Source organism: Gigantopelta aegis, chromosome 7 (genome assembly GCF_016097555.1).
Source record: "Gigantopelta aegis isolate Gae_Host chromosome 7, Gae_host_genome, whole genome shotgun sequence".
Taxonomy (NCBI): Eukaryota; Metazoa; Mollusca; class Gastropoda; order Neomphalida; family Peltospiridae; genus Gigantopelta; species Gigantopelta aegis.
In genome coordinates, this window is record NC_054705.1 from 14,821,646 (window position 1) to 14,893,734 (window position 72,089).

The 72,089-nt window shown below is 38.2% G+C and overlaps 1 protein-coding gene across 1 annotated transcript; it reads right to left on the minus strand.

Annotated features, from left to right (window-relative positions):
* Positions 1-13,938: 13,938 nt before the first annotated feature.
* Positions 13,939-43,158, minus strand: LOC121377924 (TPR and ankyrin repeat-containing protein 1-like). Its single transcript, XM_041506018.1, is given in 15 exon segments — positions 13,939-13,948; positions 14,620-15,673; positions 25,107-25,338; positions 26,299-26,463; positions 28,408-28,565; positions 28,939-29,024; positions 29,026-29,125; positions 29,128-29,157; positions 31,528-31,627; positions 31,997-33,194; positions 33,369-33,522; positions 34,877-35,111; positions 35,452-35,681; positions 41,615-42,527; positions 43,138-43,158. Coding segments are annotated over 15 exon segments (4,686 nt in total).
* Positions 43,159-72,089: the final 28,931 nt, after the last annotated feature.

Genomic DNA, 72,089 nt, shown 5'->3' on the forward strand with positions numbered 1-72,089 from the left:
TGTGTCATAGTTTTTATACATGCACATGAATTTGGGAATTAAATCAAGTCTAAGACCGCAAGACCAAAACACGGGCGTCAAACATTAAATTAACACATTTAGCGATCGTAATATATATACTAATATCACATAAATAAATTACGACAACTATTTACAAACATAGTTTCATACACTATAAACATATTATTTTGAAATAAAACTAAATGTAGATCGCATTGTGCATCCAATCTATCGCTAATAACAATGGTTAGGCAATTTCGTTTTTGTCTATAGTGCGCGACACGACAAACTGCACTACTAAGAATTTCATTAAACAATAACTATAATAAATGGCATAGTTCCAGACATTACCGAATACAAGCAAATATGCAAATAATGACTACTAAATATAAAAATAAAGATTCTGTTTTGTCCAATATTAAAATTACTTGAGAAGTCCACGTCACGGCACACGGTTACGAAAATTGTTGGGACAGTTGGGACAGCCATGCCAATATATATATATATATATATATATATAGATATAGATATAGATATAGATATATAGATACATACATACATACATACATACATGCATAAACATACACATACATATAGATAGTGAGACCACGATAATCCGGACTCCAGTAGTCCAGAAACCCCACCTTACGGACACCCGACATACAAAACAACCTTTCCACTATATAAATGTGTTCATTAATCTGGATATTCAGCTTCCGGAACCGGACGGCCATTATCCAAAACAATTTCCAAAAAAAAGTAAAGACGATTTGCTTCATTTGACTGGACGTAATTTCTCCCAACAGATCATTTAATAAGAAAAATATGTACAACTTGGTCCGAGTTTGTTTCAACCATGGCCTGTAAGCAACAGTAGCCACCGCCATGGCCAGTAAACGCCAATAGACAATTAAAGGGACATTCCTGACTTTCCTGCATTGTAAGATGTTTCCGACTAATACAATAGTTCCGCAATTAAACTTACATATTAAATATATTTTCTTGTTTAGAATATCAGTGTCTGTATATTCAATGTGTTTCTGGTCACCTTAATATTTATAAGAAGCCCAAACTGGAATTTGTCTCAAATAATTTCGTTCATACGAAAAATCCACCATATTTTAGGAAATGAAATGAAATTTAACCTAACACAAGTATTAGAACGATCAGAAACACATTTAATATAGAGCCACTAATATTTTATGCAGAAAAATATATTTGACAATTAATTACAATCGTTAACAAGTCTCTATTAGTCAATACCATCTTAAAAATTGCAGCAAACTCAGGAATGTCCAGATTCCGTTTGCAATTTACAGTTTGTAAATGCACTCTCTAGATCCTGAGAAACTTCAACTTTTATAAATACGTCAGTTTAGCCCATAGCAAAAGCATTACAAGCTTGAAATAATTAATACTGGAAATTTCTAAAGTGCATAAACATAAAACTAACATTTCTTAATTGCTTTTTTAGTCTAAAATTAGCGTAAAACAATTTCACAGAAAAACCTTTAGAATATTTATAAAAACGACATTATTGACCAGCCACAGAAACACGCTATTGTGGATTGCAAATACATTGGGAATTCAGGCTAATAATACAAACAAATTCTAATGTGCATAAACATGAGACAATCACTACACGATTGCTTTTTGGTCTAATTTCAATATAAAATAGTTTTAATGAAAAAGCCTTTGGGAATATTGTAAAAACGGCATTATTTAACAGGCACAAAAAGACGCTATGGTGTATTGCAAATACATTGGGAATTCAAGCTAATAATACAAACAAATTCTAATGTGCATAAATACGAGACTATCACTACACAATTGCTTTTTTGGTCTAATTTCAATATAAAATAGTTTTAATAAAAAAGCCTTTATGGGTATTACAAAAACAGCATTTTTATACTGTTCTTTACAAACATTGTGTACCGATATATCAGACCTTAGCAACCTGTATGTGTAAACAGGTTCTCAGCGTACAAGGATATAGTTCCTAAAAGCACTAATATTACAGTAATCAGTTTTACAGTTATTATCTCACTTAATAAATAAAATGATTTGCCATAATGTACAAACAATATTAGGATACATTTAACTAAGAAAATAGCTAATCGATGGTACAAGTTTTGGAGGAAAATAAATGTTACTGAAGGGCAAGGTCAGTTCCGGCAGCCATGATAAAACAGTCAATCAGACGGAAATTTATCCCAGGTTTATTTATGAGCCAGTGGTATGTTTTCAGTGTGTAAATACACACACGTTGCAATTATAGAAATATTTACATCAATAATATTAATGTCAACGTTGTGTCATAGCTTTTATGTGCACAGGAATTTTGGGAATTAAATAAAGTCTAAGACCGCAAGACCAAAACACGGACGTCAAGCATTAAATTAACACATTTAGCGATCGTAATATATATACTAATATCCCATAAATAAATTACGGCAACTATTTACAAACATAGTTTCATACACTATAAACATATTATTTTGAAATACAACTAAATGTAGATCGCATTGTCCATCCAAACTATCGCTAATAACAATGCTTACGCAATTTCGTTTTTGTCTACAGTGCGCAACACGACAAACCGCACTACTAAGAATTTCATTAAACAATAACTACAATAAATGGCATAGTTCCAGACATTACAGAATACAAGCAAATATGCAAATAATGACTACTAAATGTAAAAATAAATATTCTGTTTTGTCCAATATTAAAATTACTTGAGAAAAATCCACGTCACAGCACAGGGTTACGAAAATTGTTGGGACAGCCATGACAAATATATAGATATATACATATACATATAGATATAGTGAGACCTCGATAATCCGGACTCCAGTAGTCCAGAAACCCCACCTTACGGACACCCGACATACAAAACAAACTTTCCACTATATAAATGTGTTCATTAATCTGGATATTCAGCTTCCGGAACCGGACGGCCATTATCCAAAACAATTTGCCAAAAAAAAAAAAAGTAAAGACAATTTCCTTCATTTGACTGGACGTAATTTCTCCCAACAGATCATTTAATAAGAAAAATATGTATAACTTGGTCCGAGTTTGTTTCAACCATGGCCTGTAAGCAACAGTAGCCACCGCCATGGCCAGTAAACGCCAATAGACAATTAAAGGGACATTCCTGACTTTCCTGCATTGTAAGATGTTTTCGACTAATACAATATTTCTACGATTAAACTTACATATTAAATATATTTTCTTGTTTAGAATATCAATGTCTGTATATTCAATGTGTTTCTGGTCGCCTTAATGTTTATAAGAAGCCCAAACTGGATTTTGTCTTCAAATAATTTCGTTCGTACGAAAAATGCACCATATTTTAGGAAATGAAATGAAATTTAACCTAATACAAATATTAGAACGATCAGAAACACGTTTAATATAGAGCCACTAATATTTTATGCAGAAAAATATAGTTGATAATTAATTACAATCGTTAACAAGACTCTGTTAGTCGATAACATCTTAAAAATTGCAGCAAACTCAGAAATGTCCCTTTAAAATGGACCAAAAGTTACGTCTCACAATTCTGAGTATGTTTAATTGTTGATTCTTTGTTAGATAGGTTTCCTTCAACGTGGGAATGACATGGTTCACTGATTTATGATACAGTTTTGTAAACATTTTAATTGTCCTTAAAAAATGTAATTAATAAAATTAAGACCAATTGTCATTGGTAACTGCATAGTATTTTTACACTAAGCCCAATAAATGAAAATGTCACGAAAGTACAGCCTTTAAATTAAAAGGAAAAAATGACAGAACATATAAATTTTAAAATAAAAAATCCAGTTAAAGGGACATTCCTGAGTTTGCTGCAATTTTAAAGATGTTATTGACTATCAGATGCTTTTTAACGATTGTAATTACATATCAAATATATTTTTCTGCATAAAATATTAATGGCTGTGTATTAAACGTTTCTCTGATCGTTCTAATATTTGTACTAGGTTACATTTCATTTATTTCCTAAAAAAAAAACCCCAAAAACGTACGTACGAAATTATTTGAAGAAAAATCCAGTTTGCGCTTCTTACAAATATTAAGACGACCAGAAACACATTGAATATACAGACACTGAAACAAGAAAATATATTTAATTTGTAAGTTTAATCGAAGAAATATTTTATTAGTCTTACAATGCAGCAAACTCAGGAATGTCCCTTTAAGAAATGACTTAAAATTAAAATTTCTCTTAAAATATACATTATTATAAATTATTTTTCACCAACAGATCTGTTCAAGACACACACACACACACACACACACACACACACACACACACACACACACACACACACATATATATATATTTACAAATCAGTCTTGTTACGATTCAGTACTACGGAAATTCGTTTAACTGGACACATAGGAAAAAACCCCATACCGTCCGAAGAAAGTTGCATTTCTGTTTTGGAAGTGATGATGTAAAAAAAAGTAATAAGACCACCCATCCCCCCGAAACAAACGAACACCCCTCCAAAAAAACAAAAAAAAAAAAAAAGCAAAAAAACACCCAAAAACAACAACAAAACAAACCCAACAAAACAAAACGAAAAACGAAAACAATAAAATAAACAGAAAGCCACTAGAAACAACATTATATAAAATACAAGATGGTTGCCATGGACTCGTACAAAGTTCACGTGTTAATGTCAAGTAACGTATGCCACATCGAACTTTCATGAGGTTTTGTTGAAAAGTGTTGAACAGGCCTAATTTACTGCAATAACACTAAAATACATGACTGCACTATAAACGTATGTACAATCGAAGGAAGGAAATGTTTTATTTAACGACACACTCAACACATTTGTTTTACAGTTATATGGCGTCAGACAAGTGGTTAATGACCACACACATATTGAAGGAGGAAACCCGCTGTTGCCACTTCATGGGCTACTCCTTTCAATTAGCAGCAAGGGATATTTTATATGCCTTTAATGTACCAGTCGTGGTGCACTGGCTGGACCGAGAAATAGCCTATTGGGCCCACTGACGGGGATCGATCCCAAAACGACTGCGCCCTGTACCATCGAATGTGCTCACAACACACAGACTGCATGGTGATTTATCATTTGAAACTGTTTAGACAGCAGCTCCTATAGGATTATAGATCTAATTGATTCCATGTTGTATAAATAAAAATAATGAACGAAGCAAGCAAGATCCACCATGTTTCCAATTCCTGTTGATGGCATGAAGGCAGACCTTGCAGTGATCCTTTCCGTTGTTCGTGCGCACCGCGACCTCTTTGATTTCGTTGATGTCGGGAAGACACAGTTTTATGCGACTGTTCTCTAACAATGGCTTCTTTCCTTGTGGTATTTGTAAGTTTCTGACAAAAAGAACAACACAAATATTATTTTTCATGTTGCAATCTAACTGGCCATTAAAAATAATGTTTTCCAAGAAACCTTTCAGTAATGTCAGTGTTGGGAGCCTTGAAATCATTACTTACAGTGTATGTATAACACATTTAACATGCACACAATTAGGCACACACACACACACACACACACACAGAGAGACACTAACACACACACAGAGACACATACACACAGACACAGACACGGACACACATACAGACATACACAGACACGCCCACACACACACACACACACACACACACACACACACAGACACACAAGCACACAAGCACACAGAGATACACACAATACTGTTTAAAAACAATAAATAACGTCCGAAACATTCCCTTTAAGCATGCCACGGTTGACCCCAAATGACTGTGCCAGACATTTTAAAGTGACAAGAGCAACTGAAAACAGACTTGTCAATTGACTAAATGTCATTGGATCCACCAATGTCCGTTCTCGTAGTGGTAGGCCAAGAGTTACTTCGTCTGTGCTGGATCAATATATCCGAACCGCAACCCTCAGAAACCAATTTAAACCAGCCACCATTACTGCCCATTAGTAAAGTCTGTTTTATTTAAAGACGCCACTAGAGCACATTGATTTTTTTTTATCTTATCATCAGCTATTGGACGTCAAACATATGGTCATTCTGACACTGTTTTTTTTAGAGCAAACCCGCTATCGCCACATAGGCTCTCTTTTACGACAGGCAGCAAAGGATCTTTTATTTGCACTTCCCGCAGGCAGGATAGCACAAACCATGGCCTTTGTTGAACCAGTTATGGATCACTGGTCAGTGCAAGTGGTTTAAACCTACCCGTTGAGCCTTGCGGAGCACTCACTCAGGGTTTGGAGTCTGTATCTGGATTAAAAATCCCATGCCTTGACTGGGATCCGAACCCAGTACCTACCAGCCTGTAGACCGATGGCCTAACCACGACACCACCGAGGCCAGTTATTGCCCACCAGTGCCCAAAATGTAAGAAACCATCTGAGAGCATACAATATCCGACGGCCAGTGACACGACCCATTCTGAAACAACGCCACCATATACTACTACGTCTGCAGTGTGCAAGTTGTCATATCAGATGGAGCAGAATTCAGTGACGAATCAACAGTTACGAATGGATGTATTTGGATGTCAGAAACAATTTTATACAAGGCGGCTAGTGGCGGTAGCTTTAAAGTTTGTTCTCATAGATGGCGGCTAGTGACGGTAGCTTTAAAGTCTGTTCTCAGTCCTATCATTTAATATTATACTTTCAGTGAGAAATATGAGGGAGCAAATTCATTAAACACGTGTCATTTGGAAATTTATTACATACCTATTCAATCTTACTATAGTGAGAAAGACATTTTGAAACCGTGCAATAAATTTATTTTGTATAGCACATTTCTGCAATACAGACCGGAACTTGTAAATGGGAAGTTCCCTTTTTCGTTTTACTGCAGTTAGCGCCTTTTATTTACTGACATCATATATGATTTACAAATGACATCACATCGTATTTGAAACATTACACAAGGCTGCCCCAGAGTATGATTCTTAACATTAAGTACATCCATGAAAGGAGTTTTGATCATAGATTTAACAAAGTGTTGTTATGATGTTAAATTTAAAACCGTTTTTGTAAAACATAAAAAAGGTATGTAATAAATACAGAACGTCACATATGTTGTTTTCATTTCCTATTTATTGCACTCGTTTATTTTGCGTAGGGGTCTCGTGATATATATTCTTACGCAAAATACACTTGTTCAATAATAGGAAGCGAAAACAACGTACTGAACCAAAAAAAAAGAAACTTCCGATTTGTACATATAGTATTTGTTGTGTTAAAGAATTCATTGTGTAATGAAATTATATAGGTAGTATTAGCCTTGAGCTATATTATCAGGATTCATGAATTTTATCTATTATTTTTGCACTGTTAATCGTCGACAACGTGAAATTCAATTTGCACGTGCATGCATGGTTCGACATTTCCCGTGTAGTATTCGGTCAATATCTTTTACTTGTCTTACTGACAATGTTGTCAAGTGAACGAAAACGCTTCAAAATTTGTAAAAACAAACAACGTTTTTTACATTGTAGCATTTTTAGTATGCCAAGAATACCCAATAATTTACGCAAACGGGCGATTGGCATGCTTGATGCTGGCATGTCGGCAGAAGACGTTGCAAGGCATGTTGGGAGTTCTAGTTGAGCGATACGAAATCTTCGCGTAAGATTTCGAACGACAGGAAGCACCAACGACTTGCCACGTCGTGGACGTCCGCGTGTTACAACGCGTGGTCAAGACCGCTATATCATGAACACGCATTTGCGCAATCGATTCCAAACTGCCACTGCTACTGCTGCTAACATACCTGAGCTTCATAATAACCGAATCAGTGGGCAAACTGTTCGTAATCGTCTGCGGGAGAACGGTTTACATGCACGACGTCCTTACGTCAGATGCGTTTTAACGCAACATCATCGTCTAAATCGTCTAAACCCCTAACACACTTGGTCAAAATTTCTCACAGTTTCTGTTAACCTATGACCATGATTTTGCACCAAACGATGCATCATGGAACACTCTTTAAACACATATATAACAATTATTTCCCGGTTTGGTTTCATCAAGTTATGTTCAAGCAAAGTTAGTGGAAGTTTCTTATTTTGTTAAGTATATATATCACACACCTAACGTATACATGTTTAAATTTGCTTAAATTTCCAAATGCTCGTAGAAGAGGTCCCAAGAAAAGAATAGCAAAGGCTTTATCCAGAGCACACAGAAGAATTATAAGTCTCAACAGAGAAAAGGCTGCACTTTTTAGGAAATACAGATCGGCAAAGAAACAAGTGAGAAGACTGAAGAAAAAACAACCGCCAGATAGAGAGATAACTGGAACCCCTAAGACACCAAGAAGTAAAACAGAGGCTCTAATGTATCAAGCAAAGCTAACAAATGAACAAGCATCAAGTGTACGAAAGGAACTGCTATTTAGTAATGTTATGTTACACGAATTAAAGGAGTCCAGGATGAAATCTGGAAATAAAACTATCCTTCACAGAGTAGCAGCTGGCAAAATCTTAAAGAAATATCGATGCATTAAAATGATGAGTGTTAAAACAGGAATGAGTAGAAACTCTTTGGCAAGTGTGAAGGACAAATCCTTTACACTAGAAAAGAAAAGAAGGTCCAGAATAATACAGAATTTGCAACAAAACCTATTTGAATTTTATGAGCGTGATGATAACAGATGGTGTCAACCAGGAAAGTCCGATACTAAGACAATACATGGAGTAAAAATACAAAAGCGAATACTGACTGATTATTTGGCCAATTTGCACGTGAAGTTCCTTTTGGAAAACCTGACAATAAAAATATCAATGGCGTCGTTTTGCCGAGCCAGACCTAAACATGTCCTTCTTACTTCTTTCATCACTAGGAGTACGTGCTTATGCACCAAACATCAAAACATGGCCCTAAAAATCAAAGCTATTTGCAAAGAAGGCGTCAATGTACCTATTAATCCAGAAACATTTGTAAAAGAAAACCATGATTGTGATGAATATGAGCTTCCCAAAAATGTTACCTACAGCCAATGGAAGAGGGTAGAAATCGAAGAGAAAAACAAAAGGAAATCTGTAGTGCGAATTGTCCAAACTGTTGTACCAAAAGAAACGTTCTTGGATATGGTGAAGAAAGAGGCAGTGGAATTTAGAGACCACATCACAAGAGTAAAGATACAGTATGAAGCAATCCGAACATTTAGAGACCACATCACCAGAGTAAAGATACAGTATGAAGCAATCCAAACATTAAAAGAAAATCTCCCTCACCACCACATCATACTACAAATGGATTTTGTGGAAAATTACAGTTGCAACACCATGGAAGAGATCCAAAGTGCGTATTTTAATACGACAGGCGTTACAATTCATCCAGTTGTCTGCTATTATCGTGGAAATGATGGGTCTTTGGAACATAAGAGTTTTGTCGCCATTTCAGATGTTCTGAGTCACGTCTCATCGACTGTTATAGCAATTATAGAGAAGATCATCCCATATGTAAAGGAAATTGACCCAGATGTCAAAGTACTGCACTACTGGACTGATAGTCCTACAAGTCAGTACCGAAACAGGTTTATTTTCAATTTTGTAGCTAACCACCACAGCCTATTTGGTATCCATGCCCGCTGGAATTATTTCAAAGCGGGGCATGGAAAGGGGCCTTGGGACGGTCTGGGTGGTTCAGTTAAACGGTTGGCTGTTGAAGCTGTTGGACATGGAAAAGCCACCATACAGGATGCAAATGACTTTTTTCTCTGTGCCAACAATTCAAACATGGCGTCTGTAAAATTTATCTTTGTTTCTTCAGAAGAATGTGACAAAATTTCTGATCAAATTAAATTGCTGAAAATAACACCTGTAAAGAGTACCATGCATATCCATGCAGTCATTGGCAAAGGGGATTCAAAGGTATTGGTACGCAACGTCACCTGCTTTTGTGACATTTGCATCTCTGGTTCAGATTGCAATGACTGGCGACAAGAATGTCTTTGTGAACTGACAACAAATGCAACGATCTCTTTTTCACAAGAACAGAATGTCGAAGTTCTACAAGAGCCAACACCAGACGAATCTGGTATGGTCTTAGAGGATTCATAGAAAAGATATATTGATATACAAGACTTGAGGTGGGATCTATTCATAGCTGCTATGTATGGAAATAAATGGTACATAGGCAAAATACTGCAAGTTGAGAAGAATGCGAGTAACTTGCCAGTGGAAGTTTCATATATGAAACAAAATAGGCAGATGTTTAAATAGCCCCCACGTCCAGATGTCATTTAGATTAGCCTGGAGTCTGTTTTGTGTATCATTCATGATCCAGTACCGTCGGGAAAATCAAAGCGAATGTTCAAAATTCCACAGAAAGAGGTTGACAAAATTGAACTTTGTCAAGAAACTTACGTTACCAATCATTAAGAAAGTATGCCATTAATGTTTGGATGTGACCCAAAATTATTGTTCAGTTTATCTATCAGCATAATCTGAAACCTCGAAAGATGTTTTTTCTACTATTTTCATTAGTTTAATTAGTGGCCGAATACAAATATTTGCAGATGTGAAATGTACGTTACACTGTGTAAAGGAATTATTATGTCGAAGATAGACACTCATTATTAAAGTTTTAGGTTATCATAAAATAAGATAACTATAATTCTTCGTTTCCTTGGTGTTTTTATCTTAAAATAGTATTTCTTAGATTTTAGCTTCTTCGTGAAACGTACGTTACAATTTACTATTATGAAAAGGATAGCAATTGTTTACTGCGGCGATCAGCAAACATGTTTAGGTATTGAGCTTTCTTTCTTGCTTTTCTTTGAAATCACAAAATATGTGCATTTATTATTTCATTTCAAGATGCTACTTAGTGAGTGAACTTGTAGCAGATCAGTTTGAAGTTAAAATCCTATTTGGCAGTGGTTTACTGTGACTGTGTTGGTGCCAATACAAATAAATAAATTTTGATATCAGTTTGATGTGTTTGTTTAATTCCTGATAGGTCTATTCAATATATATTTCTATCATGCTGATAGTGATTTTCCGATATGTGTCTTAGTGATATTTCAGTACAATTTTATTGGAAGGGGGTAATGTATAACGTACATTTCTGTACTGCAAAATTAAGTATCAAGAGCTGCTACAATTCCATGCAGTGAGACAAAACCATGAAAGTTAACTTGAAACCATTATACCATTATACAGCTGACATATATAACTATTATATGGAATATAATATTCATTGATTTCAAAAGTTTTATTTTTGGTCGTTTCATGATCCTTATATGCACCTCTTTATTGAGAATCAGACATTACCCGGTACCCCCAAAAATCGCATTTCTCTGCCGTACTAATGTTACATTTTGATGTAAATTCAACTATTGTTAAAAAGCGGCCTTCTTCATTAAAGAGACATTCCCGAGTTTGCTGCATTGTAAGATATTTCCGACATAAAATATTTGTACGATTAAACTTACATATTAAATATATTTTCTTGTTTAGAATATCAGTGTCTGTATATTCAATGTGTTTCTGGTAGTGTTAATATTGGAAATAAAATGAAATTTAACCTAGTACAAATATTAGAACGATCAGAAACACGTTTAATATACAGCCACTAATATGTTATAGAGAAAAATATATTTGATATGTAATTACAATCGTTAAAAAGTCATTGTTAGTCGATAACATCTTTAAAAATTGCAACAAACTCAGGAATGTCCCTTTAATTAAGATTTTTTTTTTTTTTTTTTTTTTTTTTTTTCGTGACATATTTTTTGTACAATATGGGTTTTCTGTCTTAATATTTTACTATTATACCAAATATTGACTCCAACTATGTCTCCTACGCTTTCGATGGTTTGTTTTGTTTTGTTGTTGTTTTTGTTGTTGTTGTTGGGTTTTTTGGGGAAGTGGTTTATTTTTTTTTATTTTTTTTTTAAATTATATTCCAACTATCTAGAACATCTTCCCAAAATTTATTGTTTATATTTATATTTTTAATTGTTATAAAATTATCGCCATATATAAGAAATGATGTATTCACTTTTAATTATTTGTAAGTAACCTTCTTATCCATGCCTTCTAATGCAGTTATATAGGTTGAAAATTTAATAATTCTTAAATCCCTGTTTTGATAGTCTTGAATTATAGTTTTTCTTTTTATGTGTTCTCGTTTATGTTCCCATATAAAACTGGTCGGTCCACATGGTTTACACCTACCCATTAAGCCTTGCGGAGCACTCACTCAGGGTTTGGAGTAGGTATGTGGATTAAAAATCCCATGCCTCGACTGGGATCCGAACCCAGTACCTACCAGCCTGTAGACCGATTGCCTAACCACGACGCCACCGAGGCCGGTCAAATACAGTGAAACCTGGCTAAACATGACTGAAAAACTTGAATTCTGTTAATAATGGCTAAGTTTTATGGTCCCGAATATTCTAAATACAAAACACTCAACCTTCTAAACACCGTTTCATTTGATTTCAACTTATTTTCAGGCTTATATCCAATTGAGGTTCAAGCACGCTGTCCTGGGCACACACCTCAGCTATCTGAGGTGTCTGTCCACGACAGTAAGTTAGTTGGTTAGTGGTTAGTGAGAGAGAAGAGGATGTAGTGGCCTTGCACCTACGCACTGAGCCCTAAAGAACTCGCTCTGGGTTGGAGCCGGTACCGGCACCTACCAGCCTGCAGACCGATGGCTTAACCACTGCACCACCGAGGCCAGTTTCTAAACAACGGATCGTGTCTAAATCAGATAAATATTAGACCCCACGGCATGATCCGGTTTAGGCAGGTTTTACTGCATACTGTTTCATTTTAATTAATCAACATGTATCACATTTCAATGAGAGTGATTAGCCATAAAAAAATACTGGCTACTTTACTAAATTTCCAAGTATTGTTTTTAGTCTTTTGATACATTATTTTCATTAATAAGAATGAGCAAAATCTGTTTATTAGTTTCGAATAAATTGTATGATATGCCTCATAGTGTATCCAAGAGCACATAGCTTTCCAAACAAGTAAATCTGACCTTATATTCACGGGTAGCCTGATGAATGAAACATCTTGTATTTGAATGAAGCAAGTTTACAGACAGGCGCAAATCTTCACATTTCTCCCAACTGCGGTTTTCGATGATATTTTGAAAAATAGTGTCGATTTGATACATCTTTGACAACTCCCAGTCAATATCAGAAAATACATTAACATAAGAATTTGCTTCCTTTAGATGTTTGGACAGCTCTTCTTTCCATTTAAAGATGACAAGCTTATCACTTTTCTGTCGTATCTGTTCTATTAAATACAGGCCCTTGAAGACTTCAAAGTGCTCATTCTTTTGAATGTGTTCTTGTGATATTTTATGTTTTTGTAAAGCTTGTAATCTTGATGGAGCTAAAAGGTATTCTGTCAGTGGATGGACACCATTCCAAGCATCTGAATCATTCAGATCATCTTGTCCTAAGACTGTTTCATCAGTGTCTGTAGGAATTATATTAACTCCACACACACCACAAAATGTATCATTACTAGCAAATGGTGCAAAGGCCTGACACATATCTTGGCCAAGAATTCCCCTTTTCAGAATGTCAAATGTCTTGGTTTTCTTTTTTTGTCTGGTCAGTTCTTTTGCAGATTGAGCGTTTATGTCAAAAACATCTTCACCTTCAGTATCCCTATTTCTAGTGGAAATGAAGACAAGAAACCCTTTAGGGTATCTATAGAAATCAGTCAACAGACAATGCTGTACCCCTTGCTGGCTACTACTATTCCAATTCCACCAGCAATCAAGCAGGTATTCATCTTCTCTCTCATACAGCAGGTCTTGAAGTATAGCAGCAATGTCAGATAGTCCATTTGCTCTACCCACTGCCTGCAATGTTGTGTGTAGACGTCGGGGAGCTGAGTCAGGCAGTTGTAGTCTCATGATTGACTTCATGATATGATCTTCATAGAGGGCTGGAAGGAACAACAATAATCCAACATTCACCAAGAAAACCAATGCTAACACCAAGCATCGTTCAGCAGCCACATAGTCTTGTTTTCGCATAAAGAAGAGTTCAAGCAAACTCATAGGTGACTGATAACCATATACTAGCCCAACTATTGTTTTCAGACAATCCAGAACACTATTAGTAGTCATATTATGGCAAGGTTTGCACAAGTGGATTAGTTTTTGAATTGAGTGATTTTGTTTTGTGAATAATAAGTCTACAAAGTTAACTACAGACAGGAATGTCCCAGGCAAAACAAAGTGAGTGCAATCAGCTGAGAGCTTGGCCATAAGGAACAGAGACATAGAGACAAAGTTTTCAAGCCAGAACAACATCATGGCATTGTTGGGTAGTATGCTTGGTTGGTTCCTCGTTGACAGCATCTCTACAAACACCGTGAACTTTAGTATGGGTTCCACAGGATCTTTTGACTCGCCATTTAACGATTTCAAGGCTTGAGCCAATCTACTGGCAACACATGTTTGGTTTTCAAGTTGTTGGCAATAATGAATTACATCCAAATCCAGTTTCAGGAAAGAAGAACAAATTGCAATGTACATTATGCTATTACATCTTTCCTGTAAAACACGTTTTTTCTTTTTAGTGGAAGAGTTAATCCAGGGATTTTGCAAGTACTTCTCAATCTGTCGAAACACATTGCTGTGGGACCATTCTTTTTCAAAATCTCTGACAACTGCTGAAAGGAATCTGGAATGATGATGCAAAGGCATGAGGAAGTCTAACAATCGTTTGCATGACTCGAATTTTGTGTCTTCCTCTACAAAGCAACCAACTTCGTCCGACAGTTCAGGTATGTCTAGCTTTTTGACTATGTCGACTCCTGTTTGAACAATGTAACTCAAGCTGACATCCCAAAGAAAGAGCTTAATGGCTGAAGAAGTTGCCGATTGAGTGTACATTTGATGCATGTAAGGGCAGGCCCCCTCATCTGGACATACTGATCCCTCAAGATAAGCTTTGCACTGCATATTATGTGGGACCTGTTGCCGAAAAGTAGACTCCACTTTATTCAGCCATTCTTTCATTTGAGAAATCAGAAAGCAGCCCAATGAGACACATATCTGAATCCTTCCCCTTTCAACGACAGCTTCTTTTCTGTCCTCAAAGAAATCTTCAATGACTTCTGTGCATCTTGGTTGTTCTTTAGGAGATGGTTTTGAATTGTTCTGGTATAAAACAAAGAATCTGTAGTAGAGCTGAGCTCTAGCCTTGTCTTCAGCAGTTGTTTCCTTAAAAAGCTTTTCAATGACAGTAAAGGCTTTCTCAATTCTACGGATTGTAGTAATATAATCCTCAAATTCCGATTTCTGATTCAGCAGGTCCATAACGATCCCCATGGCTTCCAATACAGTTTCATTTGTATATAGTGTCTCATTTTGAAATAACGATAATGCTTGTATAGCCATATCCTTATCAATGTTTATGCATGCCAGAATCATAAGAGCTTTTCCCAGTGCATTATTGTCACCAGCTGCCTGGAATGATTGAATAGCTTTGAGCTGATGATGGATAACATCATCCTTCTTGTCAGGTTCGCCTTTTAGAAACTGTGACACAATAAAATGACACTCGCCAATTAAGATCATGTCCCCATGTTTCTCTGAAGCTGCTACTGCCTCTTCTAGTTTCCCATTCTTTAGCATCAGCTGGACAGCTTCTGTTGTTTTGCCTGAAATATAAAGAAAGATGACATCTTGCTGAGAGATGAAAAACAAAATGATGTCCATGCCAAAATCTTTAAATGTGAACAAAACGTGGTGTTGTTTATAATTTGTTAGTAGAGTAAGAATGCTACCGTGAAAATGGAGCACAAGATAATGAAATATTTCATTTCAACTTATTTTCGTGCTTATATCCAATCAAGGTTCAATCACACTGTCCTGGGCACACGTTTCAGCTATCTGGGATGTTTGTCCAGAACAGTGGGTTAGTTGTGAATAGTTAGTGAGAGAGAAGAGGGTGTAGTGGCCTTACACCTACCCATTGAGCCCTTAAAAACTCGCTCTAGGTTGGAGCCGGTACCGGGCTGTGAACCCAATACCTGGGAACTGGGACTATATTTCAGTCATCAGGCAAGATTTCTGTCATGCTCAGCCAGTAGTGTAGGGACATATGAAATTCTGTGGGACTTGAATGCTAATTATTGGAACCATCCATGATTGTAATTGTTATAGTATACAGATTACAAAAGATATGGTTCCGTTTTTTGGTGATGATGGTCAAGGTCATATTAATGTTTTTCAAGGTCACCGACTTATAGCATCAGTGTAAGAGGCATTTTTTCTTCAAAACATAGACATGTAGTATATCGATGGATAGCTTGTGGTGAAGATTGTACAGATAAGTCAATATTATGTAAGAATATTGTTTACTGGGTAATAAAATATTATCCACATGGTTCAAGATATTCAGGGAAATATAACTGGTATGACCCATATGCGTCATAATGATTTCACGTGCCCAGCGAATTACGTCATTTTGGGAAGCGACGTCATAACTTAATGCGGCTTCTCAATTGTAAACTTGTAAACACTTATAAAAATGGCATCATTTTGGAAAATGACGTCGTTTCGTCGTCTCTTTTTTAGTTACCTTTCAAACGTTTTGACATGGTCCTAGCTTGTTATTCATAAAAAAAATATTATGGATAATGTGGATAATAAAGAAATTATTACACTCGCGTGTGAATCGTACTGATTTTACGAAACTTGTGTCAGGATTCATATATTACCCTCGGTCTCGCTCGGGCAATACAATATTCCTGATACTCGTTTCATAAAATCAGTATGACACACAAGCCCGTATAATTATATCTATTTAGTAGCCATTGGAAAAAAATTGGAAACATATGTGGATTTACTTTATATGATAATGTTATAAAATTTATATATGCCTAAATTATATCGGTTTCTTAGGTAACATAAAGGAATATATGACGGCTTTTTTTAATAATGAGTATACCATATTACCTGGCCTTAGTATTTATGTGTGCAAACGTACTTGTGATGTAGTCAATGCCCACTTTATACACACTAGCAGAGAGCTTTGTGCACCCCTTTCTTTTGAGACACTGAACAGTCCCATTATGACAGACACTGAACACCCCTTTTTGATAGAAACTGTGCAAACGTCATGGTAGATTTGACCAAATGTGACATAATATCTAGTAGTTAGCACTCTAACAACAAAACAAACATTTATTTCTGTCTTAAATAGAGAATAATACATGACTGGCCGTTAGATACCATTTATATCACAACGCATCGTTTTAAGATGTATCTAATGAGTGAAAGCGAGTTTGATACGTTTTTAAACAACAAGTTGTGAGATAAATGGTATCTAACAGACACGAATGTATTAGTCTATTTCTTACATATCCTCAAAAACCAGGTTTGAAGCAAATGTTAACTTATTTTAGAACTAAAATTATTTACAGCCGTTGCACTTGTAACTGAGTTATTCATTAGAATATTAATATAAATAAAACATATATAATTTAAATAAAATAATTAATTAAATATTATTATTAGAAATGCCCATTCAAATTTCAGCGCCTCGTTTTTATTTTTAACGAGTATTGTTTATAATTTAGATTGCGCTTCTAAACTTTAAAATTACCTTATTCCCTATTAGTTTAAATATCAAAATTGTCCCCATAGGGGAGGTCAGAGATCACCGAGGGGTGCAGACACGTGAGATTTTGCTACAACAAAAAGTGTAAATTAACCAAGATCTAGAAAGTGTACATGCATGGTTTTTATATCAGAAGATTCATCTCATTGCCAGGATCTTGGTGAGCTATTTTGTGTTGAGAAATAGTTGATAATTTTTGTAATATTTAACATTACAAAAATTGTATATACAATCATGTGTTAACTTGAACAAAGACCCCAAGCCGAAATCTGGTCTGAACAATGCTCACCCCAAGCTTACAGCGGCGATCTGTGTACTTGTGTGTGATAATGTGTGGACAACTACTACATACCTGTCAGCATGAATGTTAGTGCTAGCAAGGATAAAAAGCGAATGCTGAGTAGTGAATCAAGTTTCGAAACACCTCCAAATGGTACACTAACTCAACAAAAACCTCAAACAGAGAAAACTAAAGCCAAGCAAGAAGCAAAGAAAGAAAAAGGCACAGACATCGGTGAGTGACTCTTCACGGCCAGCTTTACCATTTGCTGCTATAGGGAAAAAAAACCCATGGAGACAGTATTAAAGAAAAAGGCACAGACCACGGCCAGCTTTACCATTTGCTGCTATGGGAGAAGAAAACATGGAGACAGTATTAAAGGAACTAAAGAGAATTAGTGAACAACAAACTAAAATATGTCAAAAACTCGATCAAACTATTACAAAAGATGATTTAAAAAAAAGCTTAATTCAAATTAAACAAGAAATACTTTCAACTCTTGAAGACAAATTAAGCACACTTGAGGCCAAAGTTTTCCAAATGCAGCTAAAGAACGATGAGTTGAAGAAAGATAACATAAATTTGAAAAAAGAAAATGCAGAATTAAAAGAACAAGTAAAAGACGCAAACATAACAGCAGGCATAGCACTGATCAGAACCAACAATTTGGAGCAATACACCAGAAAGGATAGCATCCGATTGTTTGGTGTGAAAAAAATGGAAATAAAAAAGAAACGTGACGGAAAGAATACAAAAAACTATCAGTGTTTTGGTAAAGATCGGTATGAAAGTTACTGCCAAAGACATAAGTATTGCTCACAGATTAGGAACGTACAATGTATCAAGATGCAGACCCATTATTGCAAAGTTCGTGGCCACAACTCATAAACTTGAAGCATTAAAAATAGAAGAAAACTCAAAGGTACAGGGTTGGGTTGAGCGAAGACTTAACTAAGGATAATTATATAAAGTTGATGAAAGTAAAAGCTCATGAAAATGTGGAAAGTGCTTGGACAAAAGATTGTGTTCGCCAAATTAAAGGCTGAAGACAGAAAAAAAAGAAGATAGTGAATATAGATGACTGTTTGACACACATACCAACAAATGCCTAACATAAAAAAGAGCAAACTATGATAAGTTACATACGCTTATGTTTTTTGCACATATACAGACTGTAAAATACACTTAATAGGATTGTTACTGTTATTATTATTATTATTAGTTATTATTATTATTATTAACAAATTACAATATGTTATCCTTTTAAACACTTAACACCTACCGTACTGATTTATCGTAGTAACACTTAGTGGTAGCGAGGTGGTAGTGGTAGTAGTGGTGTTGATGGTGGTAGTATTAATAGTAGTAGTGGTAGTAGTGGTGATACTATTGCTATCTGTTACAAATTTACAGTCTGCTATTGTTACCTTTTCTTTAAAACATTTCTTTCCTATTGACATATTTAATTATTATTATTATATTATATTATTATTATTATATTATTATTATCCACCACCACCATGGCTATTACATCATTATCACTATCATTATTATTATTACTATTATTTATTTATTTATTTGTCTACTTATTTATTGCCAGTATCTTGCTACTATTAGTAGTGATACAGTTATTTATTAGTTAATTAAATTATTAATTTGTAGGTTAATTAATATATTGGTCACTTATTGATCTAGTATGTCCCAGTGGAATAATCATATGACTGTTGCGTGATTGGTCTTAGATCGGCTCCCGCTGGTGGGCCTCTGCGCGTGCTTTAACCTCACTGTGGTGCAGGGGTGTAACATTCTCTTTGAGAATGGCCAATACAGCACAACTGACATTTTGAGTAAAAGTCAGTATCTATCTGTGATATTTGTATTTTTGCACAGTTCTTTACACTGTTTTTATTTAAATCTTGAATTGTTATATTGATGTTGATCATGACTTTATTTGTTTGCATTACCATAGTTTGACACCCAACAGGTGATGTATTTTTTGTGTTGGGGTGTCGTTAAACATTCATTCATTCATTCATTCATTCATTCCCGCTGGTGGGCCGCTTGAGTGTTTTCTCATAAGAATATTTCTGATGCTTATGTAGCCTATAATAAAATATGTTGATAAGTGATTAGGGGACTGTCCGAAGTGTCCTGCTGTTGTGAAACGTTTTTGAGTAAATAGCCGCTTATGGGGTTGTGCTCTATTATTTTATCTCACAAGTCTGTCTTTGTCACAGTGTTTATGGTGACTCAAACTTGTTTTATATTTATGTAAAATCCAAAATTATTTGATGAGAAGTTAAATATGAGCTACTATAGACTTTAAGATGATCAGAAGGTACTTGGTTTACAACCGATTATATTTAATGGAAAAGTGTAGTTAATGTACAAAATCTGTCAGTCAATTTTATATTTCATGCAATGGAAAAAACCTACGACAGTTCCTTTAATGGCTAATTATATAACCATGATGTGTCAATTATTGTATATATGTTTATTCAGTATATGTGCATATACAGACACTAATTTACAACAATAATAATGCGTGTGTAGGTGTGTGTGTGTCTGAGAGAGAGAGAGAGAGAGAGAGAGAGAGAGAGAGAGAGAGAGAGAGAGAGAGAGAGAGAGAGAGAGAGAGAGAGAGAGAGAGAGAGAGAGTGAGTTATGTAGACATGCTATCTCTACCGGGCTCTATTATAATTAATGCTCTTTTGTTCGCTATGCTATCACCATTTAATGTATGATATTTTTTATATATATATGTAACTTTGGAAAAACAATTTACTTCATAAAATAGGACCAGAGATTAGGCTGTACATTGCCAAATTCTGAACTGACTCATATTTCATTGTAATGTGGAATTCTTGCCGCATTACATTTCTTAATTTGTTTCTATCCTCATTTTATACCTATCTTATCAATCTATCTATCCTTCTCTTCTTAATTTGTAAACATTTTTCAGGTCACTTCTGTTTAATGCGGTGCGTAATGCTTTTTGAACAGGTCATTTCCAAACAAGCTGGATTAAGGAAAAATGAAAGAATGTTAACATTAACATGGCTTGTTTTAATATTATGACATTAGACTGTCAGGGACTAGGAGATCATGAGGAATGAAACGATGTACGTAATTATCTAAAATGTAAATATGTTGATATTTATTGCCTCCAAGATACACATTTTACACATGAATTAGAACTCTATATTCAAACCCAATGGGGGTATACATGTATATCTAACTCATTCACTAGTAACTCCAGAGGGGTTGTAGTTATGCTAAACAATACTTTTGAATGCAACTTGCACAAAAGCAAATTTGATAACTCAGGTAATTTTATTGCTTTAGATATTACCACAAAATGAAAGTGAATAACTCTAATAGATATATACGTTCCAAATAATGATAATTCACAATTTTTGTTAAATATTCTCAAATGTATTGAAGGGTTTGAAAACGACCAATATTTAACGTGGTGATTTTAATCTAGTATTAAATCAAGATCTCGACACCTAAAACTATTTACATATTAACCATCCTAAAGCTCAAAAAACTATCTTGGAATATATTGAAACTTACGATATGAAAGACCCTTTCAGGGAATTATATCCAGTACTAAAACGATATACATGGAGAAAATCAAATCCATTAGATTTGATGTTTTTACTCTCTAATAATTTGATGCCATATGTTCAAAATGTTATTATCGAGAACAGTTATAGGTCAGACCACTCTGGAATGGTTCTCTATATGAAATTGGGTACTATTGAAAGTGGTAAAGGATTGTGGAAATTCAACAATTCACTACTATCTGACAGAGAATACATAAAAATTATAAAACAAACTATAAATAAGATAACAATCCAATATGCTGTTTTAGTCTACAATCTAGAAAATATTATGACCCTCCCGAAAGATGAAATTCAGTTTACAATAAATGATCAACTTTTTCTTGAAACGCTATTTGTGGAAATTCGAGGGAAAACGATTTCATACTCGGCATTTAAGAAAAATGAAAATAATGAAATAGAAGAAAAAACTGTCAAGATCAGGGGTGGGGAAAAGCCCTTTTTTCCTGTTCTGGAACCGATTCTCGATCTTTGAGACCGAAATTATTTTTTAAAAACGTGTGTTCGCCGGTCCCACTTTTGTCATTTTTGTCAGTCCGAAGCACCTGTCCATTTCTATTATTGCAATAAATTCCTCAAGATATAAAAGAACTGGAAGAAAATGATTCCATAAACTAAAAACTGTTAGAACAAAAAAAGAATGAATTAGACGAACTTAGGAGACAAAAGCTTAAAGGTCATTTCATTCAAGCGAGGGCCAAATGGATAGAGAATGGTGAAAAACCAACAAAGTATTTTTGCAATATGGAGTCTAGAAACTATCATAATAAATTAATTTCAAGATTAGAACTAAATAATGGAAGGGTAATTACAGACCTAAAAGAAATTTTAATCAGACAAAACAGTTTTATAAAAATTTATATTCTGCACCATATGATCAAAATGATAATACTATTATAGAGAAACTAAGTAATTATAATTTCAGAAAGTTAACTAATGAAGAAGCACAATCTCTAGAAGGTGAAATAAATTATACAGAAGTTCTAAATTCTTTAAAAAGTATGACAAATTACAAAAGACCTGGTTCAGATGGGTTCACTAAAGAATTTTCTAATTTTTCTGCACAGACTTAGGACACTACATAGTCCGATCGATACATTATAGCTATTCTATTAAGGAGATGTCCAATACCCAAAAACTTGGTATTATAACATGTATACCTAACACAAATAAACCGAAACAGTTTCTTAAAAATTGGAAACCAATATCATTGTTAAACTGTATATATAAAATGGCTACTGGTTATATTGCTACCAGAATTAAAACAGTGCTAGATATACTAATAGACAAAGATGAAACTGTTTGGGGAAAATATCCGTATTGTATATGATGTAATGAAGTACACCGAAATACATGAAATACCTGGTTTTTTAGTACTTGTAGATTTTGAAAAAGCATTTGACTCATTATCTTGGACTTTTATCAATAAAGCATTAAATATATTTAATTTTAAATCATCTATAAAATGTTGGGTAGAAACTTTTTACAAAAATTCAATGTCCAGAGTGCTACAAAATGGCTTTCTTTCAGAAGCATTTGCGCTGCAATGGGGATGCAGACAAGGAGACCCTCTGTCACCCTATATTTTTTATAATATGCCTGAAACTTTAAGTATTTTTGTGAGAAATAACAAAGGTATTAAAGGTATCACCATTGATGGACTGAATATTTAATATCACAATATGCTGATGACACCACTTTCATTCTTGGTGGATCTTCTGAGTCTCTGAACAATACAATGATCAGAGTACTTGATTATTATGCTGAAATTTCAGGCCTAAAAATTAACTATATTTAGTCTAAAGCCATTTGGATAAGAAGTAAAAAATATTCTAAAGATGTCTATCATCATACTCGATGGAAGTTAGAATGGGGTTTAAACCAATTTAGTTTCCTTGGTATAAATTTTATATGAAATTTAAATGAGATAACAGAATTTAATTTTGATTCTAAAATCAAGCAAATTAAGAATCTGATTAAAATTTGGTCATTCAGGAAGCTTACAGTATTAGCTAGAATAACAATTCTTAAAACATTAAGAATACCCAAAATCACTTATCTCCTAATATCATTACCAAATCCACCAAAACGAACTATAGAAGATTTAAACAAAATGTTTTTCAAATTTATTTAGCAAAATAAGCTAGAAAAAATTAAACGAAAAATATTAACCCAAGATTATAAATATGGTGGTATAAAAATGCCAAATATATATCATGTTATAACTTCTTTGAAATTACCCTGGATGAGAAGATTTTTTTTTAAATGATACAAAGTGGGTTAATTAATTTAATTCTACTACAGGTCTAACTACAAAAGATCTTATCATCCATGGAGATTATTTCATTACACTAAAATGTGAAAGAATTCTAAATACATTTTGGACAGATGTACTAAGTAGTTGGGTTTTAATACAGCAAAAACTAAATATTGAAAATAATGAAGATGTACAAGGATTAAATATCTGGTATAATACCAAAATATTGAAACATAATAAACCATTTTTGTATACCAGTTATGTAAAGAAAGCGATTGTTTTTATAAGTGACTTATTAGATGAAAGTGGAAAGATTTTAGATTTTCAGTCTTTTAAAGACAGACATAATCTAAAAACAATTTTTTTGAATTATTTATCATTAGTAAATGTGGTAAAGGCTTTCTTACGCTCATTAAACAACATTAACAACATGACATTTATTTCTGGCAAAGGACCTGTATTACCTTTAAAAGCGAAAATTATGCTAAACAGAAACACTAAAAGTAAAGAGATATACACTATTTTGAACAAAAAAACACATTATACCAAAATCACAAACAAAATATACATCCAAAGGTTTAATGCCTGATTATCATATATGGGAACAGTTTTATTCGTTACCGTTCAAATATATGAAAGATACAACCTTGTTATTGTTTCAGTACCGACTGGTTCACAGAATTTTAGTTATAATTTTTTTTTTAAATGGCTCCATAAATTAGTTTTCTGGAACACCTGGGCCATCTATGATTTAATTCGTACTAATGTTTTTGCCATGGTATTCGAGTGCATGTTTTCCTAACTACTGTTTTTGTTATATACACTCTTATTTGTTGGTCCAAACCAAAACCTGACGCCGAAGCCAAATTTCATAAATGTACATCACTAGTATTTATTTACTTCTGTCACTGTTCCAGGTGTTGCAATTACCATATACATTATTAATAATAATTGCTGATTAAACATACGTTACGAAGTGATAGGACAATAATGATTCTTCCTCAGTTTTAATATATTATACATTATCAGGATTTCTACAAGAGGGTAAAACGGGTATGGCGCCAAACCCCAAATATGTTAAAGATTTTTTTTAAAGTTAACCTTTTGACAAAATTAATTACTCTTATCATTACTGTATGGTTTCCGTAACCCATTTTCTTTCTGGGAGAGCTCCCCCGTCCCCTCCACCCCCCCCCCCCCCCCCATACCCACTGTTGACTGTGGTTGCATTCAGGTCCCTAGGACCATGTCGAAAATTTTCTGGCAGAAACACTGATTATGTAGGGGTGTGGTCTAAGACACAAACCTTCCTTTATAAAGTAATTTGCTGCTTCATCAAGATACTTAAACGTGACAAGGAATTTTATTTCCTCATTAAGACCAGACAGTCTTTCCAATGCAGCAAGCATCTGTGTCTTGTTGTCCTGGCGAGCGTGCAGCTCAGCCAACTTGTAAATGAGTCTCTCTTCAGTGTATGCGTCTTGAGGCTGATGGTCCAGCATCACCTGGGGCATGGTCTTTCCTTTAGACGTTAAATCCTGGAAAACAAGTTCACAACTTGTCTGTTTATCATTAGATAGATAGATAGATAGGTAGGTAACTAGTTTAACGTGCTCATATACCACTACGGTTTCGAACACGCCCATCCCGAGTCCGACCTCCGATAAGATCGGTGGCCTGACTCGGGACAGGAATTATTTATCATTAGTCTGATCCCGTGACTTGTGATGAACATTAATTAATTAAATTGTGAAGCATCATGGTACAAGTAAACGGATCATATTCTACTGTGATAAAGTACAGTCACATCGATATTCTGAGAAGCAAACCAAGCACAAGTACCAAGAAGCAACACTTTAAAAGGTACCCTGATCATGAAAAATATTGATATCAAGTAAATTGATCATTGTGGATTTTATGTCACTGAAGGATTTAACATTGTGAAACATCCACTGTTATTTATCAAGGAGCAGAAATAATAATTGTCACATAATTCGTGTTTTAAAATAAGCGACTACAACCATCAATATAATAAATGTATTATCATTTGTCCATTTATCTGTAGTGTTTTGACTGACTAAAATTATACATTAAAGGTGTATTCTCAAAGTTACAAGTGTTAAATTTCGCAACTCTTACATGAATATTACAAATTGACATATTATAATCTTTGTACAATAAACTCAATAGTAACAAAATTGTAATGTGTTTCCACTTGGTGTAAACTGGGCTTTCTTCGATAATAATTGTCAAAATCTTCATCGCATATCCATTCAAATAGCAACCCGTTATCTGTCAATATTGAGATGCAATTAAAATTAAAATTTTGACATAATGTTTTAGCCTGCCATTACCCTATAAATAAATTATGATCAGTATTAAATTAATTTATTTGGCTGTAACACTTTTGTATTTAGCGTATGATCTTTGGATTCAACATTGTTATTATGTAACTTTGAGACTGCCCTTTTAAAGTAAAACAGAAATATTTTGTAAACCTCCGAAATCATCTTGTATCTGCGCAGACAGTCGAGAGCTTCGTCATAGAGCTTTTCTTTGAAGAGTATATCAACAGCTTTATTAAAGTGTCCAAGCTGTTCATAACAACGGCTGCAGTCTAGTGGCTTCTTCAATCGCTGGTACATTCTAGCAGCTTGTAGAAACTGTATGCAAAATTTGACAAGAAAAAAACATTGTTTTATTTAACGGCGCCACTAGAGCACATTGATTTTTTTATCTTATCATCGGCTATTGGACGTCAAACATATGGTCATTCTGACAGGTTTTTTTTTAGAGAAAATCTGCTGTCGCAACATAGGCTACTCTTTTACGACAGGCAGCAAGGGATCTTTTATTTGCGCTTCCTACAGGCAGGATAGCACAAACCGATGGCCTAACCACGACACCGCCGAGGCTGGTAAAATATTTAACAAGAATTCTGCCGAACTAAATGTCTCGCCTACGATAAACGCATGTGATGTCGATGACAGTTAGATCCATAGATGGTCATTTCAATGCATGTTACTAAAAGTAAAACAAAATAAACTTAAATGCAATTTAATGAACGTTTTAATTTCTTGAGCATATAATGACATGAACATTCATAGATGCAACGATAAACAAAGTTTCCATTATGTAGGTTATGGGAGAAATTGACCTGAACGCAAAAACGTAATTTAACATGCACTGAAAAGAATGTCCATAGCTACAACTAGAAACAAAGTTGAAAAATGACATAAAAGGATAAAATTAAAACTTTTAAAATTAAAAGCAAATTTGTTTATTCCAATGAACCCTGTAAAGGTTTCTGCCAGATGGTAAAACGGGTATGGCGCCATACCCAAAATATGTTGATTTTCTTTTTTAAGTTAACCTTTTGACAAAATTAATTACTCATACCCGTTTTTAACTGGATGCATTTCTTTCCGGCAGAAACACTGCCTGTCTTGTTCTGGTTTTGATTTAGTATACTAGTCTGGGAGTGGCAGTCCTCTGGTGTGCAAAAAGGATGTATTATCCAGTATAGGATCTCGTAGGCAGTGGCAGTCCTATAGATGATGCTCTACATAGAGATTTATGGAATCAAACACTATTTTGCAAAATGCTCATTCAACTAGTTTGTATAGCAGTTCGGCTGGGACCGCCGTTTCACTTCGAGAGATCGACGTTTTTGAAAGATCGAAGTTTGAGTTATCGAAGGTCAACTGTATATATATATATATATATATATATATATATATATATATATATACTACTTAATGTTTGGCTTTTTACCATAGAGTGACACGAATAGCCGATTATGATTTCGTGCATTAATGTGTTCGACGTTAATCACCAAATAATAATGTCTAACAGATAAATTTTGATGAATGGGAAATTGCAAGAAAGCGTCCATTTAGAATAAGAAATATGATCAGCGTACCACTGGAAACTGTTCGGCAGTCACACAAAAAAGATCACTGCATGTAAGGAACAACAATGACGTCTCTCGGCTGTTCCTTCCCTTGACTAACACCCACCCACCAGTGGACCACCATCATAGCAGTCATGTTCCTTCCCTAGACTAACACCCATCCACCAGTGGGCCACCACTATAGCGGTCATGTTCCTTCCCTTGACTAACACCCACCCACCAGTGGACCACCACCATAGCAGTCATGTTCCTTCCCTCGACTAACACCCACCCACCAGTGGACCACTACCATAGCGGTCATGTTCATGATTGTACTCTCCACTAACTATTTTTCACTTACTGGAACAACAATCAGTAAAGTCTGAATTACACATATATGGCAAACATTGTGAAGTATAAAGAAGTAAACATCTACGTAGACGAAGTTTTTCAATCAGTTCTAGCACAAAATAAAACCTGTTCTGTACAAAACGTGTTATAACTGATTATCTGTTTTAAAAAATCAACGTCTGATATTGTCCCTGATATGTGAAATGGAAATTACGATTGTGCACGACTACCAAGGAACAAATGATGGCAACCACTCAATGAGAGATATGTGACTTGACATGGCTACTATCCGTGCTTCATTCAAAGTTTAACTAACAGGACAAAAAACCTTTATCACTACAACACATAAGCTATCTCATCTTACCTTGTTGTGTGCATTTGCAATCATTTCTTTAGTTTCACAGCCAGCCATTTTGTAGCATTTAGTGGAAATATCATAGAGGCGGTGTCTCATAAGTTCATCTCCACGTTTCTCCCAGTCTGCAGCTCCAGACTTCTCAGCAAATGTGATGCTGTCCAAATCTAAAACATAAAGTTTGTTTTGCTTAACAACACCACTAGAGTGCATCGATTAATCCAACATTGGCTATGGGATGTCAACATTTTTGTAATTTTGACATTGTAACTATTTTATTATTTAGTTTTTGTCATAGACAACACCCGCTACATTTTACTATTACCTGCAAGGGATATTTATATGCACTTTCTCACAGACAAGACAGCATATACCACGACACTGGTGAGGATGGGAAAAAGCCAGTCAGAGGATGGGTTTACAAAGGGATTCAATCAGATGATCTAAGCATTCCAGGCGAGCCCCCAAAACCCCAGAAAACATAATTAGGGATTTTATAATTGATAAAATTGGCGAAAATTGACAGAAGACCAAATTTACCTGTTGATTTCTCGCTGCCCAGTGAAAGATCCCGCACAAGACGTCTGGCTTTGAAATACTCAAACATGGGCGCTCGTTTCTCCTCTCTCGTCAAAGATCCACACGTTGACGCGAGCCCACGTCAGTGCCGTGTAGAGGTGCTTCAGTTCAGAGTTCAACACCTTGTGTTGGTTCGAGTTAAACGCAAAGGCCGAGGTCGGGATGGCTGTCTCAGAACCTCTGGGAAAAAAACACATTTCCGAGCAATAAAATATTAGACTATACCTGTCCTACACGTTCAAAAAATGTGTTAAACATTGACACAAATTTAGGCATTTTTCGTGACAATTATAAAGACTAAATAAAACTTATGTATTTTGCAATGTCTACAAACTCACGTCTTGGTCAAGGTTGCTTAAATGTTATGTTTTCTTCATCAAATATATATAAAAATATAATATTGTGAGGAAAAAAGCAAATAAAGTTAAAATAAAAACTACCTTCAAAGTGCAAAACAAAATTCTCACGGTGTGAGATATATTTATATAGAATTCTGAACGAGCTTGCCTGTCATACCATTTTTATGAAGTGAATAAACAGTTTTGGTATATGACGAGCGAAAGCGAGTCTGATATGAACACTGTTCACGAGTTTCATCAAATGCTATGAAAGGCAAGCTAATTTAATATTTTATTTATTACAAACCAACTGCAAACAGCCCACAACGCAGAAGTAAGCAGATGTCGAGACCTGTACACAATATTTTTCTACGAACTGGGTCAGCAAGTGGTCTATGTTATGCTCACGTCACGCCAATATTACACTAGTTAGATATTGAGTGATTGTTATGACATGGGCAACATCTTACACTGGTGTGTAATAAATAGAGGATAATAAACGAGTTACCAGTTATTATCAAATTTATGTCCCGAGTGAAATAATGTTCAGTTGTCACGAGCTTTGTTATTCTATTTATTACCTCAGCTATTTTTGCTCTCTAAAAGTCTTTATTTTTACACATATGAACGTGCGTGTATAAAAATGAATTAAAACCACTTTACGCACTGTTCTGAGTATTGCTATAACTTTATAATTTAGTCACTTTCATAGATAATTTTGGAATACAAGTTCTCTTTATTCTGCTAAAAATCTATAACGAATTGCATTAAAATTACATTTTGTTATAAATTTAACACCCAAAACAGAGAGCCCTAAACAAAACTCTTTAAACTACATGACGTCATTTTGTGTCTTTGCCAAATTGTGATGACGTCATATTTAGTACCGACAAGGTCATTGGTTTGCAAGTGTCAAATCGTCCAATAGTGTTGTTCGTTAGACCAGTGCAGAATATTTCTCACTGAGAAAATATGGAAAATATCTTCCCTGTTATGAGTGACCGCTGGGGTAATAAAATATTATATCAAGCTAGTACCTGCATCAAGCATCACAGGATTCTGACAGTAATTATACCATTAAATTCCAAATTCGGTGGGTAGTGACATAACGCGAAATATTATATTTACCTTTTGTACATTTTTCAGTTACTGTACGCGAAATCGGTTCAGGCGAAAAATAAACAATCTTAATGTCAAATTAATCCATTCAAGTAAACAGAAGTGTAACCCCATTGAACAAAGCTGGGAATGTGTTAGGTTTCGAATTCCTTTATAGAGTATGTGTAGGGAGCTACTGCTTACTTCTAAATTTACACATTTTAATGTCACTACATAAAGAAAAAGGTTTTTGAAATATACACTGTTCACCTTTTTTCCCCCTCTCCCATGATAGCTAACAACATTTGATGTGAATTTTGTAATGGCATGAATCTTAATTAAAACAAATTATACACACAGTATTATTTACGATCATTCCAAATGGATTATGCCTATTACATACTACACATGGGGAAGAAAACTGCATCATACCTTTTGCAAACTGAATATAATAGTTGAAAAAGGTCTAACAACAGAGATGTGAAAAGCATAAAAGTTCATTGCTTTGACCGTGTTGATCTAGCACGTGTCGTGAGGTCATGTGATATGCAGCGTATGTACTAACAATTCCTACGAGACAATCTGAACCCAATGTCGACGATTTTATGGAATAAAAAAAAAATGGTAGTAAAATTAATAGTTTTAGGGTTTTGTAAAGTTTTCTATTAAGATTCTTACTTGTTTAAATGTTATTTTGATGAAATTCTGAATTGTTTAGAAAAGCCTTACAAATGAACGACCAGCAGACGACACAAAGCTGGTACTGGTTGCACGGACCGAGCACGAGAATGTGCGAGTGCGAATAATTTTTACATGCTCATATACCACTAGAGTTTCGAGCATGTCCGTCCCGGGGCCTGTCTCTGGATAGCCAGTGACTTGCTCCGGGACAGAGAGCACGAGAAAATAAACATCACGGAATTTAAAGCCTGATGTAATTTGGGACATTGACGATAAATAGCCATGTTCCTTAACGACCACAAGATTTTAACATTTCAAGTTACCGATCATCAAGCATCACAAAATTACAGTGCGATACATAAGGTATATCAAGTTACCGGCATCATCCATTAGACTATTCTCACATTGTGAGATATAAATTGTAACAAATTACCTTCGTCAAGCACCACTAGATTCTCAAAACGATCTGTATTATCTACATTCTCTTTCAGATTTTCCAGGAACTGTGTCACAACTCGCCACTCTTTGGAAGCCTAAAATACGCACTTATCAATGAACAGAACAATAAATGAATGAGTAAGCACACAAAAACAGACCAATACACAAAGTACATTTAAAAATCAGCAAGTTTTACAAGTATTTTTATATTTAGTGTTTATTCATTCTCTTGTCTCCATAGAATGCATGTAGCCCAATACAAGTATAACAAACAATATTTGAGAAAACAAAGCGCCCATTTTACAAAACATAAACCCAACCTTTTGTATGCTTTATTATCTTCATACTACACACCATGCGACAATACATAGCTATTTTGGTGTATTTACATTCACTGTCATAATCCTATAGATCAACTATCCAAATTACCCAGTAATTATGTATTAATGAATAACAGAACATACATAAGAATCCTTGAAGAAATTGTACAGCAGCACATCATCAAATTCGAGTCCTTTTGCTTCATAGATAGTGAGAATCAAGCCCAGTCGTAGCTCTTCAGGAATGGAGTCTCTTGCTGCATCATTCACAACCAAAATGGCTTGGTGTGCACCAAACTCAATGTGGGATGTTTTACGCTTGTTTGCCTGCAACAGAATAGCTAGATCTCCAGGACTGCAGGAATCAATCAGAACTGGCCGAGGTCCTTGAAACAAGCCTTGGTCCTTCTGTAGACGATCAAATGATTCTGGAAAAAATTCAACCATCAGATCTAAGATGGCAGATGCAAGGGAGAGAATACCATTGTGTGACCGGTAGTTGTGTGTCAACTGGTACATGTTTGTGGGGACTTCAACTGATCTGGTTTTGTCCACAGCATCTAGTGACCTTTTGACATAGTGGAAGAGTGTCTTCAGATCACAGAAGCGAAAACTAATTCCCCTCATGATGCTTTGTGCCGTATCTCCAGATAAAAACATGTTATTAGGATTTTGTGTGATGTGAATCAGAATTGCCAATTCTGCCTGGGTGAAATCCTGTGTTTCATCCACATACATTTGATGCAACACCCAAGGTTGTTCCTCGAGGTTCCACAGCCGCTTGTAGATGGAATAAATTAGATCTGACTCATCAAACAAGAAATTCTGTTTCTTAAAGTGATTATACCTCAAAAATAGTGCATAAATCTTGTCACGATCTCCACTAAAATTAGGCGCACGCTTGCATCCTAACTCAATGTACTCATCTTTCTCCAGGATTCCATTTGGTTTTGTGAGAGCCTCAAATGATCCTCGAATGAAGGACATGATTTCAGTCCACACCAATATTGGGTGGTAGTCAACTGACATTGTTTTACGGATCTTCGGCCAGACCTCATTAGCAAAAACATCATATGTGACTTCTCGACGAGGATCTATCTTCAGTTTCTTTGCTGCATCAGCAGCATGTTCAACCTTCAGACTTCCATCATCCGAGTCGTGGTCAAGTGGGGTGTAGCCGAACAGATCCTCCTGGGTGCCCCAGCCCTGTATGATAACCTTCAGACTCCCATCATCATTCCTTTCAAAGAAGTACGGAGGATTCAGTGATGCATCCAACATCAGCAGCAGTTGTCTGGATGTCAGGAACAATGGGAAGAGAAAGTCATCCACGGCTTGAAGTCTGTCGATAAAATAAAACTAACAAATAAATACAAGTAGAGATTAAGACTGAGGTAACACTTCAACTTTCATAACATATACTATCTAACAATATATAACAATAGAAATGAATTTGAGTACAACAAACTTTTAAAGTAACATGTTTGGCACAAAGTCAGATAGTCATGGATAGTACCTGTTTGGTAATTTAACATTTTCCTTCTTCAGATGCTCTTCTGCAATGTCTGATCCACGGCAGAATGCATTGAAATTCTTCTGTACCTCACTGCAGAGAAATGAGTTCTTCGTGATAAAGAGCTGGTGCAGGTGATCATCTTTATTTTCATAGGCTGTAATGTCAATTACATACGATGATGATGATGATGATAATAACAATAATAATAATAATAATAATAATAATAATAATAATAAAACCATAACAAAAATGAGAGAAAGAACTGTTTTATTTAACGACACACTGAACACATTTTTATTTATGGTTATATGGCGTCGGACATATGGTTAAGGACCACACAGATATTGGGAGAGGAAACCCGCTGCCACCACTTAATGGGCTACTCTTTTTCGATTAGCAGCAAGGGATCTCTTATATGCACCATCCCACAAACAAGATAGTACGTACCACGGCCTTTGATATACCAGTTGACGTGCACTGGCTTGTACTAGAAATAGCCCAATGGGCCCACCGACGTGGATCGATCTCAGACCAACCGCGCATCGAGCGAGCGCTTTACCACTGGGCTACGTCCCGCCCGTATAACAAAAAGAGACTGACATTCTTTATAGTACATACTGTTAAAAGATAAAGAGAATAATTTTTTGTTTTAGATACATTTCATATATCTCCTTTTAGTGTAAATTCATTAAGTATGCAAACAAACATATTATGGTTTCAAACGTAAATCTCTCCTCTTGACAAAACTGTTGCAGATCATCCAGAAGAGTTAATTTTAAGATCGTTATTCACAACTTCAATATTGGAAAAATATCCCAAAGGAAAACAATATTCTACTTTTTTCTATTCAATACTACTGTATAAAGGGATGGTCTTAAGAACCAAATCCCATCACTTCTTTCTGAGAATATTCCTCTATATAACATACATCAATAAATAATAATATATATGATATAATGCAAGTTACGCTTTACGATGTTGGTTTATACAAATATTCATTACTGCCAGACAAAGTCCCTCCCTGAAAGGCAATGGACATATATTCATTGTTTGTAGGCACAGGTGTTTTGTAACTGATAATCTCATGTTCCTTCTTAAAACATACATATATATAAAACAATGAATGAATGAATGTTTAACGACACCCCAGCACGAAAAATACATCGGCTATTGGGTGTCAAACTTTGGTAAATCCAAAACAGTAAGTATATAAACACTAATAAGAGTACCTGTATTGAGTTTGTATGTGTGCATGTGCGTGCGCGTGTGTACGTGCATGCGTATATGTGTGAGTGAGTGTGTGCATGTGTGAGAGAAAGAGAAAGTGTATGTGTGTGTGTGTGTATGTATGTGTGGTGTGCGTGTGTATGTGTGTCAGTGTATGAGTGTATGTGTGGTGTGTATGTATGTGTACGAGGTGGTATCAAAAAGTTCCGAGACTAGGCCTATATACATGATTCATGTTTGGGCAACAACCCCTACAAAATAGTCCCCTTGTGCAGCCATACAGCATTCCCAGCGCCGTTGCCACTGCTGGAACGCGTTCTGGAAGTCTTGTTCTCCAAGCATGTCAAGCATTTTCTGCGATTCACACTCGATCTCCTCCACAGTGTCAAAACGGCGACCCTTCAGCTGCAACTTCATCTTCGGGAAGAGGAAGAAGTCGGAAGGGGCCAAATCTGGCGAGTAGGGCGGGTGCGATAGAGTCACCATGCTGTTACGGCCGAGAAACTCACGTGACAGCTCGGTGAGAGGGTGCATTGTCATCATGAAGCATGAAGCATGAAGCATCCAATTGCCCTTGCGCCGCAGTTGAGGCCGTTTCACGAATGTCCTCCCTCAGACGCCTCAGAATATTGCACTAGAACTTGCCGTTGACGGTGAACAACCCCATGAATGTTGAAGAAACCGATGACCATGCTCTTGACCATGACCTGTCTCGCCTTCTTCGGTCGTGGAGATGTTGGGCTCTTCCACTGTGAAGACTTGTTTGGTCTCCGGGTCATACCCGTAGAGCCAAGTCTAGTCCCCAGTGATGACCCTCGTCATGAAGGTTGGGTCATCCAGGGCACGCTTGACAGACTTCGGCACCGAGCTCCTTCTGATCGGAGGTCAGAAGCTGGGGCATGAAGTTTGCAGCAATGCGGTGCATGTTCAAATCAGACGTTAGGATTGCCTGCACTGTTCCAGATGACACATCAACGATGGCAGCAATGTCGTTAATGGATGTCCGACGATCCTCATGCACAAGTCGTTGGATTGTTTCCACATTTTCGGGGGTCGCAAATGTGCCCGTGCACGTGGTCATAAAAACTCCCGTAACACAACACAAGATGTTCACAGAACGACGCCACTCGGTAGACTGCCTGATGACAGTTATTGCTAACCCCTACAACTCGCGCATCCCCGTACTGCCATCTGTTGGCGTGCTATGGAAGTACTCTCAGAACTTTTTTTGATACCACCTCGTATGTCTTGTCTTTGTGTGTGCGTGTCTGTCTGTGTGTGTGGTATCGGGGATTTGTCCGTACTAAGTTATTAATTTGTGTAACGTATGTTTCCTCGTCATACTACAAGCACACATTATTAAGTACGAAAAGCCATTTATACGTAAGAGCGAGACATGTGAATACAAATTAGTTGGGTGGGTTTTTTTTTTAGATTAAAGCTCTTATTGCACAATTCGTCTTCTAATTGATAATTAGTTAGATATATTGTGCATCCATATTTGGTTTGTATTTAACGTAATTTGGGTGTTATGTGGTACTTGGAAGATGCATAGTAAAATTGTAATTTCTTCTCTTCATAGCCTTTTCTTACCAAGACAGAGAGCACCGTAATTTCACGCGTATAGCCTGCTGCACCGGATAAGCCGCATTAGGTAATAAATGGTTTTTAGTAAAAAAGATGATCAAATAGCCCACTCCGACACATATCCCGCATTAGCTTGAGCGGTTAATGCCTGATGATGAAAACGCCAGCCAAGATATGCACGTGTAGCTTGCATTGTTATTTTGCTCCAAGTGTTAGCTTACATTGGCAAATTAGTAAACACAATTAGTGAGATGTTTTCACCTTTGACATGATATGACTGAATTAGTATCATTTGTGATTGATTAGGTTAGATATTCAATTCTTTATTCAAACTTTGTGCAGTAACTGCTCATCAGTTGTAATTACAAATAACATGTTGTAATGACGAATGAAAGGTGTAAAATAAGAATAACAATATAAACATAGCATTATTACAATCAATCAAAGGAGAATAGAATAGAATAAGTGTAATTCGACTTTGTCTCCAAGTAACAATAAAATATGCTTCACGTTTTTTGAATACTTTCCATAGATATTTACCTAAATTACACAAATCTTTAATATTATTTGTACTTAGTAACTGTGTTAATTTGAACATAGATGGACGCATCCTATAATATTTTTTAATATATAAAACTCTTAAATCGTTAAAATATGGACAGCATAATATACAAAGAAACTCATCTTCAATCTCCCCCAGTTGACAAAATACGCAGACTGTTAATTCTATCAATATTATTATAACGTCCAACTTCAATAGCTAACCTATGTGAAGACAAACGAATTTTTGTGATGCACCTTTTATACAAATCTGGAATAGATTTAGTAAGATAGTTCTGTAAAATCATATCCTTTACTAAGAATTTATAAACATAAGAACATTTAGTCGACGTTTGTAATATGCCTGTAAGATTTTGCTTGCACTGATCTATAATTCTCTGTCATAATGCAGGTAAATAAACCTCAACCACAAATCGTAAAATCCTAGGGAGCACAATAGTTGTTTTATATGAGTTGCCCAATTATTATCCTTTTCACACTTAGACCTGAGTTCCTCATAAGCAGCATGCAATATACAGTTATTTGTAGTAATTTGAACCAATATTTTAGCATACCATAGTTGCGTATATAGGACAGTCGATAAATACCTAGTTCAAAATATACCATAATATTATTTGTGGAGCCATTAACTTTTAAAATATCCTTACAAAAATCTAAATGTAACTTTTCTATGGAGTTAGCTTTATAGCATCCCCATATTTCACAAAAGTAATACAAAATACTTGAAATGTACGTATTAAACAGGAATAAAGACGTCATTAAATTCAACATTAGATGTTTAGTATTTCTTTTAAGTGCATACATAGCTTTAGTATTTCTTTTAAGTGCATACATAGCTTTTCGACCTTGGTCTGTAATGATTTTAATAGCAGGTGTGAATTTACAATTTTAATTAAAAGTTAAACCTAAATAAGTGAACTGATCTACATTATCAAGCAAAACACCATTGTAATACCACCTCTCATAATCTTTTATAGTACCACCGTTTCTAAACACTACAATCTTAGTTTTTGCAATATTGAGACAGAGACTCCATTTTGTATTATATTGGTGTAACGTATTTAACATTGTTTGGAGACCTTCAACGCTTTTAGCAAAAATAACCATATCATCAGCATATAATAATGGAAAAAGGCTTAAATCCTTTAAGTCATAATCAGAACATGAACTACAAATAAATTTATTTTTTAGATCATTAATATAGAAAGAATACAATATGGGGGACAACATTTCTCCCTGCATTAGACCGACATCATTATTAAAAAATTCATAACACATAATCGTAACACATGAGTTTACAGATGTATACATACTTTTAATAACCTTAAGAAGCTTGCCTCTAATACCAATCTTAGAAAGCTTAACCCACAAGTTTACTATATTTACAGAATCAAATGCTTTTTTATTGTCAATGAAACAGCAATAGAGCCTGTTCTTACTTGCAAGCGTTCTTGAAATGATAGCATATAATGAGAAAATAGCATCTGTTGTCCCCATTCCTCTACGAAAGCCAAACTGAGCGTCAGTAACAATATCAAACTCATCCGACCAGTTTAACAATCTCTTATTGAGTATAGAAGTAAATAATTTTCCTAGAGCACTTAGTAAGCTAATGCCTCTGTAATTATTAGGGTCAGACGTATCACCTTTCTTAAAAACTGGAACGATGACAGCGACACCCCAGGAAGCAGGGAATCTACCCGAATTTAAAATTATATTAAATATTTTTTTAATGATAGGGATTAAAGGCTCTTTGAATTCAATGAGAAATTCATTTAAAATAGCATCGTAACCAGCACTTTTATCACGTTTCAATTTTTTTTATCGCTAATATTATTTCATCATCAGTTATTTCGCAATCTAGTTGTTCATATAAACTTTCATAATTTATAAAGTCCTCATCTGATTCAGCCTGCTTTCCTGAAGTGTTAGACTCTGTTTCAACTACTTCTTTAAATTGATCAAAAAATTCACATAAAGGTACGTTAGACTTTTGCCGTTTGGATTTGGAGAAATTACGATAAAATTCTTTAGGATTATGTATTCTCAAATATTCTAGCTGATTTCCCTGCCAACTCTGATATTTTCTTTTAAGACGTCTTTCTAATTTTTTATAAGCATTTTTACAGATATGCAAGTTATCATTATTTTCACGAGATTTTTTAGAGTTAAAAATACGTAATGCCTCCAAGTATTGGTTGTATAAACACCTACACTCTTTATTGAACCATGGTTTATCAGTAGTTTTAGTTTTTATATTGTCCACCTTGGGCATATAATTACGTGTCTTATCGCATTTAAAAAAAGGATCCGTTATATCATGAAGTATATCAGTAAAATCAGTAACCATTTTATCTATATCTCGCTGAGAACCTGTCTCCACATTTATAACACATGCATTCAATAAATCAATATTAACTCTAATTGCTTCCAAGCATACCTGTTTATGTTCACCAAACCATCTAGATTTACTAAGTTTACTCATATCGGTATCTACATCAACTGAGGTAACATTTGAATTAAGCATTACTATATTTTTCAAAGCAAACGTCACATGCAATGGTGCGTGGTCAGAATACCGATTAAAGTTACATACAATAAATTTCTCTAACATAGAAAACCTATTACTATAGATATGGATACAACCTTTCCATCAAGTCAGATGACTGGAAAGAAACGAAAACGAAAAGGTTATACACTTATACAATAAATGGTTATTGAGTTAAAAAAACGATCGTATAATCCACAACAGCAGATAAGCCGCAGGGGGCAATTTTCAATGTTTTAAAACGTATAGTCCGCGGGCTATACACGTGAAATTACGGTATGCGAATGACCTAAACGAATACGTATACTTGTCAGGATCGCGTATATGTATGCGTTCCTTTAAATTCAGCAAACAACAACAAAAATCAACAGCCAACTCCAACTTCACTAAACACTATTTAGAAGTCTTTTTGCTATATTTGATCATTTTTCACCATGTATTGTGTGTGTATACTCTATGAAGATCTCCTGCTATCATCTTGTCACTGTAAATACCCATTGTGCAATGGCTCCTCGTAATATGCTATCGTTTGGCAGCCTGAGTGTACTGTAATAAAGTTTCTAGTTATAAAATGAACCCCTCTGTTGAATATGTTATGTATATGGTTGGATTATAAGTATCTGAAATGTGTGCAATGGGGTGGATTAAGTTTGCTTTTGACCAACTACTGATGATACTGCACCCATTGGAGTAGGTGCTGTCTGATTACTGACGTTGTTCTTTATCACAAAGGGTACTGTTTTCTATGATGGGTACAGTGGCGACACATTCATATTGAACAATATGGGTACAATGATGGCACATTCATATTGAACAAGATGGGTACAATGATGGCACATTCATATTGAACAATATGGGTACAATGATGACACATTCATATTGAACAAGATGGGTACAATAATGGCACATTCATATTGAACAAGATTCAGTTCATGTATTCAATATTAACTTCTGGGAAATAAACTGTTTTGGGTTATTCAATGGCGAGGGCGAGATTTAGCTCAGTCGGTTGAGCGCTCGCCTGAGGTGCTTGCATCGCAGGATCGAACCACCTCAGTGAATCCGTTCAACTGATTGGATTTTTTTCTCATTCCAAACAGTGCACCATAACTGGACAAAGGCCGTGGTATGTGTTTTCCTGTCTGTGGGAAAGTGCATATAAAAGATTCCTTGCTGCATTAGGAAAATGTAGTGGGTTTCTCCTGTTGACTACGAGTCAGAATTACCAAATGTTTGACATCCAATAGCCGATGATTAATTAATCGATGTGCTCCAGTGGTGTCGTTAAACAAAACAAACTCTTATTCAATGGTTGAACAAGACTGGACGTTCAGAATCTAGACAATTTATGCGAGTTATGTGTGATATACGGTCAGTTATCTAGAACAATGAAACATTGGGAGTGGTAACCAAATAATGGCAGTGAAACTGAAATCCCAAGTTGTATTTATATACAATGTTGATAATCCTATATCAATTGGTAGGGAACATATGGCCTAGATAGGGATTTCCCTTAATGTTCAGTAATCCGTGACACGTGGGTCATAGTGATCTAAAAAAAACGTAAAGTTTGTTTTATTTAACGACGCCACTAGAGCACATTGATTTTTTATCTTATCATCGGCTATTGGACGTCAAACACTGGTTTTTTAAAGAGGAAACCCGCTGTCGCCACATAGGCTACTCTTTTACAACAGGCAGCAAGGGATCTTTTATTTGCGCTTCTCACAGACAGGATAGCACAAACCATGGCCTTTGTTGAACCAGTTATGGATCACTGGTCGGTGCAAGTGGTTTACACCTACCCATTGAGCCTTGCGGAGACTCACTCAGGGTTTGGAGTCGGTATCTGGATTAAAAATCCCATGCCTTTGACTGGGATCCGAACCCAGTACCTATCAGCCTGTAGACCGATGGCCTAACCACGACGCCACCGAGGCCGGTCATATCATAGTGATCTAGGTTTGGTATGTGATGTGCCGCTATTCCAAGTTGTAGTTGCATGTAAGGTTTGATGATCCTATCTGAATTGATAAGGAAAATATGCCCCAGACATGAAAAGCTAAAAGATGGATGGACGGACGGACAGACGGATGAACTGGCAATGTCATACCATAATACAACCCATTACACACGGGCGCATAAAAATAATTCAGTTGTGGGAACCAAACTGCAATGTTTCGTCAAAAAATGAGGGTTTGACAGAATATAACTATAAAATTCCGTTGCTCAGTATTTTGTTTTAGTCGGATTGCCAGATGCCAGAATATTTCCATACAAGAAAACATATTGGAACGGGCAAATCAGCTGTATCAATACATACGTTCTCGTGGAAGCAGATATCCGCCAGCTTCATTTTCTTTTTTCCAGTAGTTTGTGAAAAATGTCCACAGTCTGTACAGACAGCATATGGTCTTCCCTGTCCCACTTCTGCCCTGCAGCAAGATGGGCGAATTTGACTCCAGGTTAATGATGGCATATTCTGTGTCAGTCAGTCGGAATGGGAAATCCACCTCTATGTCATGATTTTGAAGAATATTTAAAACAAGGGTTGAGGAGAAGGAGTAGAATTTGAGAATGTGGTATTCCGTCTCTTGGGGGCTTGCTGGAGGGTAGAGCTTGAGAGATTGTTGATTTTCCCTGGCAGCTGCCAAGTCCACATCATAGTCTTCCTCAGTGTAAAGCATCGGCACTCTTTTTTTCATTGAAGTGCCTCTGAACTGTTCGTCCTTGACACCCTTGAGTTTTTTCTGCAAAATACAGCCCTCTCCACGGGTATGGGACTTGATGATCTTTTCAATTGCACGGTGCAGATGATCATGATCCAGTACAATGTCCCAGACTCTGATAATCTCAGAATAGATTCTGCCATCCTTTAACGCTGCTTCACTTAACCGGGATGAAAATGTAACTGCCAACTCCCAGATAATTCGGGCTGCTTTGGACAATTTGGCTTCATACAGCTTAAGAGTTGGTGGTGCATTTGAGACATGTTTACACAAATCTGGTCGCCATTCTCCAGATGCCAAAAGTTGAATTCGTCGAAGAACTCTGTGTTTAATCTCAGGCATCTCTGGATGATTATCCTTTAGAAATTTCCACACATCTGCTGTGCATTCGACCTCCCACTCCAAGTTATCAAACACATTAGGATCAATGTGCAGCTTGGTTGGACTATCTTCTTCTTCAAACTCCATCTCGGCATCTTCGGTCCCTAGTTCCACATTGTCTGACATCTGTAAATGAAACAAAAGAAAAATACTTTTTTGAAGAATACAGTTTGCGCTCTGAATGACTTATATTTTAACAGGTCTTTGCACAAGATTGTCATGGAATGATATGCTATTTACTGCTATACTGAGTATACCACCCAAAGACTCGTTCTAGATTTATAATTAAAAATTAATAAATATCGTTAATTTGAAATAATATTTCTTATATAATGTCTTTAATACTCTTTTTACTTTTGTCGTTGTTCAATTTAATACATTAATTATTTATTTTAAAATTAATTTAAATTAATTTCTTCTTTACGGTACATTAACTGTTTGACATTTTGTGATGCACCAAAATATATGATAATAAAAACATTAAATCTATAATCTCTAATGCCCCTGTCTATCCCCACAACCCTGTGAACTATGCTAGTTTCCAGATTTAATGTTTTGATTATTATATACTAAACTTAACCCGTGCTTAGCACGAGACAGTTTAAATGGGTGTGGTTGTCTTACACTAAAACGATGTACAAAAATGTTGGATTTTTAAAATGTTATTTGAGTTGGTATGGGTTTAAAACTTAATATGTTAGTGTATGAATTATAACTTTATTCGTTATAAAGTTACATGCGAATTCATCGGTTCCATTTTGACGCAAATGGACTATAGTTACCACACTTCAGGCGCGTCGGAAGGCAGCTGACATTGGGGCCGCGAGGCCTCCTCCTAAAAAATGATTAATGACGCGCGAGCACCACGCCAAAATATTGGGGCCACGGTCATGGCCCCTGCGGCCCCAGTTATGTAGTCTGCTCCCGAATAGTGAGGTCCCATTTCCTGATTCGTGTTTGCGGCTACTAGTAATTGTAATTACATTAGTTACGATAAACGAGGAAACGTAATTAGTGTTGTACAAGAAACATGGCGGAGGACAGTAGAGAAGGAAATTCGAGAGGGCAGTCTGACCTGGGGGCTGCTGGAGAAGCTGGCAAAAGACAGACAGCAGTGGCGATCTCTGGCTAGCTATGGCTTGCTGCTAGAGTACCGCGTCGCGTACACCGGGTCACAGGCAACCGTGACTTTGGTATATGGGGACGAGGCTACAGCCAAGAGGAAGAGAACAAGGAAGAGGAAACGTGCGCCAGGGGCGGCTCAGGCGGGGACAAAGCTGGCGGCTCAACCGCCAGCGGCGGTCCCGTCTGCGTCGCCGCCCCTACCACGACCAATCCGGACGGAGCGACAGGAGGCGACTCGCCAACCAGCCGCACCGACTGTTGAGACCCCCACCCACGGGGGACTCCGCGACGGCGACTCTGGATGTTGGGGCTGTCAAGAGGAAGGCCGTGACCCCCCCCCCCCGGGGTACCAACCAGCCAAGGCGCGGCCTTCTACTTCCTCTTCGGGTGACTAGAGAGTGGCAGCGCGGAAGATCAAAGGCCAGTACTTTAAGTACTTGGTGGGAGGCGTCACGGACCCCGACAGACTGCCAGGCGGGGTCTACGAGGAAAACTTCAAGATGTTTCCCGATGGCCACCAGGTCGCCATCCACACGATCAAACTACAGGGAGTGGAAGCTATTGTAGTGACGTCGCGCCGGGATGATCTTTACCGACAGGGATTCCTCAGCCATGAGATGGATAACAACACCATCCACAGAATCATGAAGATCGTCACCGGCGCCCAGTACCCACAGATGGTCCACTGCCTTAGCACCCACAGCTACAGGAGACTGGTGCCTCACTTTGAGGAGAGGAACATCATCACCTCCCCGTAGATGCTGTCCACCCAAACGGCCTTAACGAGGCCACTCGCGTGAACATATCGATCGGACTTTAAACTTTTAGATCTGAGTTCATAATTTTATGTCGAAATTACTTCTTTTTTAAAATATACTCTTCAAAAGAAGAAACGCAAAACCACATTGTCGTAACATTTGGAGAATTGATTTAATTATTGAATGGCGAGTCCGATAATTACCAAATGTTGCAGGATTGTTCACAATTCACTCTAGTCCATTGTGAGTAAGTGATAGGACACACCACCAAGGTCAAGGTCATCTGGAGTCAATACCGGGTGTGGCCTCCGCGTGTGTTGACAACTGCCTGGCACCGCCTGCCCATTGAAGCAACCAGAGTACGGATGACGTCCCGGGGGATGGTGGCCCACTCGGCCTGCAAGGCTGCTGCCAGCTCGGGCAGGGTCTGGGGCTGTGGTTGTCGCTGTCGGAGGCGTCGGTCCAACTCGTCCCATAGAAGTCAATTGGGTTCAAATCCGGTGATATCGATGGCCAAGGAAGGACATTAATGTTGTTGTTCTGTAGGAAAGCACCATGTTGGAACACTGCGTTGGCGTTGGCCATAACTGGAACGATCGCCATCTGGTCAATGTAGCCCTGTGCATTCATCCCTGCACGTGGAACCAGGTCAGTTCTGCCAGTGTGTGAGATGGCTGCCCACACCAGACACTACCCCCGCCGAATCTGTTCACTCCCTGCACGCAGTTTGCCGCATAACGTTCACCACGACGGGATATACACGCGACATCTTCCATCATTCGGAACAGAAATCGGGACTCGTCACTGGATGTCCTCCATCGCATTGAGGCCATGGTCGATGACAACCACTGCAGTCCACAGAATGGTGTTAAGATGAAGAACTGGACGTCACCGAATTCCTACCTCACGTAGGCCCACACGGTCTGGTCGGACTGCGCAAACTGGTATTGCTGCGGCTAGCACCGTTCACAAGCTACAGTAGCGGTCCCTGCCCGGGGGTACCCGTGGTCGACCGGATCTAGGGAGGTCACTTTGAGGAGAACGGACAGTCTGGAGATCACACATCACCTCCCCTGTAGATGGCTGGCATTGTTTCTCTGTTCCGGAGACGTGGCATGTCCTGGAAACGGCCTACAGAGGCCGAGGAACCCCTGCACTCGCGTGAACATGCAGTGGTGACGATCGTGGCTTTTTTGCGAATATTCACATTTTGGAGATCTTTTATCGAATTCATAATTTATATTCACAAAGCATCGAAAACATAAAATCGGAGTTATAACCCATTTGTACCCTTTTGCGAAATTTCTTTTTTTAAAATATTATTAAATAGTCCGATCCTCTCTTCTTTGTCTTATTTAATTTTGGACTGTCCTTCTAAAATGCTCCAAATTATATAAATATTCGACCGAGCAGTCAATTCTTTTTTATTTTTGGCTTGTAACCTTTTTATTTTATTTTATTTTATCTATTAACTTCTTTACTAATTGCTATTTTCAAAATTCTGCCCAGTTTCAACCCCCTCTATCCCGAGTCAGGCCACCGATCTTATCGGAGGTCGGACTCGGGATGGGCGTGTTCGAAACCCTAGTGGTATATGGGCACGTTAAACTAGTTATCATCATCTGGTTACAGTCTTATGTGTTTCTTAGCACGAAGGGGAGTAACTAAGTAAGTAAAGTAAGTATGCTCAGTTCGCATTTTTGAGATTCTTTAAATAGTTTAAAACTAACATATCATATACACATACAAAGTACGCAGGATTTTTAATATCACCTCGTCTTTTCCCGTGACCACGACTATGGTAGCATTTGGACGAACCCTGAACCCACCACATTAATATTTAAATTCCAACAGACTAGAAAAGTCGTCAATGCCCTTCAATTAAAGGGACAGCCCTGAGTTTACAACCATTGTAAAATGTTTCCGACCAATAGAGCCTTTTCGATGAGGTAACATTCAAATTAAATACATTTTCTTATTTAAAATATCATTGTCTGTATTTACAAGGTGTTTGTTGTTGTCCTAATGCTTGTAGTATCTCAAACCGGATTTTACCACCCAATAATTTCGTACGTTCGATAAAAAATAAATATCACGAATTAAAGTAAAAACTGAGTGCTACAAACATTAGTATACGACCGCAAACACATTCGATATACAGACACTGGTATTCTAAACAAGAAAATGTATTTTGTATGAAATAGTAGTCGCCAACAAGGCTCTGTTATCGCAAACATCTTACAATGGCTGCAAACTCAGGACCGTCCCTTTAATAGTCAGTGTCATGTGAAATTGCAGTGCAAAGTCGCACTTTGACCATTACTAAATCAGCCAATTGCTATTGTTTGGAGTGGGTTTTTTTAATTATCAACATTTTTATAATTTTCAATGACATAACGAAACTATCTGAGAATTAAAGTAAAGTTTGTTTTATTTAACGACGCCGCTAGAGTACACTGATTTTTTTATCTTATTATCGGTTATTGGACGTCAAACATATAGTCATTCTGACACTGTTGTTAGAGGAAACCCGCTGTCGCCACATAGGCTACTCTTTTACGATTAGGCAGCAAGGGATTTTTATTTGCGCTTCTCACAGGCAGAATATCACAAACCATGGCCTTTGTTGAACCAGTTATGGATCACTGGTCGGTGCAAGTGGTTTACACCTACCCACTGAGCCTTGCGGAGCACTTTCTCAGGGTTTGGAGTCGGTATCTGGATTAAAAATCCTATGCCTCGACTGGGATCCGAGCCCAGTACCTACCAGCCTGTAGACCGATGGCCTAACCACGACGCCACCGAGGCTGGTATATCTGAGAATTAGCTAACACAAGTTTCTTTCTCGTGTGAGCTGTAAAGTTCACAACTCTCTTGTGATAAGACATAGCAGACCATGTCAGGGGTTGTTGGTTGGGTGATATATCCTTTCCAATATCGTGACTTTAATGTGGAAGAGGGGGCGGGACGTAGCTCAGTGTTACAGCACTCGCCTGACGCGCACGATCTAGGATCGATCCCCGTCGGTGGACCAATTGGGCTATTTCTCGTTCCAGCCAGTGCCCCACAATTGGTGTCACAAAGGCCGTGGTATGTATGATCCTGTCTGTGGGATGGTGCATATAAAACACCCCTTGCTGCTAATCAAAAGGAGTAGCCCATGAAATGGCGACAGCAGGTTTCGTCTCTCAATATATGTGTGGTCCTTAAAAGTCAATGTTTGTCAAAAATGTAATTCACTATTGTTTGGTATCTACGTATACCTTTAACAATATATATGAAGTATCCAAAAAATTAATTTAAAAATATTTACCCGTTTTTAATATATTCGCAATAAAAAGTCACGTTTTTCGCATCGCTTCATGGGCGGATCCAAGGGGGGGGGCCAGGGGGACGCGTCCCCCCCCCCAAAAATTGTTCAAGTGCCCTCAAAATGTCCAAGTGCCCTTTTTGTTTGTAGAATTTTTTTTTTTTTAAGTAAACAATAATTATATTGTAGATAAATGAAATCAAGATTTTCGTGTACATGCGCAATCTTGCAGATATGTGTCTGTGTTATCCCCCCCCCCCCCCCCCCCCCCCCCCCCCGGACCGGACCATTTAGATCGGACTTTAAACTTTTAGACCTCCGTTCAAAATTATATGTCGAAATTATTAAAAAAAAAATTTAATATTATTAAATAGTCCGATCCTCTCTTCTTTCTCTTATTTATTTTTGGACTGTCCATCTAAAATGCTCCAAATTATATAAATATTCGGCCGAGCAGTCAATTCTTTTTATTTTTGGCTTGTAACTTTTTATTTATTATTATTTTTTTAATTCTATTAACTTTTTTACTAATAGCTATTTTCAAAATTCTGCCCATTTTCAACTCTATCCTCCCCTCATCCCGAGTCAGGCCACCGATCTTATCGGAGGTCGGACTCTGGATGGGCGTGTTCGAAACCCTAGTGGTATATGGACACGTTAAATTGTTATCTATCTATCTGTGTTATTGAGTCTCAATGGGGCCCCATTGAGGTTCTAACGCGAGTGACGCCAATTTACTTCATTATTGCTAGTATATTATGACGTAGAACTGTAGGAATTCATATTAATTGTAAATATCAAAACTTGTAGTAAGGTGCCCTTTTGACGAGTCAATGTGCCCTTCTTTTTTGGTCCCCCCCCCCCCCTAAAATATTTCCTGGATCCGCCCATGCGCTTGCCAAAAAGTCTGTCGAGTCCAAGAGCTAAGTCACGTGACCCTGTGACGCGGTAACAAGCATAACATGTTAGCGTGATTCACAGCCTTTCAGACATTTTACTGGGAAGGTGGAACACGTGTATTTTTAAAACGCAAAAATGTTATTCTATTGAATTGAACTGTATGGATGGAATATTCTTTTGCAGATAGTTTTCAAATGTAAAATATGGTGAACCATTGTTTAGTGTTTGGATGTATCAAAGCAGCAGTTTTTCCGAACTTTAAACAAACCGACAATCACAGGGTTTGCATGGAAGTGGTTCTTAAACCGAACCCGTGCGTAATGGAAAGGACCGTCACGATGGGATAGGATCTACAGTGACCACTTCATCCCTGGGGATTACCACAATTATTTAAGGTGGTCAATAAATATGACACCTATTTTTTTTTAAACATCTGTTCCAACCCTGTATCTCCACCGGCACGTTCTACAATTTCGCAGAATACAGCAAACATGAAACTACGACGAGAAGGAGCTAAACCAGAGCTCAAAAGGGTGATGGGGGAGGCGGAGAGGGTACCAGAGCAGGGGCGGCAGTGTAAAATATAGTGGTACGGCTCAAAGTTGCCTGACTCTTCTTTAAACTTCATTTGAGACTGATTTTCAGAGATACAACAAATATAACCCACAAAAGTGCCTCTTTTAAAAGTGGTACGGCCATGCGCCGCCCCAGCAGTGACGTAGGAAGGAGGCCCACGGGAACTCTCCCCCCCCCCCCCCCCAACTTATTTTTAAAACTATTAAATTTTATAAAATCATACATACACATGTACATACAACAAAAGAACGGTCCATGTAGTAATTAGTCTGTCTACATCGGCGCGCGATCTTGCCTAGGCTGTCTACACCGACATGCGATTATACCTCTACTCTCTGCCAGTGGTCACCTACAGCAATTAGGACACCACAGAATGTGTTATGAAACAATCGCGCCTCTTTGAAAGCATAATAAACACCTGTAGTACCGGGTGTAGGTAGCAAGATAAATCGGATTATTATTTGTCTGTGTTCATACCTCCATTGCATCATACCGATCTGTCTAAAACAATAAATTTAGATCCCTATTTTATGCGATATTAATCAATAAAATAATGTTATTTATTCTGCTTGTTGTTTTAATGCGTTCTGATCTGAACACATATTTTATTACAGTCAAATGTTAATATCCCATTTTCAAAAGTCGGGACTGAACTTGTGTCCTGCTTGTCACAGGTAGGTAGGTAACTAGGTTAGCGTGCTCATATATCAATTCCTCACCAATCGAAGTACCACTAGAGTAGATGATAAGACCAAAATGTCCAAACTAGCGTCCGTTAAGAATCGGCTGTTTTTCGAAAAATCATTCTCTGCTGTCGGCATGTTGCCTACTAACAGAATGCCGGTTATTACGTCACAGGTCTGATGTAGGTCAAATCGACTGAGAAGTGGGGGTTTTCCACAAGCCTTTTACAAAAAGCCACTTTATTAATAACTGGGATGGTATTGTTGTTTTTTATTTTTAATACTGTAATTTTTATGTATTTGTTTTATATACTGTGTATTAATAATATGTCATGAGCGTTGACCTTTAACCATATGTCCGACGTCATATAACTGTAAATAAAATGTGTTGAGTGCATCGTTAAATAAAACATTTGCTTGCTTAATGTGGAAGACTGAATGATTATTACTATTGAAATGTTGATAGACACAAGATGACCCATTGGTGTGTATGTCAGATCAGTACTGGCGAACACGAAATGACGTTTTCTCTTTTGTGTCTCCACCATATTAGGCCACGGGGTGTGCTCTCGGCGCCATACGGTAGCAGGGGCATAGCGGACCGGGGATGGGAGGTGTGGGGGGTAGGGATGGGGAGGGGGGGGCTTCGAATATGAACCAAGTAGACCCTTTTTCTATTTTGTTTTTGCACCACCAAAAACTCCATATGTATAAACCTGTATGTTTTAGTTCTGAAAGTGGACCATTTGCTTTAGCAGGGGGGGGGGGGGGCGTTCGTCCGACCCCCCCCCCCAGCCTACGCCCCTGGGTGGTACTAAACCAAATAACTTCCGGCTGAGTCAGAGTTGGAGGTGCACAGAGCTTTTGATAGAGACGTCTTGTGATTGGCGATAAATGTGTGATTGTTGTTAAAAAAAGTTTAATCTGGGCAAAACATGTATGCAATTTTATTTGATCTAGTACCACTGTGTCAAGTAGCCTTGTGATTGAAACATGTATGGGGTACCTGTAAAAAAAAGTACTCAAATTTTGTGCGGATCTAGGATAGTCCTAGACGCTACCCGCTATCTCTGAAATGAGCAGCTTGACCCACAATTTCGTTTCTTATTCACTTTAAGGTTGAGGGGTGGTAATATTTATATACGGGGTGTTTATGTCGATTCATATGCTGCAGGTAGGAGTTTTAGCCACATATGTTACTATTGTCGTCTATGGGATTTGATTTGGTCAAATACACCCATAAATGAAACGTGTGTTTTGACATGAGAGCGGCTCGAACTAGGCCAATTTAAATTTAATACTATATTCTTTACCTAAAAAACTGGCTTTTGAATTCTGTGTCTGTTAACACAGGAGCGGTGAGACGCTAACAGATCTGAAGGAAAATAATCTTCCTATGTTGTACAAAGGTCTCATGTATTCTTGATATCCCAAGCAACGATAGGAGAACTAGTACTCAAGCCATATCGTGTAGGCGTCTCGTCTGTAGAGGAAGTGAAACAATATTGGAAATATTCGTATATATTTATAAAACCTTTCTTGTCAATAAAAAATTAAAAATAAAGAAATGTTTTATTTAACGACGCACTCAACGCATTTTATTTACGGTTATATGGCGTCAGACATATGGTTAAGGACCATACAGATATTTAGAGAGGAAACCCGCTGTCGCCACTTCATGGGCTACTCTTTTTTTTCAATTAGCAGCAAGGGATCTTTTATATGCACCATCCCACAGACATGACAGCACATGTCACGGCCTTTGATATACCAGTCGTGGTGCACTGGCTGTAACGAGAAATAGCGCAATGGGGCCACCGACGAGGATCGATCTCACACCGACCGCGCATCGAGCGAGCGCTATACCACTGGGCTACGTCCTGCCCACTTCTTGTCAAGAGGTATGCTATTATAGAGAATTAAATATTTCAAAACCGAAATGTAACAATACAATATTAATACAAAATATTTGTATTCTTTAATCCAGCTGCGAGCTGTAGAATGAGATGGATTAAGCATATTATTTTAACACACGACAATCCCCACAACCACCACATAATTATAAGATATTAAACAAGCTACCATTTCGTATCATATTTATGTCCCGAGTGAAATAATTTTCAATTGTCACCAGCTAAATAAACTTCTGCAATAAATAGGAAGCGAAAACAACGTATGTGAAGTTCTGTAAATAGCATCTACGATAATGCACCTTTATTAAAGGGGCATACCCTAGTTTTTGGATAACTTAAATCATACTTTACTTAGATTTTATTGTTTATATTATCAATTTCCGTACATTCGAAGTGTTTTTGGTCATCCTGGTGTTTTTAATATCACAAAATGCATTTCTCATAGTTTTAAAAACGCACTTGCGTCTGAGAAGTAACAGTAATGAAGTCGAGTTTTAGTTTATTTTTACAGGGTATTTCACCATTTCAAAGTCACGGACTCATGTTTCACTCAATTGTAACTTTATCCAAATGTGTTTCAGGTTTGTAGATTAACTAAACTTAGTGTTAATTTTCACGGGTTGAAACTAGGGTATGTCCCTTTAATTAACATGTCAGCTCGTGATCAGAAAGATATGACACAAAATATTTCAATAATTTCATTCTAAAATTACCTTTGTCAAATGATCCAGGAATATGCGAAAGAAAATATGCAGTACCAGATGTACTAATAACCAACATTGAGTTATGTTCTTCTTTTATGTTCAATTACGTTTCTTCTTTACAAACCACAACAATACTGCCGCTATCTCGGTTCAGCAGAACACATGATGCGATATTTAACTTCGATTAAGTCTTTTATCACGCGGCTACGTCAGACATAGATAACGTATCACCGACATCGCGAAACATCCTTGTTTGTACGACGCTGAATATAAATAGCCAGTGCACCACTGGTACACCAAAGGCCGTGGTATGTGTTACCCTGTCTATGGGATGGTGTATATAAAAGATCCGTTTCTACTAATGGACAAAATGTAGCGGGTTTCCGCTCTAAGACTATGTTAACATTACCAAATGTTTGACATCCAGTAGCCGATGATTAATGCATCATAGTGCTCTTGTGGTATCCTTATCCTTGTGGTTGTGGGGGGACGTGACGTAGGAATGATATATCAAATAAGGTGGGGGGCCGAAACATAATAAATGTTTCCCCCCCCCCCCCCCCCACCTTATTTGATATATCATTCCTACGTATATATATATATATATATATATATATATATATATATATATATATATATATATATATATCTAAACCGGACTCACTTCGTACCGTCGAAATAGTCCGGTTTACATAGAAGACCGGTTTAGACAGAGTTCATCCAGAGTTATGGTTCTTGAATGATCGACAACTCGCGATCAACAATGACATTTGAACCCATGGATGGTTGGGAAACACAGACCCAGACTTGCAATCGATTATTTCACAGACATAAAACATATACTTAAAGGGACATTTCTAAGTTTGCTGCAATTTTTAAGATTTTTTAACGATTAATTACGTATCAAATATATTTTTCTGCATAAAATATTAGTGGCTGCATATTAAACGTGTTCCTGGTCGTTCTAATATTTGTACTAGGTTAAATTTCATTTTATTTCCTAAAACATTATTTATTCATACGTACGAATTAAAAAAATTGTGCTAAATCTTTCTGTTTTGACTAATTTTTGTATTCATTTGACTTTAGTTTCTAACGAAAGTTCGATACGTTGCCGTTTTTTGGGGTCGCTACGCCATTATAAATGAAATAAGACAACACAAAATATACGAGCAAGTCGCACCTATTTAGACATGCGTTAGGTTGACAAGTAAAACTCGCCGAGTTCATAAGAGTGAAATCAGTTAGGTATCAACACACACACTAATATTAATCCGATTGATCTAACGGCCCACCGCAATAAGAGTAAACTTCACACGAGTGCGATTACATTTTGTATTTGATCTTGCGACGGCGTCCTGATTACTTGGCAATTGACGATCATTGTTTAACTTATTAAGCAGCCCGTCGTTCAGTCAAATCCCAGTCCGGTGTAGACAGAGGTAATTAATACATGAATGGTTCTTTTGTTCTTGATTTTTGATCCGGAGTCCGGAGTAGACAGAATACGGATTAGGCAGAGATTTATACCTAAGAGATAAACGGTAGCTGAACGGGGCTTTAGAAATGGACCGGTTTACGCAGAGATCCGGATTACACAGAATCCGGTTTAGACAGAGTCCACTGTATATATATATATATATATATATATATATAGAATACTGGTGGTTATCATTAAAGGCTTGAAAGGTGCTCAATACTTTAAGAGAGAGTAGAGCATGCAATCTTTTCACCAGTGTCAGCATTCCAGTTTATTCAGCGATGAAGACGGACGTTAGCCCTTGCTCTCTCGATCTGCCCCCCCCCCCCCCCCCCCACCTGGGGGGACTTATGAAGACATATGGAATGCTTATAGAGTACCGGGTCTCGTACACCGGGTCACGGGCAACCGTGACCTTGGTGTACGGTGACCGTATTCAAAAGAAAGGAAGATGGAGGAAGAGGAGACGTGTGCCAGCGGCGGCGCAGGGGGGGTCAAAACCGGTGGCTAAACCGGCGGCGGCGACTCCTTCTGTTCGACCGCCGAACACCGCTCACCCGAGCAAGAAGACAAGAGCAGAAGAGGTTCCGGCCCCGGATGTTCAAGCTTCTCTGCAAACGGAAGAGCCGAAGACGGAGTTTGACACGGAAACCTGCGTCACACCGTCCAACCGGCCACCTGCACCAATTCCTTCGAAAGCGCTTCCGGACTTGTCGCCGATTATACTGGCGACACCCGTTGAGGCGCAGGCCCGGAAGGTGGCCGTTGTCAAGAGGAGGGCGACCGCTCCCCCGGGGGCCATACCAGCCAAGCCGAGCCGCCCCTCTCAACCGCCGGAGACACACAAACAACCAGTGGAGCAGTGGTCACTGCAGGCCAGCCGTCTCCCCCAGCGTTACCATCAACTGGTTAAGTACAACATCTGAGATGAACGCCAACTCATCACCAGACCCAAGGCCCTAGCTTACAATCCATTGCCAGACAATCCAGACGAAGGGGAGTTCGCTGTACATCGACTCAAGATGCGGGAGGGACACAACGCAGTTTGCGTCACCATCTGCCGGAGCGGAACATTCAGCCAAGGACTGCTACTCTCGGAGATGGACAACCCGACACTACATCGCGTTCTGAAAACCGTCGCGGGGACTCACTACCGTTCCATCACCGAGGCGTTAGCAGCCTCCGACTACCGGCAGTTCCTCCCGCAGCTTGAGACCACCGGGTACATCGGAACTCCATAGACGCCAACCTTTGCTAGGACAGGTATCAACCTCCTTTATTGGGCTAGTTAGACTTTAAACGTTTTAGAAGCAGTTCAAAATTCTTATGTTTATTTTTTTATAAATAGTCTAACGCATTTTATTTTGGCGCCCGATCAATTGCTCAAAATCACCTTAAAAACCTTTTGGCCGAGCAGTCTTAACTATTTTGGGTTAAATTTTTAGAGTCCGGACATGTATTTGGATGCAGTTACTCTTTGTAGACTTAGGTAAAATACAGGCTTCACCGAGGAATCGAAATTCAGCCAATCAGAGCACGGCTCCCACTCGGTGTACTTCAAGTTTGCGAAGTGTCTGCTATTTGGTCCGCGCTCGCGTTGACCTTACTAAATGGCTTTTTTTCCAAATTCCGCCCACCTCAAACTTACCCTCCCCCCCCCCCCCTCCTGCTCCGGAGTTAGTCACTGGCGAAGTCAGAGGCTAAATCCGTGGTGGGCGTGCCTGAACCTTTGTGGATAGGGGCACGTAAATAGAGTTTCCAGTCCGTCCAGTGTCAGCTATCTGAAGATCGTCGAAGGGCGTGAAACTCGGAGTAATAGCGTAGGACAAAAGTGCAATATATATATTTATATATATATATATATTGAGCATCACGTAAGTAGGGCACAACCCCTCCGGGTCCTACAGCCATTGAAGGGGTGGGGAGTAATCCGGGCGAGACAAAAGGAGCACATGTTGGCCTAAACTAATTATATAGGCCACATTTTCCTATTTTTGGGAGGGCAACTGCCCTTGTGCACCTCCGCTAGATATGGCCGTTGGAAGTTAATATCTTCACACACACACACACACCCCCCTCCTCTCGAGAAGGGAGAAGGAATTAATTAGGTACAGCCGTCTTATGGAAGGGAATTCAATAATACCGTTCAGATTAACTACATAAGTCTCACCTGCTTCTATCAGACAATCACCATTCAGGATTCACACCTGTGAAATCTAAAGTCGTTTGCATCAAAGAGAACTGGGTTTGTTTTTGTTTTTATTTACACACTTTCAATATGAATGAAGACAGGCCATGCATAATTGACGTCATTACATTGAACCTGTAGTCGGAACCGATGTCAACAATGTGACACTTTGCCTTGCCCGATGCAACATATAATTTGCACTCCCTTAGATTTACACTCCCCAGTCAACATTATACGTATAACAAGCACTCCCCAGTGTATATAATACATGTAATATACACTCCCCCAGTCTATATTATAGTGTAATGTGCATTCCGTCTGAATAATATACACTCCCCCAGTCTATATTATACGTGCAATGGGCACCCCGTCTGAATAATATACACTCCCCCTGTCTATATTATACGTGTAATAGGCACCCCGTCTGAATAATATACACTCCCCCTGTCTATATTATACGTGTAATGTGCACTCTGTCTGAATAATATACACTCCCCCAGTCTATATTATACGTGTAATGTGCACGCCGTCTGAATAATATACAATTCCCCAGTCTATATTATACGTGTAATGTGCACTCCGTCTGAATAATATACACTCCCGTAGTCTATACTATACGTAGGCTATAATAAAAAATTTACGTACTCACATAATTATATTTCTGGAGTGTTTTTTTGAAAATGTTTGTCCATTGCCTTAGGTTTCAACTTTTAATAGGGGCCATTTGTCCAAGATACATTATTGTGGCAATCGTGGATTTCCAAGATGGCCGCTATACAGTAGCTATTAGTACCAATATATAGGAATCCTTGCCACTTATACTCTCATTTTTGGGGTCTAACTTTGAGTTTTGAGGTAATTAATGCAGTTATATCAATAAAAGTATCACTAGATGGATTTTTATTTTTATACAAATAACAAAACATACAGTCGAATTACTCAGGAAAAAGGTTCTAATCCACTTTTTACTTGGTATATTCTGTTCATGCAATACGTTTATATTAAACAATTTACTTCGAAGGGATCTATTTGCATGCCCACCTAGTGCCACATCCACTCAGACTCGTGTTACCATACTTAACCAATTCAGTGCAGGCTTTGGAAGACAAAGTTAGGGTATTCCAATATCTCAGCACTCATACCACCTCTAACCGGCCTCGGTGGCGTCGTGGTTAGGTCATCAGTCTACAGGCTGGTAGGTACTGGGTTCGGATCCCAGTCGAGGCATGGGATTTTTGATCCAGATACCGACTCTAACCCCTGAGTGAGTGTTCCGCAAGGCCCAATGGGTAGGTGTAAACCACTTGCACCGACCAGTGTTCCATAACTGGTTCAACAAAGGCCATGGTCTGTGCTATCCTGCCTGTGGGAAGCGCAAATAAAAGATCCCTTGATGCCTGTCGTAAAAGAATAGCCTATGTGGCGACAGCGGGTTTCCTCTAAAAAAAACCAGTGTCAGAATGACCATATGCTTGACGTCCAATAGCCGATGGTAAGATAAAAAATCAATGTGCTACAGTGGCGTCGTTAAATAAAACAAACTTTACTTTTTTTTCATACCACCTAGGCTTACAGTTTTTCTTTGGTCTAACTTAATCATTATACAGTGAAACCTCTCAAGACCGGTCCCTCTGTAAACCGGAATTCCCTCAAAACGGGACGTTTTATAGAGTCCCATTTTAAAAACCAGGACAAAACTTTACCTCTGTAAACCAGATCCCTCTTAAAACCGCACATTTGTCTTGGTAACTAGGGTGTCCAGTTTAGAGGGGTTTCACTGTATCTGATATTACTTTCATTCTCCGATGACCCAATTGTTCAATGCCACCATGTGACCAGTTGAGACAGTGGTGTCCAGTTTAGGGGGTTTCACTGTATCTGGTGTTACTGTATCTGATGTTACTTTAGACATGAGACATTCTCCGATGACCTCCGATGACCCAATTGTTCAATGCCACCATGTGACCAGGAGAAAGTAGACATGAGACAGTGGTGTCCAGTTTAGAGGGGTCTCACTGTATCTGGTGTTACTGTTATTCTCCGATGACCCAATTGTTCAATGCCACCATGTGACCAGGAGAAAGTAGACATGAGACAGTGGTGTCCAGTTTAGAGGGGTCTCACTGTATCTGGTGTTACTGTTATTCTCCGATGACCCAATTGTTCAATGCCACCATGTGACCAGGAGAAAGTAGACATGAGACAGTGGTGTCCAGTTTAGAGGGGTCTCACTGTATCTGGTGTTACTGTTATTCTCCGATGACCCAATTGTTCAATGCCACCATGTGACCAGGAGAAAGTAGACATGAGACAGTGGTGTCCAGTTTAGAGGGGTCTCACTGTATCTGGTGTTACTGTTATTCTCCGATGACCCAATTGTTCAATGCCACCATGTGACCAGGAGAAAGTAGACATGAGACAGTGGTGTCCAGTTTAGAGGGGTCTCACTGTATCACTGTAGATGACTGGTGTTACTGTTATTCTCCGATGACCCAATTGTTCAATGCCACCATGTGACCAGGAGAAAGTAGACATGAGACAGTGGCGTAGTCAGGGTGTTATGTTGTATTGGGTGGGAGAAAGTAGGGACAGTGGTGTCCAGGGGGTCTCACTGGGTGGGATGGGGGGGAGAAAGTAGACATGAGACACCAGTGTGTAGTGGTTATTCTCCGATGATGAATGCCACAGTGAACCTGGTTTTTAGAGGGGTCTCACTGTATCTGGTGTTATGTTAATAAATTGCGAAAAGGAGGTAACATGATTGTCCCTCACTGTATCTGGACTGGGGGGGGGGGGGAGACAGTGGTGTCCAGGAGGGGTCTCACTGTATCTGGTGTTACTGTTACCGATGACCCAATTGTTCAATGCCACCCAAAGGGGACACTGGGGCCACACCACTGACATGAGACTTTTAATACATGTGCGGGGCCGGGATTCAGCTCAGTGTCACAGGATCGAACCACCTCGGTGGATCCATTCAGCTGATTGGGTTTTTTCTTGTTTCAACCAGTGCACTACAACTGGACAAAAAAGGCCGTGGTATGTGTTTCCCTTGCTTGCACCAGAAATCGCGCCTAAGGCTATCTAAATAATAATTTTTAAAAAGGAGACGCGTCCCCACCCCCAAAATTTTCAAGTTCCTTCAAAATTGTTTGTATAAAATTGTTTTGCACGTAAGCATTTTTAGCTGCACGAACTTAAGTTGTGCGCGTATGCTCAAGCTTGCAGATGTGTGTCTATGTTGCCAAGTCACAATGGGGTTCGCCACACTGTGTAACGCGAGTAATGAGCTCCTTAAAGTTGCATGATCAAAGTTGCATAATAATAGCGAAATAGGTTTTGCTTTGAAATTTTTAGACTCTCAGGGCCGATTTCATATGTCTAGGTTATCGGTGGGTTTTGGAAACATATGGTTTAAACCTAGGTTAAACCCTGGGTCATGTTTACTGTGCATTTCGCATGTCTGGTTTTCAGTAATCCTAGTTTAACACTGGGTTACAATTGTATTGCTTGTTTAAACCTGCCCTTGAGGTGGTTTTTCGCTGGGTTTGCTCAAAGTAACTTTTCTACATGGATAATTTCGGCAGCAAAATCGTCAGTTTTATATCAGTATTGCAGAGCCATGAAATGTGAACATATTTTAGAGATCATTTGAAGCCACTACAGAAACAGTGGCGTAGCCAGGGGGGTGGGGGGCAGGGGAGGCATGCGCCGCCCCCCCCCCCCCAATCCCGGCAAAATTAGGGGTGATCAGTGGCATACTCAATATCACTGTTTACTTGGCTGTCAGGTGCCCCCCTCCCCCCCCCCCCCCCAATACAAAATCCTGCCTACGCCAATGTACAGAAACGAATAAAGGGTGCCCTTTTGCCTGTTTTTTTTAGCACGACTGTATAATTAGATCCACCCCTTCACCATGTTCGTGGCGAATGAACAACAAAGCGCCTGAGATATATAGAGGATAATAAATGAGATACCAGTTATTATCAAAATTATGTGCCGAATCAAATAAGTTTTTAGTTGTCGCGAGCTTTAGCGAGTGGCAAATGAAAAGTATTTCACTCGGAACATACACTGATAATAACTGGTACTGAGTTCGCTATTCTACTTATTACCCCAGCTATGTTTTCTCTAAACGCCTTTATTTTAGGCGCACATGCATGTACATGTAGGCTATAGAAACAATGTAAACCACTTTACACACTGTTCTGGGTATTGCTATAACTTTGCATTTTAATCACGTTCACAGATAATTTTCAAAAACAAAAGTTATCGTTATTCTGCTAAAAATATAAATAATGATTTGCGTTAAATTGACATTTTGTTATAAATTTAATATTAAAACAGTCGTGAACATGGGCGTACGACCCGGGGGGGGGGGGGGGCAGGGGGGCAATTGTCCCCCCCCCCCCAAATTTGGGCAAAACAGTGGGGAAAATTCGGTAAGTTTTTATCTGGGTAAAATTTCGGGCAAATCAACCTCTCCATCCCCCCTAAATCAAAGAGTCCCCATACGCCCATGGTCGTGAACGCATGACATGACGTCATTTTGTGTGTTTGCCAAATCGCGATGATGTTATATTTAGTACCGACAAAGTCATTGGTTTGTAAGCGTCAAATCATCCAGTAATTTTACGTCACAACACTGCATAATATTTCTCATTGAGAAAATACAGATAATATTTTCCCTGTTATGAGTGGTCACTGGGGGTAATAAATATAGTTATTTATTAAATTAGTAAAAATAAACATTTTCTTCATGGTGTATGAACTGCACGAAAACAGGAAGTACTAGTAATGAAAGTTGATCGGTTACCACCGGTATGAAAGCAATAAAAGTCTATCATAGACTGCAGTCTTATAATGACATACTTTCGAGTTTGTCTCGTCTTAATAAAGGGGGAACAAGGCGGTACAGGCCCACAGTTTTGAAAATTTGACCATACGTTATCTCGGTGCCCTCAGGCATACGCGTCCCATCTTTGTTTTTTAATATTATGTTAGAATTAAATATGCCAATATCAGAACGTTTATTCATGTTTGCATTATTACCAACAGCTATATAGGGTCCTGTAAGCATTTTTGCATTATTACCAACAACTATGTAGGGTTCTGTAAGCATTTTTGCATTATTACCAACAGCTATGTAGAGTCCTGTAAGCATTTTTGCATTATTACCAACAACTATGTAGGGTTCTGTAAGCATTTTTGCATTATTACCAACAGCTATGTAGAGTTCTGTATTATATGGATTATAACTAATATTGTGAGTAAAATGATGGAAATACATGGTGAAACGTTTTCAGGCCAGCTCATTTTCCCAAATATGTCCATCATTTTTGACAGAATGTGAAGGTTTGCTCCACATCTGAGGGGGGGGGGGGGGGGGGGGGGCGAGGGAAGGAGGTAGCTAATTCTCCATCTCGAACGCGAATGCTAATACTATACCGGTAACGAGTTTCAACTACAAAGTGATGAAGTGTAAGCTACTCCTCGCTTATGTCCCTTTCCAAATCTGCGGATAACCCATGTAAAAAGCGTGGTTTTGTAAACACGGGTAAAACACACACATATGAAATATACCACGGGTGTATGTCTTGGTCAGGTGTTTGAGCGTTTTACGTAAACCAGTGTTAAACCTAGGTTTTGATATAACCCGGTGTTTCGAAACCCAGACATATGAAATCGGCCCTCAGTGTCTACGATTTAGTCTCCCCGTTCCTTATCGCCGTCATTGCTAGTAATAGTCGTATTGCAGTTATAGGGCTTAACGTACACATTCAGAGCACGCTCAGCGCACGCTTCGGTTTACGAGCGACTCTGTTCTACATCTGCGATACAATGGCCACGCCCATCTCAGAGGGCGTTCTTGTTTACGTCATGTTGTATCATGAATCAGCGCATGCTTTGAAAGAAGAAAACTGCGTCAACGGTCAAGCTCTGCCTATATTATAAATAGGCCACGCCTCTCTTCGATACTTACACCCACCATAAACGTTTGACGTTATAGCAAACGGTGGTAAAGCGCTCGCTTGATGCTCGGTCGGTCTAGGATCAATTCCCGGCTAGTGCACCACAACTGGTATATATATATATATATATATATACGGCAATGAATTAGGACACAAAACATGGACAGGGTGCACCGCCCTTTTATATATTGCTAGCTAGAACACTGTATTCATTCAAGTGATTTTACAGTAAACGTAAACACAATCTATGCAATTACATGTATGTGCATGTGTGTCTTCATCCCCTGGGTAACATTCATTTGATAATCCAGCCATTATGATCCCCTGTTTCTCAAGGGAAATGATAGTTCTACTATGAAAGTAGTAGATAATAGGAGATCAGTTCTACTGACTGACCAGTACTGCTTCTAACTATCGGCACTGTTACTGGAGGTGATGCTAAACATATCTAAATTATAGTAATCATGAAAGTAATAATCGCTGATTATGATTACACTAGCAATGTAATCGATTAAGATTGCGATTACACGTCATTTAAACATTGTAATCGATTACGATTACTGATCACGATTACCACATCTGTGGGATATATATATATATATATATATATATATATATATATATATATATATATTCAGTACTATTCAGTAAATTGGGATACGTTACTATCCGTTATAATATTACTTCCATAGACTGCTTTCTAGTGAGCAAAGTCGTAATCCATATACATGTATATGCACCAGAAAAATGCTTAAAATATTATCAAAAGAAAACGCCAGATAATTGTTTTCATTAAAATCACCCAAAAAACGAAATCAGGAAAATGACGAGAAAGAATGAAAGAAATTGATTTAAAAAAAAACACACACACACACACACACAGACGCACAAACACTCATAATACACACACAACATACACAGACACAGACGTAAACACACACACATAGTACACACACACACACACAACATACACAAATAGTACACACACACACACACACATATATAATACACACACAGACACAGACACAGACACACACATACACATAGTACACACACACACACACACACACATATAGTACACACACACAACATACACACATACACACACAAATAGTACACACACACACACAGACACACATATATAATACACACACAGACACAGACGCAAACACACACACACATATAGTACACACACACACACACACATACACACACAAATAGTACACACACATAGTACACACACATAGTACACAGACACACACACATGCAGAGACATACAGACCCAACACACACACACACATAGTACATACACACACAACACACACACACAACGCACGCACACACACACATAGTACACACACACAATACACACACATAGTACACACACACAACACACGCACACATAGTACACACACACACACACACACAACGCACGCACACACACGCACATAATGAAATGATGTTATCAACATAATATTATTCACTTTATTTCACAACCATACCGATTTCATTCAAAGTAGCCCATGAAGTGGCGACAGCGGGTTTCCTCTCTCAATATCTGTGTGGTCCTTAACCATATGTCTGACGCCATATAACCGTAAATAAAATGTGTTGAGTGCGTTGTTAAATAAAACATTTCCTTCCTTCACTGTATGGTTAGCAGAGGTGGATCGGGAGAGGGGGGGGGGGGGGGGGGGGGGACAGGAGCTACTCTTTTTCGATTAGCCATTGGGTTATTTCTCGTTCCAGCCAGTGCACCACGACTGGTATATCAAAGACCGTGGTATGTGCTACCCTGTTTGTGGGATTGTGCATATAAAAGATCCCTTGCTGCTTATTGAAAAGAGTAGCCCATGAAGTGGCGACAGCGGGTTTCCTTTCTCAATATCTGTGTTGTCCTTAACCATATGTCCGACGCCATATAACCGTAAATAAAATGTGTTGAGTGCGTCGTTAAATAAAACATTTCCTTTCATTTCCTTTCTTCTGTGGGATAATCCCGCCGATATTTTAATGAATCTTACACCAGTGGTTACGGTTAATATCTAAACGTGACAAAATTGTAATGCACGTCTGTACAACTTATTTTTTATAAATAAATAAACAAATAACAACAACAAAAACCATCCAACTACAGAATATATAATTTAAAATAATTACCATATACAGAGGCGGATCTAGGGGGAGGGGGCGGGGCGTGCCCCTGCCCCTGCCCCCCCCATCCTACATTTTGCGATAGTTATAATTGTATTATATATTAATTTTCATTTTTTACGATCCCCATCCAAACCTCCCCTAAAGTTCCCTTGGCATTCCACATCATGTCACTGACCCTCCCCCTGGATTTTCTGGAGTCGCCACTGGTATAAATGAGTACAGGTCAAACCGATTAGATAAATGTTGTCCACTACTTTAAATTATAATTATTTGTAACAACAATTGTCCTAAATAATAATAATAACAACAACAACATAACAGTAGTTACGGTATTTTTTTGGTATATAACTACCGAGGGTACATGGATATCATCCACCGAGGGTACTTTTCCTTTAACATGGTATATTACATTACATATATGTTGGCTAATGTATATTTCAGCTTATTAAACACCTTCTAATGTTGACATGACAATTAAATATGTATATGATGGATTAATCCATTATCTAAATGATCAGGGTTGATTTCCAAATTATAAGACATTATTATTATTGTTATTTATTTTTATTATTATTATTATTATTATTTATTTAGTTTTAAATATATGTGAATAACCTTATGGTATGTTTACTGTCAGTGCTAGGGATAGGTCTATAAAAATGAGACACTTAAGGTTTCAATAGGGTGGATTTTACAATACCCAACTACCGAGGGTACATTATCATCCACCGAAGGTACTTTTCCCAAAAGATGTTATATTAATTTACATATTTGTTAACTAATGTATATTTCAGCTAAGTAAACGCTTTCTTATGTAGACACTAAATATGATATATTAATCCATTATCTAAATGATCAGTGTAGATGTCTAAATTGTATGTAATGTGTTTGTTTTGGGGGGTTTTATGAAATATATGTGAATAACCTTACTGTATGTTTACTATCCATGCTAGTAGTGGGGCGGCTTAGTTGATCAATTGTGCACTTTTCCATGAAAGCATGGACATTGGCACATGGTTAGAGTAACCCAATACAAGGATATTTAGCCCCCGTATGGCTGCCATCTTGAAATCCAAGATGGCCCCCATTGTGGACCTGTTTTGTTTAATATCTCCTTAACTAGTGCACATATCGAGAGAGTTGAAATGCTTATACCTACATTTTAATGGACTAGGAATCCAATGGTGACAGGAATGTTTGCAAATTGTGGCTGCCATCTTGAAATCCAAGATGGTCGCCATCTTCATGCTATTTTGCTCAATATCTCATTTAGTAGTAAAGATATCAAACGATCAACTATGTAGCGTTGTTTGTAGTCCGATAAATCTGCCATAAAATCAGTTGACGGCAGGTGTATCGGACTACGTAGATACGTCAAAATATCGGAAGTACAGATTAGAAGAAAAAACACATTGAAAAACGATAATTATAACGTTTAGTTATAAAACTGATTTGTATTACTTAATATTTTATTAAATGCTCATTACAATAATACAGATCTATATTTGGCATAATTTACAAATACAGTAGGGCATTACTCGTTCATATTTATGTTTATTTCCCGCGGAATCATTAGACTCCTTTGTGACATGGGGGCGTGGCTTACGAAAAAGGGCGTCGCTTAAAATCGCATTTCGCGAGATGTTACATTCTGCTGGCTACGATTAAGTATTTCCGAAAAATGTAGCGGGTTTCCTGATCTAAGACTATATGTCGAAATTACCAAATGTTTGACATCCAATAGCCGATGATTAATAAATCAATGTGCTCTAGTGGTCTTGTAGTGCTCGCCTGAGGTACTTGCGTCGCAGAACCGAACCATCTCAGTGGATCCATTCAAATGATTGGGGGTTTTCTCGTTCCAACCAGTGCACCACAACTGGTCAAAGGCCGTAATATGTGCTTTCCTGTTTGTGGGAAAGTGCATATAAAAGTTTCCTTGCTAGTAATGAAAAAATGTAGCGTGTTTCCTCTGTAAGACTATGTCAGAGTTACCAAATGTTTGACATCCAATAGCCGATAATTAATTAATCAATGTGCTCCAGCGGTGTCGTTAAACAAAACAAACTCTTTTTTTTAGTGACGAATCGTGATTTAACTTCGTGATTCAACTTAAAGAGTTGCGGATGGGCGTACGAGGCTGTACCTTAGAAGAAAAAACAAAAAAGAAATGTTTTATTTAATGACGCACTCAACACATTTTATTTTACGGTTATATGGCGTCAGACATATGGTTAAGGACCACACAGATTTTGAGAGGAAACCCGCTGTCGCCACTACATGGGCTACTCTTTCCGATTAGATTTACCGGCCTCGGTGGCGTCGTGGCAGGCCATCGGTCTACAGGCTGGTAGGTACTGGGTTCGGATCCCAGTCGAGGCATGGGATTTTTAATCGAGATACCGACTCCAAACCCTGAGTGAGTGCTCCGCAAGGCTCAATGGGTAGGTGTAAACCACTTGCACCGACCAGTGATCCATAACTGGTTCAACAAAGGCCATGGAGCACTCACTCAGGGTTTGGAGTCGGTATCTGGATTAAAAATCGCATGCCTCGACTGGGATACGAACCCAGTACCTACCAGCCTGTAGACCGATGGCCTAACCACGACGCCACGAGGCCAGTATTACCGTAGAAAAAGGTGAGATATACCAGAATTGTTATGTTACGGAATGGACAGGTTTGCCAGAGGTAGTGTCGTGGTGTGGGCTGGGATTTCTGGTAGAGGTCGAACTGACCTTCGTGTTGTTCATGGTAACCTCACGGGTGTTCGTTACAGGAAAGGAAAGGAAATGTTTTATTTAACGACGCACTCAACACGTTTTATTTACGGTTATATGGCGTCGGACATATGGTTAAGAACCACACAGATATTTCGAGTAGCAGCAAGGGATCTTTTATATGCACCATCCCACAGACAGGATAACACATACCACGGCCTTTGATATACCAGTCGTGGTGCACTGGCTGGAACGAGAAATAGCCCACCGACGGGGATCGATCCCAGACCGACCGCGCATCAAGCAAGCGCTGTACCACTGAGGTACGTCCCGCTTCCGTTTGTTAGAGACGATAGCCAATAGCCGATGATTAATAAATCAATGTGTTCTAGTGGTGTCGTTAAACAAAATAAACTTTTGCACAACATCCGCATATTACCTTTCAACATAATAGCCCACGTTCGCACGTTGCCAGAGTGCGTACTGGGCCATATATAGAGGATATTTCATGTTTTTTGTCAAATACGATTTATATTTCATCGAGTGAAGTTTGTGATGTGATTGCAAACTTCACGAGATGAGATATAAATCATATTTGACAAAAAACATGAAATTTTCTATTTATTATATAACTTTTGACAATTTACCTTTATTTTTAAAATGCCAGCAGCAAAATAGTTCCGGCTTTCTTACAATGAAGATAACTGGGCCATATATAGAGGATATTTCATGTGTTTTGTTTTGTCAAATATGATTTTATCTCATCGAGTGAAGTTTGTGATATGATTGCAAACTTCACGAGATGAGATATAAATCATATTTGACCAAAAAACATAAAATTTTCTATTTATTATATAACTTTTGGCAATTTACCTTTATTTCTAAAATGCCAGCAGCAAAGTAGTTCCGGCTTTTTTACAATGAAGATAACACTTTCTACAGTGACGATAACACATTTTAGAGGGAAATAGTGAAATGTTCACTCTAAAATGTGTTATCATCACTGAGTGACTTTTATTTCACTGATATTTTAAGATATTTCACTAAATGTTATATAATAAAACCTGATATCCCCCCTCAATGACGGTCAATAATGGATAAAAACAGAGTTTTATTACAAGTATGAAATTCGGATTTTAGCGTTGCCCGATATGTTTTTTTCACGGTTGCATTCCCAGCACGGGTCGACTAAATGATGTTATTTCTGAAAATCAAAATTGTTTTCAATTTATTTTTTTTTTTGTAAAGGACAATCTCGTCTATGTGTAAAGGAAAATGGTATCTCTGCACAGAACAGAGTCAAAGTCCCAACGTCCACCATGAAGCACTGAATGTCGAACATGTGGTAATTCTGACACATAGTCTTAGGAAACCGCTAAATTTCCCCATTAATAGTAAGGGATCGTTTATATGCGCCACCTCACAGACAGGCTAGCACATACCATGCCCTTTGATATAACAGCCGCGGTGCACTTTGTGGGACAAGAAATAGCCCAATGGTTCCACCGACCGGGGTCGATCCTAGACAGACCGTGGATCAAGCAATCGCTAGGCTAGGATGAACGTCATATTCTTCTGAACGTGTATATTCTAGTGTATTCAACTATTCAAGAGAATTAAAGTACACATTCAGAGCAAGCTGTTGTAGCGCACGTCTGTCCTGGTCACACGTGTCGGCTTCGGCCGGCTCCTCCGTCCAGTGCCCCGTTCCACAAAGCGATCTTAGCCCTAAGATCACCTCAAGTGCGTAAGTACCTAATGCACTTAAGGTGAATTTAGACCGGCCTCGGTGGCGTCGTGGCAGGCCATCGGTCTACAGGCTGGTAGGTACTGGGTTCGGATCCCAGTCGAGGCATGGGATTTTTAATCGAGATACCGACTCCAAACCTTGAGTGAGTGCACCGCAAGTCTCAATGGGTAGGTGTAAACCACTTGCACCGACCAGTGATCCATAACTGGTTCAACAAAGGCCATGGTTTGTGCTATCCTGCCTGTGGGAAGCGCAAATAAAAGATCCCTTGCTGCCTGTCGTAATAAGAGTAGCCTATTTGGCGACAGCGGGTTTCCTCTAAAAACAGTGTCAGAATGACCATATGTTTGACGTCCAATAGCCGATGATAAGATAAAAAATCAATGTGCTCTAGCGGCGTCGTTAAATAAAACAAACTTTACTTTACTTTTTAAGGTGAATTTAGTGCTAATATCGCTTCGTGAAACGGGGACCAGGACAGAAAAGGGGTGTGGTGGCTGGGAGGGGGGAGGTGCACCAGCAGTCCGACCGGAGCTGGTAACAGGCTAGTATAGATATGCAACAATGATTTATACACAAACCAGCTGAAGCGGCCGAAAAAAAAACACACAAATTCACGTTTATTGGATTTAGTTATAGATTCTTGTTATATGTCGACACCGAGCTTTTAAAAACTACATAATTATTAGTTCAGATGCAAAAACCATCTAACAGTGGCGTGGGAAGGTGTCAAAACAAAGCGGGTGGGGTGGAGGTGGGCACGCATGTATTAAATAGATGTATTAAATGTGTGTGTGTGTGTGTGTGTGTGTGTGTGTGTGTGTGTGTGTGTGTATATATATCGCTGCTGCGCTACTGGATCAAGAAAAGTAGGAGACACATTTCAACCTTCCCCGCTTCCTATGCCAATGAATAAGTAAATAAAGGACAGAATTTAAAAGAATTTTTTTTTTTAAAACAACAACAAAAAACCACAGTATGAACAACAGAACCCAACGCCTTGAACCGAGTAATGATAGCAGAAGCCGGGTTTTGGATAAAATGGCGTTTATCGTTTATCCATTTTAGCCGATGAACCACTTGACATGCAATGAGAACGAAGGCCTGCCGCGTACATAAGAATGTTGTCCGTAAATCTAGCGAGATGGGTACCATGAGTATTTACTGTGCAATAAAACCAGTATGTACCAAAGCTGCCATAGACACTATCCATCCCGCTTTACCTGCCTACCCAACTCGGACCGAATATCCCTTCTGGATTGCCTGCCTCAACGCTGCTTTGCTTCCGCGGACAACCTGGTCCACGCCTCCCGTTATGAGGACTTCTGTCCAGTTGCGAAGGTCAACGAGCCAGCGTATCGCTCTGCCTTCTCTCTGATCGGGTTCACTGGCGGCGCCGGCTCGAATATTGTACTTTCGTGTCCACACGCCTCCAGATGTGTGCACCATTGTCAGGACAAAGCTAGCGTCGTCTTGGAAACTCTGGGAGGTAGATGTGGAGACCCAATTCAGGATCTCGGCGTAGACGTTGTTTCCGTCTGTTCGCACGTAGTCCGCTTCGACGGACATCTGTCCCATGATGACCTTCACCCTGTGTCCTGTCTCAACATACTGTCTCAGATCTGCAAGAGACCCTGCCGTTCTTGCGCCGTTCTCGTCTGGCTGTAGACAACCCTCCAACAGGAATTCGAGTACCAGTCTAGGGCGGTCTTGTAGTCAGACCGGCCTCTGTCTTTGCGTCAGCCGACAGTCCACCTGGATACATCGTGGAAGCCAGTTGTGTTCAGGTTGTGGAACGACCAAAAGGCACTGGGCTGGAACTCCATATGCTTTATAATCCGTTTCTGACTGACGTGCCAGATGCTCTGCCCATTGGCCTCCATACCGGCAATCCCACCAGTAGTATAACGGTGCACGTTGTGTAGGGGATATACAAACCCCTTGTATCGTGTAACAGCCGTGATGTCATACCCTCTAACAACATCGTTCGTCAGTGCCAGCTTACTGCCGCTTATTGTACTTCCGTCAGCTAGGTGCGACAATACCGGAGTAGTTACTGGAGCTTCCATAACAAACCATGTTATAGCAGATGTTTTTCTGATCTCACCTCTGGTCTCGTCCGAACCCACTAAGTACTTCGATATGTGAACGTGTCCAGACGTGCACGCCATCATGAAAAGCCGATAGACGTCTTCGTTGAATTTGTCCCAGTCGGACTTGCTAAGATGCTTCAGAGACTGTCCACATACGTCATTGTTCATAATCTTCATGTTGTCCAGTTCGCCGACGTAAGTTCCGCCTCTCAAACCAGAATGGAGAAATCTGACTCGCGCACCACGCGCCACGCAACGAAATCGATCTTCTTGCCAAATGTTGGAGCTCCACTGGCATCAGTCACCAGAACCTTCACCCACGGACCGTAGCATTCGTCTGAAATATAGTATATGCTCTCAGTTACGTTTAAACTACTACTAAGGGACGGGACGTAGCCCAGTCGTACAACGCTCGCTTGATGCGCGGTCGGTTTGGGATCGATCCCCGTTGGTGGGCCCATTGGGCTATTTCTCGCTCCAGCCAGTGCACCACGACTGGTATATCAAAGGCCGTGGTATGTACTACGCTGTCTGTGGGATGGTGCATATAAAAGATTCCTTGCTGCTAATCAAAACGTGTAGTCCATGAAGTGGCAACAGCGGGTTTCCTCTCATTATCTGTGTGGTCTATAACCATATGTCTGACACCATATAACCGTAAACAAAATGTGTTGAGTGCGTCGTTAAATAAAACATTTGACTGGAGGATTGTTTTGCTTTTGTTTGTTTTTTTGTTGTTGTTTTGGGGGGTTTTGTTTGTTTGTTGTTGGGTGGAGTTTGTTTGGGGTTTTTTGTTGTTGTTGTTTTTTTGTTTTTGTTTTTTTTTGGGGGGGTTAAAGACATACATTTTTGTATTATGCTTGAGATTATGAAATAATACATGACGCCATATAACCGTAAATAAAATGTGTTGAGCGCGTCGTTAACTAAAACATTTCCTTCTTCATGAGATAATACCCTCGTGAGCTTTGGGTATCGCAGACGTCAGTATCACATAATATTAGGAATAAAAATAACGTTGGCTAATGTAATATGCGAGCCTCTGGTGAGCATAATACAATTTTTATTCCTAATAAATCATGTTGGCGACACCGAAACACACCCAGAGCCCAAATCTGATAACGATATTTCGGAATATGACGGTAAAATTAAACAAAACTCTACCATGTTAAAAACACCACACCATGTTGAATCGTAATGCCAGTGTGGTGATATTAGTGCCAAATGGAAGCTACGACAGTATAGAAAACGACGAACTAGCATGCAGGTGACCGACTTTCGATATGTTCTTGTCAACAACAACAAAAATATTATAGAAGTGGAGAATATTATGGAAAGTGGAGTTGGTCAATTAATGAT